Source organism: Equus quagga, chromosome 13 (assembly GCF_021613505.1).
Source record: "Equus quagga isolate Etosha38 chromosome 13, UCLA_HA_Equagga_1.0, whole genome shotgun sequence".
In the NCBI taxonomy this organism is placed as follows: domain Eukaryota; kingdom Metazoa; phylum Chordata; class Mammalia; order Perissodactyla; family Equidae; genus Equus; species Equus quagga.
This window is the reverse complement of record NC_060279.1, coordinates 48908102-48980190: the sequence shown is the minus strand read 5'-3', so window position 1 is coordinate 48980190 and position 72089 is coordinate 48908102.

Below are 72089 nucleotides of genomic sequence, written 5' to 3'. Positions count from 1 at the left end.
CTCTTCTCAGCATCTCACTCCAAGAAGGCACTACCAATGGATTGAAGATGACATTCTTAGTAAAACTTATTTGCTCTCCTTGTTCTCAATCTTATATAGGTGTCTTAGCCAGTTTGGACTGTCACAACAAAAATACCATAGACTGGTGGCTTAAACAACAAACACTTATTTCTCACAGTTCTGGAGGCTGGAAAGTCCAAGATCAAGGTACCAGCAGATGCGGTGTCTGGAGAGCACCCGTTTCCTGCCTTGCAGATGGTTGTCTTCCTGTTGTGTCCTCACATGGCAGAGGACACTGTCTAGCATGTGGCATCTGTTGTCTGCTATCAGAAGTAGAAGTCCAGGTACTTCTGCCCATTGTTTCTTGGTATCAGAGTCACCAAGGAAAACACAACGCTGTCAAGCACTGGATAGAAAATGCTTTATTCTTGTAGAGAAGAGGCAGAGCAAGACCAGCCTCAGTAGTGGGCGTCGGTCCCCATGGTCAGTGGGTCCCTCCTGGGAGCCGATGCAGGACATTCAGCCTGTGCACCCTTCTTGTGATTCTTGTGCCTTCTTGTGAAGCAGAAGGACCTTGTTCCTTTCGTGAAGAGGACAAATACAGCAGTGGGATTGGGCAGGTACCAGATGATGCACACGCTTGAGCAGAACAAGGAGCATCCATTGAGTCTGAAACAAGGAAAGATATCTCCCACCAACGTGACAAGTCCAGCACAGGCTGGAGGACTCTTTCTCTCTTGGTAATGAAGTGTTCCAGGCCCAAGGCCCATTCTTATGTGAATAGTTGGGAGTCAAAAGGCTGCATACAAGAGAGTACCTTTCCCAACAGACACTACTCCCATCATGGGGGTCGTCCACCCTCAAGACCTAATCACCTCCCAAAGTGCCCACCTCCTAATACCATTCCATTAGAGGTTGGGGTTTCAGTATATGAATTTGGGGGAGCACAAATATTCAGTCCGTAATAATAGGTAATCCAATCTCATTAGGTAAGCTTATTTATTTACCTGAAAAATGAGGATAAAAATACCTACCCTCAAAGGAGCTGGGGAAATAGTGTAGGCAAAAGTTTTGAGGTGTTGAAAAGCCAGATGAAGGTGGAAGATGTTACCCTCAAGGGGTTTGGATGAGATTTGTACGTAGGAGCTAAACAATATTTGATTGTGAATCATATTGTGATCAGCAGCAGCTTCTGGTAGACCAGAAGTTAGCTTTGACACCAAAATACCACCCAAATGGGGAATTTTCTCTTCACTTGTTCATTCACTCATTCATTAATTAATTTGATAATTCAACAAAGAGCATACCTACTCTAGACAAGCATCTGTGCTTTTTTTTTTTTCTTTTGAGGAAGATTGGACCTGAGCTAACATCTGTGCCAATCTTCCTCTATTTTATGCGGGACACTGCCATAATGTGGGTTGACAAGTGGTGCTGGGTCCATGGACAGGATCTGAACTTGCAAATCCTAGGCTACCAAAGTGGAGCGCAGGAACTTAACCACTACACCACTGGGCTGGCCCCGTATCTGTGCTTTTTGAGGAGACTTCAAACTAGTAGGATGAGAAATGCCCACGATGCACACTAATTTGTATTTTGGAATTGTCTGCAGCTCTGGGACCAATTAACGTTTAATTTCAATACATGTGGCGAGAAACTCTCCATTCTAACCCAGTTTGTTACAATCCTAAGCTTCCCTGCCTCACAGACATTTCTAGAAAGCACAGAAGAATCTGGAAGCACCACTGTCCTTGATGTCCAGACAGGGCACATGCGACTTTACCGCACAGAAAATTCGCCATCTTTTTGTTAGGCCATTATAACCTTCATGGGGGAAAAGAATTGTCATTTAGCAGATCAGAAGCATTCCTCTGTCGCATTTGTTTGGCACCTGCTAATTACGCAGGTCTCTTGATAAATGAACATTTTGGAAATGACGTGTTCAGAACAACAGTATATACCAAATTTCTTAAGTATTTTTTGTTTTAGATGCCTGGTGCTTATGGAATCTTGACTGATAGACTCAAAATGATATTGGGATTCCTTCTGCATAGGGGAACATGTTCATGCAGTTAGCCCTCAAGACATAAGTATGGCAATCACATTAAAAATGCTCCTGTGAAATGATGAAAATTTCATTTGACATTTTCTGGTGGAAGTGGAGATCAGAGACAGGAGATTAAGAAAGGGAGAGAGAAAGAAGCACGTGAAAAGGACATTCATTTGAAAATGCCAACAAAGAATATTTCTCAGTTTACACTCCCATCAAACAAGGATAATAAAACCTGTTTTGCTTTACAGGATTATTCTGAGGTACAAATTGGGCGAGAGATTTAAAATTCCTTGAAGTGTCTGAAAACATGAGGTGTGTTCTGTCATCCCTTCCAGTTCCAGCTTAAAGTAATACAAGATAAGGTGTTTATAGTCACAGAAAGTGAAGTGATCTTAGAGTGACCAGGAACAGTGCTTCCCAAACCTTTTCTCATTATTCTATTCAATGAATGTAACACATATTAGCCAAATGGGGTAAATGGACTTATGCCCAGATGGAGGCAACCAGTCTGGGGGAGATGCTCACCTCAAGTCTGCCAGGCCAATTTGAGAGATGAGTGGGTCAGATTCTTGGCACACCTGTCACCCATGGTGTCTTTATTGGGATGGTTATGAAGCTTATACTTCAGGAACCCTCACCTTCATAGGTTCTATCTAAGGTCCTGTGCTTAATTTTGAATCCATAGCTTTTAATTTTCTTTTAAGACATTTTCCAAATTGTATAGGCCTCATGCCCCATAGCACCGATTTCTGCTCCTGCTTCTAACTCATGGGAAGTTTGTCCTGCTGGGCTCTATCCTAGTGGTTCATTCAATAGCCACTAGGGCTGTCCCCGATTAAAGGTGACGAGCTTCTCTATACATGGAGCTTGGCCCATTGCTATTTAAAATAAATAGAGGCATACATACTTACATTAATTAATTAATGTGTGCATGTTTAACTGAGCACTAAGCACATCTATGTAGATAACGTGTGTGTGTGTGTGTAACTGAGAACTATGCATATCTATGTAGAAGTCTAAAACACAAAAATAATAATCCCTTTGGAGAAAGGGCTAAAGAAATAGAATAATATATGCTATATGTAATAATATTAATGTGTTAGTTTCCAGTGCCCTCCGAATAAGTCTACTGCTTTTTCCCCCTAGTTAAAATAATAAATCCTGTATTTTAACCTCTCCTTACAGAGATGATGGGAATTGAAATCAGTTCCATAATCTACAACCTCTGTAGGCGTTCAAGGCTTCGAGGTCTTTCTGACATCTTAGGGATTTAGACGTACCATGCCCTCACTCCTGGATACAATTTGATAGGCTATGGTAAGGGATTTCCAGTAGTTTCCAGCAGGTCTTCTCTCTTTCTGTTTAGTTGTTCTCAAGGCAATTTTGCTTTATAAAAAATACAAAGTAAGTAGAATTTGTCTTTGGTGTTATCCCACTTCTCATCTTAAGGCCCCCTCGCCTCTCTAACACTTTGCTCAATTTGCTTTCAGTGAGTCACGAGATCTTAGAGTTAGAGAGGAGCTGAGAGTCATTGTAGTCCAACCCTTAGCTGACTTTTAAATGATTTAGATAGCAGCTTTGACAAGTGAGGGCATTCACTACCTGGACACATCCAGTTATGGAAAATCCAGTGTCTCCCTTGCCTGCCTCCATCCGCTTAACTTTGCCCTGACTGTAGGGATGTTCTTCCTTACATTTGGCTCAACTAGTTTCCCTTTCTGTGCGTTTGAACACCCTACCTCCCTGTTCACTGGCTTCAAGGCAATTCTCTCTTTATTTTGCTAACATTTCTATCACGGTGCTAACTGATGATTTAAGCTCTTACTTCTGTAAGGACTATTATATTAGTAGGAAATTTTAGAAAAAGTAATATATAAAATTTTGTAAGATCTCCAAAGAATAATTAATCATGATGAAATTTCAGGTTCTGGCTTATAAGGAGGATCCTGCTCCTCGCTCATCAATCACATCTTGGAGATTGCTACCTCATTCTTTTCTTTGTCTCATGGTAGCACACTAGGAAGCCCTAAAGGGACACCCGGAGTGTCCATGAGGCTGAGAGCATCAAATACTGCCCACCTTGACTGTAAGTGGGACCTGGATAAGACACAACTTCTCTGGTAGTCCCCTATATTCTCATCAATAACAGGAAGAGGCTCATCTCAAAGGTGCCCTCCAGTAGCGAGGCCGACTTGGGGTGCCTCAGTTATTAGCCGACAGTACGCTTGTTTGGATTTACAGGTTACAGAATTCCAGTCATCACCAGTTCAATACAAGGAGAGCACTAATTTTGTATATTTGGGTGAATTTAGCCTCTGAAAACTGTATGGTATAGTACAGTAACTTGGAAAATTGTGTTTCTTTGAAAATCACCTGGTCTCTTGGTAGGTACTAATTTTCATTTCTGGTAAGTTCTTGCTAAACCATTTCAACCCATGTTGGTTTTGGATTACTAAGTATCACAAGAGAGCTCTCAGAGAGTTATGTGTGAAGAAAACACATATGAATTACAATGGTTTACCTCAAAGCAGTCTATTAATATAGTCAGATAGCACTTCAAAGTCTGTCTTTGCACCTCAACTGTGTTACAGCAGCAAAGATGCAAAACTAATTACGCATACATCGTCAGTACCAATATTTGTAATTAATTTGATTTACTGTATACTAAATAATAAACTGGGTTAAAATTTTAACTGGTTATGTGAATAGCCATTAATGTGTTCCTTTTCTATTGCCTTATTCATTTTTAGAAGTATAAAATGAGTTTTAATGTTTTTAAAAGCAGATTAAAAGTGTGGCCAGCCCAGCTAGACTCCAGTGAATATGATTATCGAGCAGCAATGCAGATGCTTCTTACAGCCTTCCCCTTCAGCCCACTGTGGTGCTGTGTATTTCAAGAGTTGAAAAGGACTCTGGAAACAGTTAATTTCTGTGAATTGAATTCATCCATGAGGACAGAGACAGTCCCTGGGAATCACAAATTGTGATGGAAGGGGAGGTTGGTGAAGGTGCATCTTGGGTCATGTTTCTTCTAGGAGGATACAAAGCAATGATGATGTGTGACTTCATACATTAGTGGACAGAGCCCAATTCGAGAGGACATAATTATGATGCTTGTGACACTATATGGCACTAGTGTAATACAAATGACGCTATAGAGGTCCTACTCCATTTCTAGAATATACCACCCACCCACCAATTGATCTTGACAACTCTGTAATTATTGATTTGTTCTTTGGTGTTGTAGAAAGATCCAGGTTAGGTATATCATAGTACCTAGCAAGGTACTCTGCATTTTAGGTGTTACGCAATTAATTATTGAATGACTTGTTAACTGAATTAGCTTTGTGTACTTCTGTGGGGCCCAGATCCTGATGTTCTAGCTCAAACCAGAATCAGAGTTCCCTCTATCGCCCTATTTCCTATTGCTTTGTCTTGATTCATGTTTGCTCTTGTACAAACATGGAGCGCCTGTTTCCTTCCTGCTTAACCAAATCTCAGCCGTTCCCTGCGGCTCAGCTCAGAGGCTTCCTTCTAGTCTAGGCTTTTTGGTTTCTCCAGAGGGAAGAATTCTCTCCTTCCCCGACTCTTATAACTTCCTTGTAGCTGTTTGGCATTTGTAATGATGTGGCATAGAGCTGACCAGCATACACATCAGTATTTTCAGTACTGAATTTAACAATCTAAGTAAAAAATGTGAAGGATAGTAAACAGGATATAATGGAAACTAAATTTCTAGTTCTTGCAAAGATTTTATTACAAAAATATAATACAACTTACACGTATTTGGAAGAAAACCAACTAGCATTAGGACTATTACCGAGGAAGGCTGCTCAAGTGCCAGACAACTTTGCCCAAGACTCCAGAATATTTCCTCTAAAATGAGAACATGTTACCCTTTTTCATTTGAGCATACAAGTAGGCAGCTCTTAAGAGCGGTATGGTCACATGTTACTGGATAGTGCCTCCAAATTGGTTGAGAAAATCTAGGTAGGATTGAAAAAGAGAAAAAAAGAAAGGAGAGGTTTTGATTTCATAAGGAGTATGAAAATTTAAGCGAGTGTGTAAGAACTTCTCAAGTACCTACTTCTGTGTCATGAGCCACGTGAGCTGTCTCATGTTGCCCAGCTTGTGCCCTCTCTCCCCCTCTGCATCACTGTGAGGGAGGCTTCTGTGATTGCAAAATGCGGGTGCTTGTGAGCTGAACTAGGATAGTAGGGCCTGATAGGTAATTGCTGTGAACAAGCTGCTCTCCTGTTCCCTGTGGCCACCAGCGAAACAGCAGACCTGCTAGGGAGCGGGTAGGAGGACATTGTCAACGCTATCTTATATGATTTGCTATGTGCATGCAAATAAAAATGAAAACAACAACAAGCAGTATAATTACTACTCCTTATTGCATGCTTACTATGTTTCAGAGTTTCAGGAGGTAAAACCTCACTTGAAGAAAAATACTTGTTTTAGACAAAAGGAAACTGAGGTTCGCATGGCTACTATGTGGTCGAATCAGAAACTGTCCTTAGATCTAGCCTAGATCTGTCTTAAATCCATCCTTACATCCTGATCTGTCCACTCCAATCCCTCCTCTCCTCCACACTACATTGCCTGACTAGATAGAGAATTCTGGGGGACAGAGTACTGTTTGATGCATCCTGATGGCTGAACGCCAGCACGTGCTACAGTTGATTAAAACAAAAGCTGAAGGAGTGCTCTTCTCCCCCTACCTCTTTTATTACAAAATATTTAAAAGATAAAAGTATAAGCAATTATGTAATTATAATTATATAAGAACGTATATATCTTACATATTTTATAAGAACTTATATATCTTATATAATTATATGTTATAATTATAGAAGAATTACCAACTAGTAGTTCTCAATCAAGTGTGATTTTGCCCCCAGGGTACAATTTGGCAGTGTCTAGAGACTTTTTTTTTCTCCCCAAAGCCCCAGTACATAGTTGTATTTCCTAGTTGTGGGTCCTTCTAATTCTGCTATGTGGGACGCCGCCTCAGCATGGCCTGACCAGCACTGCTAGGTCGGCGCCCAGGATCGGAACTGGTGAACCCTGGGCCACTGAAGTGGAGCACGCGATCCCAAGCACTGAGCCACAGGGCCAGCCCCCTAGAGACATTTTTGATGGTCATGACTGGAGGAGGTGCTACTTACGTCTAGTGTGTAGAGGCCAGGGATGCTGCTAAATATCTTGCCATGCACAGGACAATCCTCCACAGCCGAGAATTATCTGTCCCAAAATGTCAATGGTGCAAAGGCAGAAAAACTAGTTAAATGGTTTAACAAACCAGACATTTTTAAATCCCTTTCCCATCCTTGTTTTCTCCTTTGTTCTTGAAGTGGGTATCCCTAGGCATGCTTATATGTATCTACTACTATTGTAAGTCTCTGTAAATAATACAATGGATTGTTTTAATAATCTGTAAATATCATTCATCAAGTTGATTTTTTTCACTTAAAATTACCTTTTTGAGATTTATCCATTTTTATAATTTAAACCTAGTTTATTAATTTGAATAGCAGAATAGTGTTCTATGATATGAAATTTGCCACAGTTTATTTATCCATTACCTTTTGATAGACATTTAAATTGTATCTGATTCTTTTAAACACAGTGATTCAGTAAACATCTGTGTGTGCACACGGAGTTCCTCTAGGGTTTATGCAGAGAAGTTGAATTTGTGGATTGTACCAACATGCATTTCCACCAAGAGTGAATATCAGTTTCCATTTCCTCACATCTTCTCCAGGGCGTGATATTGTCAACTGTAATTTTGGGGAGAAATTCCTTCTTTTACATTTTAGAGTTTGCTGGGAGTCGTTACTATTTAAAGGGTTATCAGGTTCCTTTAACGTTTTATGTGGACAGTCTCATTTGGACAGTCTCATAGAAACGTGTCTCATTTCTATTGCCTTCTATTTAGTTGAGAAGCAAAATAAATGAATTAATGCAAGTGCCCTTTTCAGTAGGTTCCATTGCCTCTTATCCTGCTGTCAACTGGACAGCCATCCCTGAGCTTGGATGTCCAAGCTCAAGTCGAAGGTCCGGGGGTTTCCATTGGCTCTTCCTTTACCTTTGATCACACACAAGCACCCCAACCTTAACCTTTTCCATCCGTCCACTTCTCTCTATCCTCACTGCTAATCCCTTAGGCTGGGTCTTCACCATTTCTCATGGAACTTCAGCAACAACATCCTAACCGACCTCCTTGGCCCCAGCATTACTGTTCTCCTATCTGTTTTTCATATATAGTACAGGACCATCTTTCTAAAACCCAAAACTGTTCTCCTTAAAACTCTTTACTGGCTCTTCCCAATAAAGTTGAAACACCTTAGCCTGGTCTGACACCTGCTTGCTGCTTTAGCCTTCTTGCTCACGACTCTTCCCTTCACATTGTGTACTGCATTCCAGTCAAAGGGAACTACCAGCGTTCCCCGTAAAGCCAAGCTTCCCATGTCTCTGCCCTTGTGCGTGCTACTCTCCGTGCTGTGATGTCCCCAGCAAACTCTTTGCCTGGCTGCCACTACTCATCCTCCAGGTCTCTGGGTGGGTGTCTTCTCCATTAGCATGTCTTTTCTCACCCTTCCCCCACCCCAGGGAGGTGTATTGCCCTGACGCTATGTTATATCTCATGGATCACCTTCCATGATTGTTGTCTGCTTCCTCACTAAGACTTCAACTCCTCGAGGACAAGGGCTGTCTCTTGTTCGTCTTCATATCTCTCATTCCCAGAACGGAATAGGTGTTCATTAAATGGGTGGGAAGTAATGGTAGAGGCCTTCTTAACTCTGAAGTATCTCACATTCCTCTAAGTCATGAGCCCAAACATGAGTGGACCCTGGGTTCAGAGAGCTGACTCCTTCTTTGAAATCTCATAGGAGGGGTCAGAAGACCTCCCCTACATGAACCACCCTGCCATGTTTACCTGCTCCAAATGTCTTACATATCTTAGATTCGCCATAGTGGGGAATGTGTTTCTCCTAAAGCATTTCCATTAGTTTTTAAAGCCCACATGCATCTTAAAGGAAATGTAAACCACATGTTTGACATTCATTTACACTTAACTATATTTTTTTCTATAAAAAAATAAAAATGTAAATTGATGTTCAGATGCCTCTGGGCCTTTTTAATAAAAACAACTTTCAAGTCGTTTTTCTTTCCATGGAATTATTACAAACGAAAATGCCTTTGAACAATAGAAGGTCATGGCTCAATCCCAAACTCTAAGTAAGCGGTATTTTAGTAGGTTCCACACTTGGTGAAAGCCCTTATCCCAGAGCCCTGAACCATGAACTCCCAGTTGCATTTGTCCTCTTCATCTGTCAGAGGTAGAAACAGAGGGGACTGACCTTTTATTCATCTCCACATCTTTAACGTATAATTTGTTTGAAGAAAGAGTTCTGTACTTAGGATCAAAACATCTGGGTTCTAGCCTTGACTCAAGCTAGAAACAGAGTGCCATTCATGTTCCACCTGTTTCTTAATATTGGTGGGGCCACCAAGTGACACAGACGTGAAAGTAAGTGGATACAGTAAAGAGCAAAGAGAACTGCTCATAGTCTGTTAGTGGCAGGGTGAATTGACACAGCCTCTGTAGAGGGAAATTTGCAGTGTCTACAGGAATTTTAGAAAGGGCACATGATCCTTCACTAAAAAAATCTGACTGCAATATATTTACCCTATCGATATATTCAAAAAACTACGTCAAAATATGTGCATAAGAGTATTCATTACGAAAAGGATATAACTTAAATTAATATATTTGGGAGCTAGTTAAATAAATTAATGGAATATTGAACGATGTTTTAAAAAATAAATAAAGATACACATGTACATACTGATATGGAAAGAGCACCAAGATCTAATAGGTGAAAAAAACGCAAGGGTATGTCAGTGTATGTTGGATTGTTCCATGAATGGAGGAGAACGTTATGGAGGAGGAAACAAACAAAACAGACAAAATGGAGGGGGAAATACCTGTATTTCATAAGTCGATAAAGAATACTTTTTCTTGGTAGGATATGTAAGAAAATATACAAGCAGTTATCTTTGGGGACAGAGCTTGGGGAGAGCTTTTAATTTTCATCTTATGCTCTCACTAGTCTTGGATTTTCATGCTATGTACATGTGTAGGCAATGGGCTTATGGGACATATTTGTTTTCTTCTTTATACTCTTCCTTATACACACACATTCACACACACGCACAGGGAATATTTAAATAACGTTTAAAGAAAAACAAATGTATATAGTCCCTTAGCCTAGTGACAAAGACTACAAGCTTCAGAGCAGGCAGATTTGGGCGTGAATCCTAGCTAAGCTCCCATTCTGCTTACATCATCCTGGGAAAATCACTTGAACTATCTAAAACTCAGTTTTCTTATATGAAATTGGGGATAATATCTTACCTTGTAAGCCTATTATGACAGTTATATTACATAATAAATAATGCATAAAGCTGAATATAATTTGAAACATGGTAAAACCTGATAAAGTTATGTTTATAATTACTGTTTTTGTTATCATTATTGTCACAGTAAGATAGTTAACACCTTTAAACCTCTTTCTCCATTAAGAAGACTAGTTCAAGGCAATTTAGTTCTCAGCCTTGATTCAGGAAAAAGAAACGTGAGAGTGGGCTCCTGATAAGGTCTAGCTGTCATAACCAAAAAGCTCAGACTGGTGCAGGTGGAGAAGCCAAGTGTGTTGAAGCAACAGATTTCATTTGAAACACGCTCCTCATCTACTATCTGTGGCTCTGAATGTCAATGCCATGTCCCCTGGAATTCCAGCTAAGACAGGGCTTCTTAGTCAGCTCACAGTATTTAGCTTTCCCGTTTCCACGAGAAGCTCCGGTACCAGGTTCAAAGTCCAGAATCCCTGGTCTCCTGCTTAGCGTCCTTCAGTGGACCCATGGTTCAGTGCATCCCTGGCACAGACTTTTCTAGAGTTTGAGAAAGTTAAAGTGCACTCCTGACCCAAAACCATTTCTTGATTCGGAAAAGAAATTGTTCCTGGAAGCGCTTCAGGGGCAAGATTTGGAGGAGCAGCTTTCCATTTTGACTTGAATTGCAAACTCACATTAAAAAACATTAAGGATAATAAACTAGAAATTCAATTACCAGGCTTGAAGCCAGAACACCGCACACTCGATTTGGATTTGCATCTTAACTTATAGCTTGTTCTTGCCAATATTACTTACAATTCAGACCTTTGCTTGCGGTATAAAAAGCACTTAGTGCACAGATGATTTCTCACCAAGTGCTTTTTGATGGACCTGCCCAAATGTCGACTTGGGGAAGAGTTTAAATTACGAGGAAATTTAAAATATTTCTCCCTTTTATTTTTATATTTTTATTATTGCACTTTAGGAATCCACAGAATTATATGACAAAGGTTTCAAATTTCCACGCAATGTTGAATGTCTCCTCTTGGATATCAATCGAGGTTTCAATTTGGCTTATAATTTAATTTATTTACAGACAGTTGTGTTGACATGTTTGACACCTGCCCTTGTGAAGATGATTCCTAATATGGTGGTTGGGAAAACAGTAGGAGGATATGTTACAGCCTTACCAAAGAAAACTACTGCAAGATATGAACTTTTTGGCTTGCCTTGATTTTTTTTTTAACAATTCAGGTATCCAGATGAAGTCTCGCATGAATCTAAATAAATGAACATCAAGATGGATCTTTCTAATTCTTTTTTGGAGAGCGGCATGACTTAGCCATGAAGGGCAAAGGCAGTACCAAGTGTGTTATTCACATCCTGTAGGTGCGAATCCAAGCTCGGTCACTTGTCAGTTATATGACTATGGACAAGTTACTTAAATTTTTTTGCCTCAGTTTTCTCATCTGTAAAATTGGGATGAAGATGACAGTATCTATCTTTTAGGGTTGAGTAATGATTGAAAGAGTTAATAACAGTGCTTGGCAGCAGCAAACACTCAACAAATATTAATTTTTATTATTATGGGGTGTGATTCATAAAGGACTTTACAGGAATAATTAGATTATTATGCTTGGCGTTGAGTAAACAGTGGTTTCTTTTTGGCTGCCTCCCAGGATTTTGGCTTTTATCTATAGAAGTGAATCCCAATCTTGGATGCACATTGATATTATCTGGCATCAAAGTACCATTTTTCAAAAGTCGAAAACTTGACTCTCACACAGATATACAGTGAGTACTTGCCATATACGGTGAGAGCCATCTACAGTGATTCCCTGGTTCATTTAATGAGGGAACCAGCAGGATAAATTCAAAGAGAATTAGAAAGACTGAATAGATATAGGTCCTGAAAAATTCTGGGATAAGAATGCTATGTTAGATACAAAACTAGTTAATGTCCTATGCGGCAAAAAGGCTGTAATCTTGGAATTGGACAGAAATTATTAGCATCTCTACTGGAAAAAATGTTTTTGCATTGTTATTGGGCCAGAATCTATATCATTGCTATCAGACTTATACAACAATGGTTGTCAAACTTGGGTATTTGTCAGAATCACCTGGAAGCTTACTAAAATTACAGAAATGCAAACCCTATTCAACTTCAATAAGCCTGGCTTCCGTATTCCTTATTAGCTTTCTAGGTATTCTGTTATACACTCATGCGCCACAGAATGACATTTGGGTCGGTGACGTTGGTCCCATAAGATTAGTACATATAGCTTAGGTGTGTAGTAGGCTATACTATCTAGGTTTATGTAAGTACACTCTATGATGTTTGTGTAACAATGAAATCTCCTAACGATGCATTTCTCAGAACGTATCCCCATCATTAAGCAACACATGACTGTATATAAAAGTCTGAGAACCAGCGTTCTATAAGGCAATATCTACTCTTATAGAGTTGTGAACTATCCTAGTAAATAGCAAATTAAATGAACATACATTACCCTAAAGAATTAGACAGTCCTTGGGTGGGCCTGTTAGACAATGCTCCTGCATGACACTGAAAGGCTATGTGGTTATCCTTTGGCTTATTTCCATTTTTGGAATTTTTTTCTTAATACTTGGCAATGTTAAAAAACTACTTAACACTCTCAGCTTCTGATTCATTGATCTGAGATGTGGCTTGGGAATCAACGGTTTAAACGCTCCTCGGGTGATGCTAATGTGCAGCCAGGATCTGAAGCGCTGGTCCTTAAGTTTGCTTCATTTCCCGACTACATTCTACATTTTATGCAGTGTCAAGAACATGGTGTATGTTCAATATTATGTAGTTAAAGAGTGAGTAAATAAAGCTAAATGAGCACAGACCAATTTAGAATGGCCCATATTGGAACATACACAGGTTTATGTGACCAGCCTTTAGGAGAGATGGACACTTCCACAAAGAATGGCCGCTCCATCGTCAGTTCCAGGAGGACAACAGAGAATTCTCCACTTAACCTTTCTTCATGTCCCATACACCGTTCACACTGCTGTACCCAATTCACAGTTCTCTTGGGTGTGACTAAACTACCTCCTCTTTCCCACCTGCTCTAGACGAATCCTTCCTATCCAACATACATATTTTTCTTTTCTTTTGGTCATTTGCAAAAGTCTTAGAAGGAATCTGGTTATGACAAGTTAAAAATAATTCTTTTCAGCTTCTATTTTACTCTCATAACCTCAAAGGCTGTTGGAACAACTCAACTGTTTTCAACAACCAGATTCCCATGTCTTCTCCTCAAGGTGGTGCTTCCAGAATGGTGTTGCTGCTGATTGCAAGTAAGGCGGTGATTTAGGAGGTGGCCTCCTAACTATCCTGCCCTCGTTGTGGTCTATTTTAAGGAGTCATCAGTCTTTCCTTTTGGTTTTGTTTCTTGCATTCTTCCCACCCTCTGAGATTTTGTTTGGGCATTCTGTAATGGGTAAAAATTCTCTTTGTTACTCTCACCAAAATTCTTTTGGGGGAGGAAGCTGCTTGATGTGGAAAAATAAAATCAATAAGTGCTAGGGTTCAAAATGAGACTCTGAGAGCACAGGAGCTGGCTTGGACTTAAGCAAAATAAGATAATGGCTGAACTTCTCTACTGGAGACAAAACAAGATGCCCATGTTTCTTCTCCTGAGAGGGAGAAAGAGAGACAGGAAGGAAGCAGAGAAGAGACAAGGTGATGGTGGAAGGCGGGGCAGCTGTATGAGGTGAAGGGCCGGTGTAGAACCTTTGGTGGTGGGGTGGCTGCAAGGATGTGTGGGAACAGGTTTGCTTGGCCTGCAACTCTTGGCATTACTGTGGTATGAACCCCACCCCTTTGTAACCCTGCTCTCCACGTTTTTAGGAAAGTCTATTTTGCACGTGCATGTCTAAGGCAAATGTGTGTGCATACGTCAGTTATAAAAAATAGCACAGAATTTCATGATTTGATCAAGGTAACAGAGTCAACATGCATGGAAGCAAGAACCAAAGTCAGAAGGAAACTACGATTATGGAAATCTTGGAGAAGACTTTGAATGTACTGAGGTTCTGGAATAGGGTTCAGGACAATCTTATGTGTCCCATAAGTACGGTTACATGAATTCACTCTTTCCACAAGGATTTAATGGAAGGATGAGAAAGGTATGGATCTCTATACTTTGCAGATCTCAAGACCACTCAGACATGCCTCACTGAGTGGCTGACAATCCAATCATGGAGATGAGAGATATAAAGAAAGAGCTAGCCATTAACACCAGGGAGATGCTAAGTGTCTTACAAGTGCAAACATAAGAATGTTAGTTCGAAGCAAAAAACGATCTCTTCTGATTGGGGAAACTATCACAGGCCTCATGGAAGAGATGGTGTCTGAAGAAAACTTTAAAAATTGATCCCATTTAGATATAGAGAGGAGGAAATTATAATAATAATCACTCCCATTTATGACATAGGGAAAATACAGCCATGTAACCACTACTCCCGTCAAGATATACAATATATTTATAATGTTACAAAGTATCCTGGTGCCCCTGTCCAGGCAACACCCCATGACCTTTTGGTCCAGGCCACCGCTGATCAGATTTCTCTCTCCAGGGGTTAGCTTTGCATGTTGTGCTAAGTGCGCGCTTGCATTATCTCATTTGATCCTCACAACAGTCTTTTGATGTAAGTACAGTGACTGTCACCAGTGTGCCCATGGAGGAACAGCTCGGTTTAGCAAGTAATTTGCTCCAAATGTCACAGCTAGAAAATGACAGAGCTAGAACTTGAGCCCAAGGATAATTCCAAGCGCAAGCTCTTATCCATTACACAGAGGGAATAACGTGAGCAAAAAGAAAGAAGGAAATTGTGCGATATGTATGATCAATAGTGAGTAGTTTGACTGCAGTATCAGGAGTATGAGGGAAAGTAAAGGAAAGTTTAGCTAGAATTCTGTGGTTTTCTATGGGTCTCTTTTCCACCCGAAAGAAGTGTTGTGTGTACTTATAATCCTCCTACATTCTAGTAACTCCGACTCCTGAGCCTGCAGGTTTAAATCATCTTCTGAATAATTTTTACCTGTCAAAGAGTGTCCTATTTATGAAGCAGAGGATAACTCCCAGGTAACCAGTGAAATATCGTGTTGACTTCATAGTATTTGCTGTTATTTATACATATGCATGTTACACATTTGTACAGAAATAAATACACATTGTATACATGGGCATCTGGGCTGAAGCATGCAGCCAAGTGTCAGCACATTATCAGATTTAAATTAGCTGCCTGACTCTATTAATAGCCCTGGTTTTCCAATTTCTAAAATAAAAGATCCCAGAACAGCTGGACTGAGATCTGAAACAGAATGGGAGAATAGAACCCTGTAAGTGGTAGTAGTCTGTCTTTAACTGCTAAATAAAGTTTGCAGCTTCATAGATTTGTGGAGACGCCTGTAAAGAAGCCTTGAAATGCTAAGTGCTTTTTAAAAAACAGCTTAATCTCCAACCAGTGAAAGGGATTGATTATGCTTTATCAATCATGGGATTTTGAAAACCTCTCTGACATCCCATTAAAATTTGAAAGCAGAGCTGAATCCAGGAGCAGACAGGGTCCACATTGGCCACATGGCTTAGAGAAAGGGGGGCATGAAGTCCTCCACCCACCCACCAAGATGTCTCTCCCTCCAGTTTATCATTTCTGGAATCCCACCATTAAATGTTTGGACGCTTAAAATGCAATGCTTTCACAGTCAGTCCTGTATCCTTTCTAGACTTGACTCCTGCTGTCCCCTCCACTCCAGCCTGTACCCCTAAGTACCATGTGCTCCTCCCTCCCGGCTCCCCGACTACGCTGTCACTGTGCTTCTCTCTGCCACTTGGTTCATGCTGTTCACTCAACCCACGTGTCCTGCCTTCCTCCACCTGGAAACTGCTCCTCACTGCGCAAAGCTCATCTCACACAACCCCTCCCCCTGACATTTACAAGACCCTCCTCCGGGCCTCCCTACCCAGGCAGAGGAAATCATGTTCTCCCTGCTGTTCCCATAGCACTTTGTGTTGATCTATGGTGAAAAGTATTCCTTTCATGAGGGCTGCCCCTTGCTTGAGTGAGCGCCTTCCTCCCTGTGTCCTTAAAGTGTGATCCTGGAATCAGCAGCATTGGTTTCACCTGGGAACTTGTTAGAAAATCAGAATATCAGACTCTGCCCAGATACACTGCATCAGAAACTCATTTTAACAACATTTCCAAGTGGATTCACATAAATGTTAATGTTTGGGAAGGCTGTCCTAGAGGACAGAGAACACGGCCTAAGGAAGCTGTGTTCCTTCACAGCACCTAAGCAGTTTATGTCCTCACTCAACAAATAGATACAATGGATCACGTGCCAGACACTGCCTTTAGAGCCAGAGATGCAAAGATATGACAGCAGTTACAAGTCCACTGAAAGCCTTGAAAAGGTCTTATGATCAAATCAGTCTGAGAAACACAAGAGTGGAAATTATTCAATAGATTCATTTACTGGCAGACTTCTCAGAGCATTTAAATGTAACTATGTCTTACGACCCTAGAAGAGAGGAGTATATTAGTGTGCAGCATGCGCCAAACTTATTTGATCCTAGCAACTATTTATTTATTTGCTTCCATAGGGCCCATTTTGTGGGATTAATGTTTTTCAGGGTGTACGTGGGCAATCACTGGTCGGCTCCTATAAGTTTGGAATTCATTTGTTTGGTCTAGTGACAGTGCTTGTATCGTCTTATCTGATGACTTAATACTGATTATTTTTCTAACTTTTCTTCTCAACAGGCTTGTAAACTCTTGGAGCGGAAGGAAGAATCTTAGGCTTATTTGCTTTTCTACTCTCACTTTGCCATTGGCCCTCAGTCAGCATTTGTTGACAATTGTCCTGTGTCTGCCTTGCCACCAAGTAGAGACTGAAGGGATGGTGGGGGCTTGAAAAATATCTGATTGACAACAGGCCCAAAGGGGATTTAACATAGCAGGGAAGACATTTGAATGGGGATTGTAATCCTGCCTCAGCCATTAAGCTGTGTTGATTTTGAGCCAGTCCCTTACCCTCTCTGGGCCCCAGTATGCACATTATCTGCTGATATGAGCACTGGATGGCAGCGTGCTATGGAGTCGGGATCTGCAAGCTTATGATTCTTCAAGTAGATGTAAGACACCATTAGAGAGATTTGAATTTAATTTTAAGGAAGATTCTATACTCTACTTTCCGGGAAATAGTGTTTGAAAATTAGAGAAAGTCAATATTTTAGAATAATTTAGAGGAGAGTCACCCCCAAGGTTGTGATCCAAAGCCTTGAGGCAGACTTTTCAGGCCTGGAATTCTGTGATCCGTCAAATGGGAATAATAACGTTTCCTTCTCCATTATTCATTCTGAACTTGAATAAAACCGAGCATGTTGGCCTTCTAATTTTAAAAGTAGCTACTAGAAATATAATTCAACCATAACCACCACAACAAAAGAATTTAAACACGAATTCAAAAGCGTTATTAATACTAGGTTAAAAATAATACCGTATGCTTATAGAGCACGGTTCTTCTAAGCTGTTCAATGCCCTTCACGCTGATGACCAGAAATGTCAATACCCCCATTTTACGGATAGAAGTCCAGAGTGGGGCTAGCTGGCCCAAATCCCACCAACATCTTAGTCAGAGCTGGGCACCGTCCTTGGATATTGTGTTCTCCGCATGGCCTTTTCCCCATCCACAGATATGCAGTGTCCATTCTGATCTCCAGCCTGGTTGATAAAAGCTGTCTTCCCTCTGAAGTATGTGTATATTTACTGAATGCTGCATTTTTATATGTCACATACGAGGCACATGATTTCCTGAAACTTGCAGATAAACAATGATAATTGGAAAGGGGCAGCGTGCTTTGGCAGATTTGAAATACTGTAATATTTAATATAAGTCTGAGTGCTTCTTGTGATAAGCAGACTTCACTTACCTGAAATCCGGGCCCATGATTAACAGGCAATTGGCTGGTATTAATTATGAGGCATGTCCTGTAATCTCTTTGCTGATGGAGCATGAGGCAGGTCTGAGGCCAGCCGAGGTGGGCAGCAGCGTGGTTGAGTTTGGAAACACAGATGACAGCGTCGTGCTCTTCCTCCCCAGCCCACATCTGCTTCCTAGTTCCTGGCAGCCCCAATTGCATGTATTTCAGACTCCATTTCCATCTCAATGAGGTTATGTCCAACGTGATTGTACCTTGCCTTGGCAGGGCCCATCCGCCAACCTTGCTCTTTATCTCCCCCTCGGCCTCTTACATCGGAGGACTTGTAGCTCCTTATGATCTGCTGAACATCAATATTCACTAACTTGCTCCAGGGAGCTACGCTTCACCGAGCGCATTTTCACCTGAAAGGAGTTGTTTAATATAAACATTTGGTTAATATTTTGTACATTTGAAAGTATTTTATCAGCATCAGTGTAGGACCAAAAGTCATTTAAATTCAATGGGAACTGATTATGCACCAAGAATTGGTCCTTTCCAAAAGAGTGTGTTTTTCCTCCTACTATAATGTATACATTATAAAACTCACTTACACGGTTGATGGGAACACTTTGTGGACAAACCAGCAGCCCTGCATTTCATCTGACTGAGTATTCATCAGCTCTGACGCTGGTGTTAAATGGGGGAAAATATTATACAATATTGCTTTTAAAACTGTCTAAATATAATTATCAACATCTTTGGAGTGATAATAATTATCATAACAAGAGCTCATCAGAGGAAACACACAGTTTGACGAGGATCCTCTGCACCCGAGCCCCTGCCCCCTTGCAGAGGAAGGATGCAATTCTTCTTCTTTTCCTTCCTGAAGAAGCCTAGCTCTCTGAACTCTTCCTCTGGCCCCTCTACAATTTTTCTTTAGATGTGTCTCTATGAAACTCATTATCCCAGAGAGTTGTTAGGTAGACAATACAGGCAGCTCCAAGAGAGGTTGAAATAGATGGATGCAAAATGCATTCCTAGATGGCTACTGAGGTTTGTTTGAATTACATTGCAAACTTTCGGACAAAGTTTTCAAAAAAACAATTGTTACTTTCTATTTGAGGCACCTGTTGGATACTGATTTATCTTTAAACATTTTTTAATTGCGAAATATAACTTGCTGGAGATTGAAAAATGTTTGTGTGTATACATATAACAAATAAAAATCCATGTGGCCACCATTCAGGTCAAGCTCCCATTATGTGCCTTCTTGGCAGCAGCCCTCCCAACTCCATAGAATTAACCAAGTCTGCAAGTTTAGCTGGAGTTTGTTCGTTTTCACTGCTATATAGCACTCTGATGATAAATGGATTTATTCATGCATTCTGGTATTGCCGGACTTTGGGGAAATTTCTATTTGGGGCTATTACAAGCAACGTTGCTGTGCATGTTCTCATTGGTGGACATCTACATTGCATCTCTAGAAATCATACTCTAGAGCATGATTGCCAGGTTGAAATATTGCATTTCTTCAATTTTATTGGAGAATGCTGAGCTGTTTTCCAAAGAAGTGTTACTAGTTTACATTCCTACCAGTAGCCTACGAGAGCTCCACCTTCATCGATGCTTGGTATTGCCAGACTTTTAAATTTGAGCCAATCTGGTGGGTGTGTAGTAGTATCTTACTATAGTTTTAATTTGCGTTTCTCTGATTATGAATGAAATTAAACACGTTTTTAATATGTTTCTTGTCTGTTTGGAATTCTTTTGTGAAGCCTTTCTTCAAGTCTTTTGCCCGTTTCTTTAGTGGGCTGTCTGTCTTTTTCTTGTTGATTTGATGCCCTGATAAAGAAACAAAAGCCCTATTATGGTGTCTATTTAGAAAGTACCCGGTACCATGTTCTGGAGCTTTGACATGATTTAACCATAACAAAGACAACAGATTAGTGTAGATTGCCTAGACTGAGTCTGCTATTTCTGGTATTCTTAAGGATTTCTACAGTAAAGAAAGTATGGGTCATTAAAAATGGCTGTTGTAGGCATACATCTCAGTGTCGAAAGTCCTTTCCTTGTAGTTGGGTTGTTTTGGAAGGGCTCTGGCTCCTTCAAGGGCCATTTAGATGGCTGCCGTAAGGATTTAAGAATGCAGACCACAGAGTTCCAGAAAAAATAAATTCTGCTATCAGTGAATAGACAGTTTGCTCACAGGACCCTGGAAGAACACCAAAGAGTAATCTCTGGGACATTCAAACCACTCATTGGTGTTCTGCCAGTGAAGACAGCCGTGTCCCAGTTGGCAACATAACCACATATACGATTGTTACATTGAGCCAGCCCGAAGTTCTTTAAGGAGAAAGTGTTTGGGCAAGAATATGCCCAACTCATCCTCCAAGATGTCGCTTCAAATGGCCCAGACACCTTCAGACCCTAGGACTCACTCAAGACTTAGCTCCTATGGTTAAACACGTCTTAATTCTGCTTGTGGTCCCAGGACTCACACATTCCCCCTGCATGTCTCGAGTTCCAGCTCTCCAAGAGAGTGAATTGGTTGCTCCAGTGCCCCCGTAAAGAATGTGTCCCTTTTTGTCTATAAATCTTTACTAGATCACCTCATAGGCCGTTTTTCAACTTACAAATACTTTATTTGGGTTAGGTGCTGATCAGGCTCCTGGGAGAGTGGCTCGTGTGTAAGAATCCCCTGCAAACGTGTTTGCCTAGAGGCCGCTGCTATGACATATTCAGTGTCAGGCCCAGAACAGAGGCTCATGTGACAACTCAGTGCTAACGGGAATCCTGGGATAGGTGAGGCTGCATGGCCCCCCTCTGCTCTCTCGTCCTTTTGTGATGGAATCAGTTGACTTGAAGCTGAACATATGGCAACTGCCATCATAACGTAGAAACCATTCCCTCTGCCATGGCAACCGGAGAATCAGTGCACACTTATGGCTTAGACTTATTCAATAAATGCACAACGTACATGGAGCTTTTTTCTTTCTTCCTTTCTTTTTTTTAAGAAGCGGTTAGAATAGCAACAGAGAATGAAGACCGTGCTTTCAAACACACCTCTCAGGTCTTTCTGTGGAGAGGGGTGCTTGGAATTTCTTACATACCTTGTTCTACTTCATTTCTGCAGCAGCTTTTTTTGTTTTTTGTTTTTTGTTTTTTGTTTTTTTGAGATTGGCACCTGAGCTAACATCTGTTGCGAATCTTCTTTTTTTTCTTCTTCTTCTTCTCCCCAAAGTCCCCCAGCACATAGTTGTATATTCTAGTTGTAGGTCCTTCTGGTGGTGCCACATGGGACACCACCACAGCATGGCTTGATGAGCGGTGGTGCCATGTCCGTGCCCAGGAGCTGAACCGGCGAAGCCCTGGGCCACCGAAGCAGAGCGTGTGAACTTAACCACTGAGCCACCAGGCCAGCCCCATGCAGCAGCTTCTTAATGTAACTACATTTCATTTCCAGATTTCAGGGATGTTATTCATCACTGAACGTGTTGGCTCCTATTTACTTTTCTCCCCATGATCTTTGAAATTGATTCGTCAATAAATTGTTCCTAAATTCTCCACCTGGGGACAGCACTGGGATTAGAACTCCCCGAATGCATCTGACGTCTATAGACTAAATAATTTGGCTCGATACTGATGAGATATCAGAGGCATGCATTCTATTTAGTACTTTAAGGATAAGTGTCTTAGTTTTGCTCCAGTGTTCTTCTTGGTGGTGTAGTCTGTCTTTGCTCAGCCCTGAAGGGTAATTGCATCTTGTTGTCTATATCAAAGTAGTTCCATCACATAAATGGTTGGAAGGGGAAGGAAAAAAAAAAGATATTTTCTGTGAGAAAGCATTGCCACGGGCTGTTTCTTCAGACTTCATATAACCTCATTCCAAGAAAAACCAAGCCAAAGCATTGAAAGGAGCAATAGACTAGGAGGCAGGAAAGCTTGGTTCCTACTTCTGCCCTACTTTTGCTGTCTCTAGTCCCTCAAATGGAGCAGGGTCGTACAGACTATAGTTCGAAGGAACTTTCTGCATGAAATCCATGTTCCCTTAACTCTCAGCAGTGTGCTGTATTTTTCTGTGTCACGCTCACCCATTAGCATTTTAATTTAGCTTCATATGGCACTATGCTGCAGATGGATTTGCTTTCTTGCTTTTGTTTATTGTACAAGTGACAAACATGAGGGCATTTTCACGATGTGAAAAAATGCCATGAAGTTGTGAAAATGAGGTGACTTCTCCTTGCCAAGCCCCAAGGAGTGTCAAAGCAGAGATGGCTCTGACAAGGAACAGCAAACGTTCCCAGTATTAAAATGTTCGGAAGCCTTGATCTAATGGGAATGAGAAGTTGTGGCGAGGGTCTAAGACTCAGACCTGAACTGCACTTCTCTCTGCTAAGTGGGATTCGGCTCATCTCACTCTTCCGGAAGTCACTCGATCCTTTCTTTAATGGGGATGCCTCCTTCTTTACATAGGTTTTGAGCAGCCCTTGGAAATCAGGCACAGTCTGCTTTGGGGGCATAGTGGTGAGTTGAGAGGCTGTTCATTCTTATAAAACTATTTTCAGACATCAAAAGGCTTCTGTTTTATGAATCCATCACTCCTTGGGGTTTATGGATTCTTACATTTACCTCGTACTCCCTAAGGATCTATTTATGGGTTGAGTCTAAAGGCAAACAGTTTCCTCATTGGAGGTTGTTAAGCAGGAAAATAGTTTTAGGAATGGAAACCATAAGAAATTGTCTTATCAAGGTTGCCTCTTCCCTATACACTGGATATCTCTGTGCACTTTCCCTTTTGTTTAATATTTGTTGAGATTTCTTAAAGATAAAGTATACAGTTTAAGGCGGGGATGGCCAATACTTATTTAATATGTAATCGCTAACCCAGAGTTCATGACAGACATCCCTAACCAAGCACAGAACTCTTTCCTGCTGACCAAGAAATACAGTCTCAGAATCCTTCTCAGTACAACACTACAAGCAGACTCTACTAGTTGATCAGAGTTGCGGTATAAGACGAGCCTGACCTACTCTCCCTGGTCTGGGCTCAGCCACTGATATGATTTCTCTTCGTAGGGTGAGTGGCGAGAAAGAGCAGACAGCCTTAGCCTGGAAACTATGAATATTCAGCTCTTACAATTTCCCCTTCCCTCTGCCTCTAGTGAAGCATTGCAAGTACAGGAAGGGTTTTTTCGGCAGGCAAAACAGTTCCTTCTTTGTCTCATTCCAGGCTACCACCTGCATTGACTTCTGCATATGATGGCATATGACTTCTTCCTGCACTCATCAAAGGTTTGGCCTTCTCTTCCATGGCACATCCTTTAATCTGAGTCCTGGCTCCACAGGTGTATTAGACAGACTTCTGAGATGGCTCCCTAGATTCCTGCTCCCTGGCGTTCACACCCTTTACTCTCATGATTAGGTGACATGATATGACAAAGGTGAAGAGATTTTGCAGGTGTAATCAAGGGCTCAAATAGGCTGATTTTGAGTTAATCAAAAGAAAGACTATCTGGTGCCAGCCGCAGGGTGAAGCGGTTAAGTTCACGCACTCCGCTTCGGTGGCCCAGGATTTCGCCAGTTCGGATCCTGGGTGCGGACATGGCACTGCTCATCAGGCCATGTTGAGGCAGCATCCCACATGCCACAACTAGAAGGACTTACAACTAAAATATACAGCTATGTACTGGGGGAATTTGGGGAGATAAACAAACAAACAAACAAAAAAGAAGATTGGCAATTGTTGTTAGCTCAGGTGCTAATCTTCAAAGAAAAAAGGAAGACTATCATGGATGGGTCTGATCTAACTGGGTGAGTTCTTAAAAAGCTGAGCTCTTTGTGAAGAAAGGAACAAATTCCCCTGCTGGCCTCGAAGACTTAAACAGCCATGTTGTAAACTGCCTATGGGTAGGGCTATGTGGCAAGCCCCTGAGAGTGGTCCTCAGCCATAGCCAGCAAGAAAATGGGGACCTCCATCACATAGCGTCGAGAAAATACATTTTTTGAATGACCTAAAGGAGCTGGCAGGTGGACATTTCTCTAGCTGAGCCTCCAGAAAAAGATGTAGATAGTCAGCATCTTATTGTCAGCCTTGTGAAGACAGCTGAAACGTTGAATGCCTGACCCATGGAACCTGTGAGATAATAGATTGAACTGTATTAAAGCCACTAAATTTGTGATAATCTGTTACACAGTAATAGAAACTAATCCACCAAGCCAAATGCAAATCGGAGTACAGAATTGTCCACTTGGCTCTTTCTGCTGTCTTCTAAAATCAGCAAAGACATTTTGTTTTGAGGGTCTCATTGGTTTTTCCTGTAGAAAAATGAGGGTGGTGTAACAACAGTAATAACAAAACAGCGTTGATATCAGGAGAATTAAAGACATTTCCAAACTTCATACGTCACAGAAATTATTTCTAGTGCGTATGAAAACATAAAGAGACAGAATCAGCCCTCTCTCACTTTCTCACTCCCATGGGGCAGGCGCTGGTTCTTGTACAATGAGGTGGGTGTGGCCTCTGCCTTAAGAAACACCCAGTAACAGAGTCTGTCCAGGCTATCTTAGAAGGAATCTTAACACTCCCCAGGCCCTTCTTGAAGAATTCTCTTATTTGCAAGTGTTAAAATGATTTACCTTTCCTGTCGCTTCACTCTCTATTGCTTTTTCTGTGGGATACCTCGTCCCCCTCATGAAGACAGGCTGCTTTCTGCAACGTATTTGGTAGGAAATGAACATTATTAATCATTTACATTTTGGAAAGTTCCAGACAAGATTCTGTGTTCTCAGTGTGCCACTGCTCATGGCAGGCAAGTTTACCACAAATAACCATTGAACACAGCATTTCTTTGCAATGAATAACATGGATCTCTTCCCTCCTTTGGAAAGGTCCTTTTGACTTATATTTGTATTTGGGACTTTCATGTATTTATTCTGTAAAAGGGGAATAATAATATAAGAATTTTACCTACTTCATAAGGTTTTCGTGAGGATTAAATGAGGAAATACTTGAGAATTTCTCAGTACCGCAAGGCACATAGCACCTGCTTAATAAATCTTAGCCATTATTATTATAATTACTATTAAAAGTCTATTATGTGCCCAACAATTTGCAAGATCTTAAAGCGGTAAAGCAAAAATCCTTGTGTGCCGCATTCCTGTGTCACAATAGAGACTCTCAGATTAAACATCCCAATGGCTCCTGATTGGTTAGGAGTGGGTGGGGCTTGGGAGCCAGAGTATAAACTGAGCTCACTGAAACCAGACAGCCAAGCCCCATCCATCAAGAGGACTTAATCCAGAGAGGTGGAGTACAGGGTTGAGATCACGGGGAGTTGTTGAGAAAAGTGTCAATCTAGGGCTTTTTCTGGACTAACGGTGTTGGAAGGGAAGAGAATTGAGTGGATGGTCATAAAATTTCAGAATCAAGAAAGTCAATTTGTAACCTAGGAGTCATAGTCAATTATGAAGATAATAGGGTGTGGGTATTGGGTACCTAAAAGTATGCCAAATTAGAAAGAATTATGGTTCCCATCAGAGTTTTTTCTCTTTCTCGGTGCTCAGAAGAACTTAATTTAAATCATTAAGTCTCCAGTTTTGAACACATGTGTGTGTGAGCATGTGCATGCATGCACGATATACCATGAAAAGAGGCAGCTTAGCTGACCATAGGACCTTAATGTATGTCTCTGTGTCCTTGCTGCCTGTTAAGATTATAGGTGAGCTCAGCAAAGGCTTCTTGATAAACCTAGGGAGTTTCGGTTTTTCTCTGGCCTGTATAATCTTTGCGTTTTACATTTTTAGCCCTTTAAAAAATGTCATTCTTTTCCCACGGTTCTTCTGATCACTGGGTCAGAAGCATCCGAGTTCTTGTCATCAGTTGTGCTTCAGCCGTGCTAGTAGTAGAAGTGTAAGAATGTCATAATCCCAGAGTGAGAGAAAGACCTTTCCGAGGAAGATGAGATACCCCGACACCATAAAGGAAAAGTCGGAAGGATTTGACCACGTTAAAATGAAAAGCTTCAGTTCAGCAAAACACCAGCAACAAATTCAAAAGATAAAATACACACTGGAGAAGCCCATTCTCTCAACACATCTGACAGCTCCCGAAGAGCAGCCACAGTCCAACTTGAAAAATGAACAAAATGGTAGGAAAATGGGCAAGGTACACTAAGAGGCGACTACACAGGAAGAAATAGGAATATCCAGTGAACCAGCAAAAGTCTGTCGATCTTAATAAAGAGTGAAGATAAAAGCTCAGGAGAGATTAAAATTTATTGAAGATGAAAATGACACTTCTGTCATAAATAAAAACATCGTTGGCAAGAGAGTAATGAGGTAATGAGGCATACCCCTGGGGGTGCCCATTAGGGGGCGTCTATCTGTAAGAGTAAACAGCAGCATCAGCTGAAGCAATGAATCGGTAGCCCAATATCTGAGCTGGGGTCCAGGAAGTTGGAGGCTCCCCTGTGCCATGGGCCCCACCGCTAAACTAAGTTCAAGCAAAGAATGACTCATTTTGGTGACTCACTTCAAATATGGGGACTTTTTTTAAACAGTTTTCTAGTGCTTATTTGGTTAAGTCTGAGGCTAAAATTTTTCTTTGTACTTTTTCCTGCCTAGATGTTTTCTACTTCTTTATTTTTTTATTAATTAATTAATTTTTTTTGGTGAGGAAGAGTGGCCCTGAGCTAACACCTGTTGCCAATCTTCCTCTATTTTGCATGTCGGTTTCCACCACAGTGTGGCTTGATGAGTGGTGTAGGTCTGCACCTGGGATCCGAACCTGTGAACCCTGGGCTGCCAAAGCAGAGCGCACTGAACTTAACCACTATGCCACCAGGCTGGCCCCTTCCTACCTCTTTTTTAATCCTTGAAGTTCATTACCAGAGTGTCTTGGTGTTTTCCCAGGATATGGACAGTCCTTTCTAGTCTCAATTGGGTCTTTCTTTCCTTTAATTCAGCAATTTTCTTATGTCTAACTTCTCTTTTTCTGTCTTCCTTTCCTAATCTGATTATGTTGGATCTTTTTATTATTGTGCCACAGATCTCTTTTTTATTATGCCATGACTATAATCACTTCTTACTTCGTGTCAAGGATTTTTGTCCCCCAGGGAACATTTGGCAACATCAAATGCTGGAGACAAGTTACTGGCATCTATTGGGCAGAGGCCAAGGATGCTGCTAAATATCCTACAATGCACAGGACAGCCACTGTCACAACAAAGAATTATCTGATCCAAAATGTCAGTAGTGCCAAGGTTGAAAAACCCCACCCTGGGCTCAAGGCTGGATCCTGATAGGTCTTTAATTTCAAATAATTATAGAAGAAACCCAGAACATCTGCAGAAGTAATGTGTAGGTAACATTTCCTCCTGTAGTTAATGCTTTTTGATACTAATACTAATGCTGAGAATGTTTGGGAGCGTGTGTAGGAATATTTGAAGCACAAAACCAGAGAGATGCTACATATCTAGCTTATAATTTTAAATAATTGATACTCTAATAAACCTTGATTAAACCTTGGTTATCTAACATGCTAAGGATTTGTGCTATTTGTGTGGGTTACTTTTTCTAGTTCACAGAAACTTAACCTCAAAAATATTTTAATTTCAACCTTTGTTTTTCAAAAAGATTGCGTTTTCTGGCAGGGGTTCCTGTACTATCTGTGAATTATCAAGCAAGTCGGAAAACCCTGAAATCCCATATAAATGTAGGAGGAGAGTATTATGGCTATTAACACAATTTCTCCTAGATATGAGATTGGACTAAAATGATACTGAACACAATGTATTTTCTAAAAGTGATTTTTAAAAAAGTCAATATCTTGCCATTTTGAGTTCAAGTTATTCAACATCTGATCAAATTTTTGTTTAGCACTTCAGTCACATGTGTTCATCATGCTTATCACGGTGGAGAAATCCCATGAGACCAGTGAACTGACCCAGACTCACTTTATCTCTTTTGTCCCATAAGTACACATATTTGAGTGCTCACAGTTTTGTTTGCAAATTCGTTTGCATGATTTCCTTCAATATTTCACAAAACTTACAAAATTAATTACTTGGTCTCTGTAATAATCACTATCATGTCTCCTCCTTTTCTGTATTAAGGCTAATTTGAAAGGAGGACTATAATTCAATAGAGTCTCATTGTTGCCTCAGGTTACACATGCACAATGAGCTCTCAGTGGGAAAGGACGCTGACCGCTACCTTTGAGAGTCGATCAGTACCTTGGGTCAAACTACTATAGTCTAACCAGAGAGTCATTAAGACTTCCTGGATTATAGCCTTTGGATGGTCAAACCTGTAGTTCCTATGGTTCTACTCAATTCTAAAATGCTAAAAAGCAGGTTCAGAGGAGTGTGGGCAAAAACTTCAGGAGGCAGAAATCCTTATTGTCATCACCACAGTGGGTTGCATAGGTTTCATAATGTCCAAAACTCAATGATACTTTCCACTCGATAAAACGATGTGACAACTTCAGCTTATTTCCTTTTTTATGGCCATTCCTTGATATCCCCTAATATCCTTTCCACAAAGCGTTGAAATGAAACACTAAGAAAACTGACACATAGTATAGTCTATCTGGACCAAGTTTTGGATGCCATTTTCATTTCTCTCTCTCTCTTTCTTTCTCAGCTCAACAGTTCTATGGGGTTAACCAGAACAATCTTAAATGAGATTTAAAAAATTAACAATTACCTAGTTTTCATTTATCTGGATGTTTAATTCAGAGGTTACTCAACTCATGGTCATTGTGGAAGGTGCAGCAGTTTTCATTTAAGATTGGTTGGACCACACAACTTTGCTTACGCTTAAGCTTAACCATGTCCAGGAAGGAGTTTAAGGTGGCTTACAAAGACGCAAGATTAAAACTATGCCGTGTCCGTGTTTTACTACACCATGCACTCTTGAGGGCAATCAAAATAGCAGCTAGGATGAAGAGTCCTTTGCTCATTACTGGACACTGTTTGCAGTTGAGGACAGTGTAATCAACAAGCAATTTGTTCAGTGTCTGCTGCGGGCTTAGCATTCGGTTGACACCGTGGAAGATACAGAAAACATACCTAATGGGCATAGAAAACAGCACCTGGTGGATGGGAACATTTCCCTTATCCAGGACTCAGCTAGTCAGGAAATTTATCTATCTAGAAAACAGTCAAGAGGTGGGAATTAAATCTTTGATCAGCCCAAATAATGAGGTACTACCTCTAGCCTTAATGGGAGACCTATTTACTCATACTTTGTTTAAAATCTCAGAAACACGATTCTCTGATTTCCAAGCTCGTAGCACTTTAGGAGCAGTGGACCGGAAGGTGATGGATTTCTACTGCAGGCACACTGATGCTGGTACCAGAGGAGAGATTTGAAAAACAGAAAGATAAAAGGCATAGGCTCCAGAACGTGAGAGCATTATGTCGGGATACCTCGTAATAAGGCACAACGCAGTAATGGACGGCAAAGATGTACTGAACACACTGTTTAATTGTTTTAAAAAACAGAGATATACATAAGATATACCAGAAATGTTCTTCTTGCCAAAAATGTTTACACTTTTTAAAAAGCTTGGGCCTAAGGAAGAAAGCCCTCAATTATCTGGAGAACTCAGCCTCTCGGATGGGTTTAGTTTCTGGATAGCTGAGATTTTAGCATTGTTGATGAAGCAGGACTAATAGTAAACAGCAAGTGACAGGATATCATTAAACACTGGGTTCTCAACCATCACTTTTGATAGATTCCAAGGGGAAGTAAGTGACTGCATGCTCTAATAGAGAAAGAATAGTTAAGGAATTTTGCTAGGTCTTGAAGCTGACAAGAATTTGAATAGGTGGTAGGGTTTCACACTGATTAAATAGGAAGTTAATTTTTTCTGTCTCTTTATTCCCACTTTCTTTCTGGAAAGTGGTCCAAGGGGATGGACCACTCGGGTGTAGAGATTCTAAAAGGGGCACGTAGTGGTGCCAAAGTAAAATCTTCCATCTTCACCATTATTCTCATTGCCTCCTTCCATCTTCTGACCATTGTCCTTCCTCCAAGTGTCCTGAGTCAAGGTATTCTGTTCCAGTGTGAAGTGGAGAGCAGATCAAGGCAGCAGGAGCCTTGTCCTAGGTTCAAATTCTGGAGTCTCACTAGCTGGGTGACCTTGAGCAAGTTATCGTATCTGAGCTCGTGGAGATGACACCAGTGCTCACAAAATCACAACGATGAGTCCGTGGGACAGTGCAGGTGATGAGTATTTCCTAAAGTACAAAATCCTATGAGAAATGTTTGAAGTGTTAGTTTTTCATCGAGTGATGAGATTCTTCAGGATTTCCATTTCCTCTTCACAAACCCAGGACCTCAGGGGCCTGATTCTGGGAACAAACTGCTCTTTAGGGCTTTAAATAACTCTGCAGCCACAGCAATACCGTGCTTATTATTCCATGTGGTTTAAATCTCGGCATGAAGAGCAAGTAGTTGAAAAACCTACTTGTGCTTTCCAGCATTTGCTCTAAGAAAGTCTCTAAAAAGGGTATTATTTGGTGATCGAGTGAAACGTACTAGGAAATTATAAAAGTGTAGATGGCAAGACGGAGAGAGGGAATAGTAATGACTCCAAGTCAGTCTGTCTGCAGGTTTGTGGTGAGTATGATAATGATCGATGACTGCTCATTTGAGCCATTAGGACCTGTTAGGTTCAAGTGCACAGGCTGGAAATCCTTATCAATCAAATGAGGAGGGTGGTGTGGCCACTTACACAGGATGAGCCATTCCCATCCAAACCAGCCTGTCTACTAGTCCATTTACCAGGAGCAAGGTCTGCTGTGTCTCACTCAGAACTGTGCTCAGCTCAGGTTTTGCTCCTAATGAGAAAGAGCTCATCGTTCTAATTGGTTTGAGAGTAAATCCCACTTCATCTCCCCTGTGGAAATCTGCCCAGGGCTCATCTCGTCCTCTCTCATAGCATCCAGCTTCACTGCTTTGAACCCCTCCTCACCATTTGAGCCAGAATGACATATTTAAAATGCAAGTCAAACCATTACTCCTCTTCTATTATTCTCCAAGTCCTCTAGAGGAAATCCTAAATTCCTTAGCACGGACTACAAAACCCTCTAAGATCTGGTACCCTGGTCAGTGGGAGCATTACCTTCTGCCAGTCTCCAACTAGAAATTTATGCTCTAATAATGCCAGAGTACTTGAAATCCATGCATGCGTTGCCTCTTCCCATGATACTGTTTTATCCCTCCATGCCTTTGTGCTGTTCTGTATTCGAACATTCTTATTTTCTCCTTACCTGCCTATTCTTCCTTGGCCTTCAAGACTCAACTCGGACATCCTTTCCAGCAGCCTTCCTTATAGCTCCAGAGTCAGGTACAAGGAAGGCTGTGCTCTGTGCTGCATCAAACTTTGTGCATGCCTCTCTGTTTATGGCGATACATTGAAATGATCTGTTTATGTGCTCTTTTCCCCATTACGATATGGATTTTAAAAATCAAGGACAGTATTTCATTTATCTCTAAGCCACGAGCACTTAGCAAGGGACCTGGCAGACTACACAGTAAGTATGTGTCAAATTAATCATTAAATGTGTCTCTAGAACATTCCTACAGTGAGGTCCATCTGTTGGCCCATGAATGGAGATCCACCTCAATTATTGGACAAAGGGGAGAATTGAAATGCTTACCAAACGAATGTGGATAAGCTGGCTACTGGTTACATTTTCCACTGAATGAATATCCCTGTGTTTCAAGTCATTTGAACATCTCTGTTCCTTGCTTTATAATAGGCATAATGGGGATGCACCAATGACCAGGCAGAACATCTGCCCCCAAAGGGTTTGTCTCCTAAAGGCACAAAGCTAAATATAAGTGCTGCAAGAAAGTCACAGCCTTGGGGTTTCAGAGAAGAGACAGACCGCATGTTCCTGAAGGAATCAGAACTTATAGGATAAATCAGAATTTATAGGATAAGGGCAACATCAAATAACCTTGGAAAATGGCTGAGACTTAGACAAGTGTAGATTGGGAAGAGGTAAAAGAAGAGGGGGAGATGACATGTTCCAGCCAGAGGAAACGTCGAAGGCAGAGATGGAAAAGCACTGAGTACATTTGGGTAACAAGAACAAGCCTAATGGTTCGAAATTTGATCCTAATGTGACTTATTTTCCACTCCTTACCCCACCTCCATGCTCCAGCCACCTCAACTCCTGTCTCTAGCCCAGTGGTTCACAAACTTGAGTGAACATCAGAACCGCAGGATGGCTTGTAAAACACAAATTGCTGGACCCCATTCCAGCTGCTGGCTTTCTGATTCAGCAGGTCATATGGTGCTAGTGCTGTGCTCTGGGGCCATCTTTGAAAACCACTGCACAGCTTTCCTGTTGACACTAACATGGCAAAGACCCGAGGACAGCCCCTCACTCCCACCCCAGAAACATGGGGAGATGGACCTCAGAACTCACCCAGAGCCTTGGGCCCTTTGGACTCTGGAGGAACCACTGCCCCTGGAAACCACAGCCACCTGCCCATTGGCAAAGCGGCCACCACCATTTAATTCACAGAGCAGGCAGTGTTTTCTGTCATCCTGGCAAATGAAAGACTAACTTGAACCATCTGGTTCTGTAACACCCTCCTACACCACTGCTTAAAAGCAGCCGAACATATTTTCTCTTACATTTTGTCAATAAAATATTGCTCCCCGAGGCTGTCAGCTTGTCATGTTTGCAGCCCATGAGCAAAGCTGGAGCAGATAGTGGTGGCACCAGCAAGACGAGGGCCCTGGGGCAGCCCCTCAGCCTTTCGCAGCTGCTCTCTGTGCACCCCTCTTCTTGGGGCAGATTCTCCCAACTGATGCCTTAAAGTATTTCTCAAAAGTGGAACCTAAATGCGTCCAGACCTTTTCTGGCCACTCTGCCCTTTCCGTCCTGTTAGTTTTGCTTTGCCTTATGACAGTGAAGAATCAATGTCTAGCTTTTCCAACAGCCAGGTAGAGTGTGTACACATTTATTAAGATTAATTAAAAAGTAACAAATTGTAAAGTAATAACATTAACAACCAGTAGAGAAAGTGTAGACATTTTGACAGTCTTTTTGAATTTCATTAAAAGATGGTAGTGACAAAAACCCCAGAGACTATTTCTACTTTACTAAAGAAATAGGTCACAGATTCAATTACAGTCACTGAAGCATGGACTCAATCTATCATGGCAAATTAAGTACATTTTAGCAACCTACTTTCCTTTAAAAATTTTATAGACACTTTCAGTGGAAGAAGAAAGACTAGAGAAAAAAAAGAAATTGCAAAACCAAGTCCCCCCCCTCCCCCCTCGGCTTTGAGTAAGCATTTGGCTTATTTGCTTTGGGTATAAGACAGAAAATCATTAAGAAATACTCAGCTTGCTCACAATTATTACTCTTTACTTGCTCTTGGTTTAATGATGCACATTTGGAATTGGGAGTGGGAAATCACTCCAAATTAGAATCACTCGTCTTCAAAGGGGGACTTTGTTCCACAGGCCGAGCCCCACCCCCGATTTTAAAAGAGGACTATTTATACTTGACAGCTTTTATGAAATTTTTGCCTTAGATTCTCAGAGCAGTCACATTGTGTTCATTTCTGGAGAGATAAATAAATAAATTTTTAAAAAGTGCTCATTCGGCCTGTGGATATGGTTTAGCCAAGTGCAAATATTGGGACAATGAAACACCCTTTCGCCCATGGCAAAACTGATTTCACGTTGACAACTGAAATTTCTGAAGGGCCTCTTGCCACAAAGCAGCAGGGGCCATCTTCAAGACACTGCAGCAGCAACAGCAATCGGAGCACATGAGAGGTGAGACCCTTGTGTTTCCCCTTTGACAAGTAAGAACCTGGGGCCAGGACACTCACAACCCAGAGTCTTAGGAATCGGTTGTTAAGCCTGGCCAGGAAGCTTCAGGAGCCCTGGTTTAGGACTTGTTCCTAAAAAGACAGTGCCACCAAAGCATCAGTTTAGGTCTGGTGTTGCTTATCTCTCCTCAGTCTTGCCTTTTCCCTGAGAACTCTGGCTAGCCTTCTCCTGACGCCTCTGTGGAATGGGCACAAACGAGGTAAGCAATTGCATTTGCCTCCGAGAGAAGTGATAGAGACGCTTTGTGCATCTCTGAATTATCTCGCTATGGTCCAATTAAACAAGAGTCTCTCTGCAGCCAGGCAGAAGACTAAACTCACTGGTAGAAGTCCAGAGAACTTCATTTCTAATTTTGATTGCAAAATGCAACTTCCTTAGAGATTAGATTTAATAGTAGCTGGTAAGGTGAGGATCTCATATGGTCAACATTGCTCTTTAAAATATGGCAAATCCATAGATATCCACAGCCTACTTGCTTGGTAGTATATATAACTGAGTTAAGGGCCAACAGGTCTTCTAACAGCATGAGTTCCTTCAAACTTCAGAGTTAAGGTAATGTGAGCTAATGTGTCTACCTTGTGTGCTGTGACACTCCCATCTGCAAGATTGCTCCTGGAAAGGGAGAGTGATGAGTTGGGGGGTGGTCATATGACCAGAATGGTAAGAGGCTGCAACAAACCAAGGCTCTAGGTTCTCTGTGTAAAGGTAATGCACACGCGTCGGTGGACATCTGCAGTAGCCCTGCTTGGTCTAGACGGATGAGAGAACAAAAGAAGCTGTGTGCCTCGGTGGCTGCCGAGCCTCCCAATGAGATCAAAACGGTGTCCTGGCTACATTTCCTGTGTCTGTCCTTTGGATAACTAGTAGTAGTAATGCCTTTTGCATCTCTTGAGTCTGACCTTGTACCTGCTGCCGTGTTAGTGCAAGAAACCTCAATAGCGAAATATATTTATAAATGTGTAATACATAGAGCAATGTATAATATATAAAAATTTTATATGCTAAAGCTGATTTTACAGTATATTTTAAATTACACTCAGTGGAGTGAAATGCTTCTACTATGACAGGACCCTGGGAATGGGACCAAAGGAAGAGCTGTTTCCATCTCAAGTTCACGTGTTGAGTGTGGAAAAGGCACGCAGTATTGAGAGCAAGGCCCTGCTCTCAGGTATTTCGATTCAACTCACCTGGGGTGGGCCAGGTGTTGGTCCTTGTCTTTTCAGTTTGTCAGGTGATTTGAATGCACAGCATTGGTTGAGTACCATTGATGTAAGTTGGTTTTTTTCTCTCTCATTATAAATTTGCTGAATTTGCATACATTAAAATCACTTTCAGTATGACTCCCTCATACTGCTCTCTCTTGTCATTTGGGGAACCATCAACCTCTGAAACCATCCTTGTTTCTGGAGGAGCTTTCTCCCCGAGTGGAAGAGGGGAAGGCGGTGCTAAGCCTCGTGAGTCTCCACTTGGGGCCTCGGACTTCACCTGAGCACACTCGCCCAAACTGACAAAGCAGATAGCAGGTGGGCTACCCAGAAAGACGAGTGCTTGGCTTGCAACCTTCAAAATGATTTTAAACCTCTGAGATCAGTGCTGAAAAGATGGGTATTTGAGAACAGCCATATGAAGTCAGGAACCAGTGGGATAATCTCTAGAAATAGGTAAAGGACAGTTCAAAATTCTGCATAAAATCTGTACTTCTCTTGTTTGGGTTTTTAAAAGGTATAATCAGATGGTACACATCCTTGGGAGGTGGCATAGCATAATGGTTAGGACCATAGACTAAGAAGCTAATTTATCTGTATTGAATACACACTGTGCCACTTGCTAAGTAATTTGGGGCAGGGTAGTTACCTAATCCTTCTGTGCCTCAGCTTCCTCATCTGCAAAATGGAGACAATAATCATATGCACTCATAGGGTTGCTGTGAAGATTAAGTGATTTAATGCATGTGAATTGTTTAGCTTGGGGCCCAGCACAATGTGCACGCTGAAGAAGGATAGCTATTGTTGTATGTACCATCATAGGCATTACGTAGGTGGTCATAATTGTTGCGATGGCTTATTCTATGTCTTCAATTATATTTTCTTTCCCTAGCTTAAATAATAGGAGAAATAAAGGTATATTTTCTTAAAAAAATATTGACATCTATCTCTGGTGGACCCGTGCAAAGACAACATAGTAAAGTGGATTTGGAACAGGAAGACCTGTGCCTTTCACCTGCACCTATGAGAGACCTTGGTTAAGTCTGGAACTTTTTCTGTCCCAGTTTCACTAAATGCAAACATGGAAATTCTATACTCTCCTTGCATCTTTTAATGGGATACTCATTAGGACCTGATGAAAAACTTCTTCATATTTATGTAGCACTTATTTTACAGAGCATTTCTCATAAATGACTGCATTTAAGCTTCAGGCTAACACCTTGAGGTAGATATTATCATCCCCTTTTATGAATGAAGACATGGCCGCCAAGAATTACCCAAGGCCACCAAACTGGTTCAGCGGCAAGTACTTAAGGCTCCCAAAGTCAGCAGTATTTCTAATAGGCCCTAAGCACATCTTTTTAAATAAATGATATTTGAGAGCATGCTTAGGAAATTATAGTGTGTGATGTTAATGGTATGTTGTATTATTATTTGGAGATTCTCCCTTTGATATGCTGTAAAGAGAAATGTAGGCAGCCCAGAAACAAGCTTTAGTTTCAAGAGCCAGTCACTCATCACTCATTAGCAGTGAAGCTGGTACCCAAACAGCAACTGAAGCCCTATGTCTAACGTTGACTTACGAAAGGCATCATGCTACTGATGCCTTTTATCAGTTACCCTTCTTTCCATCTCTGGTTTCCTCCTCAGGGTGATACATAGATGAACTATTAAAGTCATCTTTGTCCACATGGAAATTAGTTAACTGATAATTATCTCCAGCATACAGCAGTGAATTAGGGCTCAGGACGTAGAAGGCAGATCTCTGGAAAGTAGACTAACCAGAGTTTCTTGGCTGAGTTATTCCCTTCCATTTGAATTTCATTCTGCCTTCCCCCACACCTGCTCCCTGAGAAGCTCAACCAGCTCTTGATGAACTTGGCATAATAAGCGTGCACAGCTGGACTGCAATATGGCTTGAGAAGAAGTACACTCACAGCCTGTGATGTTAGATGAGCTTCAATTTGCTCAAACCACTTGCTGTGTCAGTCTGACTCCAGGCATCAGTGTAAAAAATGGGAAATTTAGTTACCTATATAGATAGTAATAGCAACAGTCATACCTTGAAATTTTGTAATATTTTTCAAGTTACCACACATATTCACACATGTTTCAAGCAATTCTTATGGCAATTTGGTAAATAGAAAGGATGATTATTCTTATTATAGAGTAAACAAACCTGCGACTCGGGGAATTTTTGACCTGTCCTCTCCTACTGCTGGTCAGGGGTAGACTCTTGTCTTTACTAACCCTGCCTCTTTGTGCTGATGCTTATGTTTTCCCTGCCCAGGACCACCTTTCTGGAAGTAGGCCCCCTTTTATCTTGGAAAATCCTACACTCTCAACTCCAAATATTTGTTTCCAACTACCACGTTCTCATCAGACGTTATCCTCCTGGCCTTACTTGATTGATACAGGATTGGACATCTGACCCAATGGAGGTCAATCTTTCCCCAGAATTTTTTCAAACTGGAAATGGAAGATAGAGTCAGGAAGTTTCCAATAAAGGAATCTTAGACAGCTGTGATTTTCACTATGTTGATAAAGATGTTTTGGGAGGAAAGAATGAAGGTGACAAACATAGATAGGAGCTGGGGGAAAGTGAGAGAATCTTGGTGGCACTGAAGTTCCTGGTTCCAATTGTTCCTAAAACTGTTTCCCTTGGGAAAATAATCTTTCAATTAAATTTCTCTTTTTTCCTATGTTTCTTCAATATACCCTCATATTTCTAAATGAATAAAATGACAGACTCTAGCCCTAAAAATCGTCTTGATCTGTGGAGAATAGGTGACTCGGGTTTTCGTGTTCGTCCTTGCTCAGTAGCTGCTTATCTAACTCATCCACACAGTTGTGGACATTATTAAAAATGACAGAGAATTGAACAAGGTTGCTAATTAGTTAAGAAGATCATACATGTTTAAGGTCTCACTGTAGAAACTGGCTCAGATACAGATAAGGGTTCCCTCTACCCTACCAAATCAGTATCAGTCAAAATCATGACGATCATTAGCTCTAACTAGATGTAAGCAGACGATTACATTCTTGAACAAATATTAGTGGGATATCATTTCTCTACTTTAAAAATCAAGGTTTCAAATTCTTAATGTCATAGGAGTATTTTTGATTGGTTTAGAGCCCAGAATTTGAAGCCAGATTGCCAGGTTAAAAATCTCAGCACTGGCATTTACTCTCTGGGTGACCTTGGGCAAGCTTCTTTATGCCTCAGTTATGTCATTTGTAAAATGGACGATGATAATAGAGCTCCTTCCTGTGGTGGTATAGAGGCTAAATTAGCCAATATCTGTAAAGTGCTAAGAATAGTGCTTGCACATAATGCACACTACATAAATATAAGCTATTATTATTCAATGAATTTTTATTTTGTGATCCTTTCACATGAGAAGAACTCACTGTAATTATCACAAATGAATATGTTAAAGTTATGTTTTCCAATATAAAAAATAAAAGCATGACCTCTAAATAGAAGAACACATCCACACACTTCTCAGGAGTTAAATAAAAGATATTGAAAAACATATCTAATGGATAATTTTAAGTGATTCTCTGTAAAGAACATCCAGGATACTACTGAGTAACAAAGGAATGTTAGAGGAAGAGAGATTCAGATGAAGAATTTCTGAAATTTCCACGTTTAGGAAGAATACTTCTAAGGGCTGAGAATTACTCATATGATCACAAATTTGAAGGCAATTTCTCTTTAGTTTGACCTATGTTGAGAGCAACTTAGAGGTGGGAACTAACATAAGTTTGCATCCCAAACACCAAGCAGAATTCCTGAAGAACAGCAATGGTTCTATTTCATATTAAATATGAAGAAGACTCTTCTCTTTTGATTTTACATTGCTGTCACAGTATACTGGTGGCAGAGTTTGTTAGTGGAACTGCAACGGTAAGAATGGCATCCTAATTCTGATCAGTTGACTAAAGACTTTCGTGTCTGGAAAGAGAAAGGGAAAATTCCATATTGTTCTTTCTTTAAACCCCAGAAGCATTATGGGTACACAAGAGTGATTTCCTATAGAACTTCAGATACTAAGAAAAGAACCAGAGTGGATTATTTTTACATTAGAAAAATCCAAGAGACTAAGTTAGTGATTATTACTGAGAAGAAATGTACCCGTGTACTAGGAATTCTATTTCTTTTAACTCTTGCTCCTAGTATAATTCTTTTGTTTATGTCCAATTATTATAGTGAGTAGTTAACTGTCATTTCTATGAAATTACATCTTTTATATAGGAAAAACAACAATGTTTGGACCATGTAACCCAACTACCCACATCTAAGAAAATGTTTCTAATGCTTGTGTTCTCACTGTCTCTGAAGCAGAGCTACTTCATAGTATCCACTGTCCTGTTACAAATGGCATCCCAGAGGAAATTGGAAGGGTATTCTTTTATAAGAGTATTCCTTCGAATTCAGCCCATAAGCAATGGCAGGCATTGCATTTCAGGACTTTTAGTTCTTTTATAAGGCGTAGCAACACTTTAGATTTTTATATGATAATTCTTAATAGTCTACTGTGCAAGGGAGGCTAATTAACCAACCCTGAAAATAAGCATAGAGACCCATGTATACTATTTAGTGTGTAAAAAAAAGTTCACTGTGTACTATGTGGAGTGCGTTTGGTGACCTTCTGAGAGATTTGAGTTGATGGAGTGGAGTTAATGGGAGATTGGTGAAAATGAGGTGCCTGTAACTAACACCCCCCTAGGTCAACGTAGAACCTGTTTTCTGGCAGACATTTCTTTCTTTCACAGCAACTTAAAGCTATAAATAAAATTTCCAGCAATATAATTCTTACGTTTGTGCAGCATTTATATTAACAAAGGCTTTAATGCACATTATTATCTTTAATTCTCATAAAACACTGTGAAATAGGTAGCTCTTACCACCCTAAAACACATATACTAATGAGGGAACCATGGCTTTGAGACGTAATTGATTGCATAGACAGAATATGTTCCGAGGTTTAATTAGATGGCCCTTCTCCTTGTAGATGTTTGCATAAGGACCTAGCAAGTTTCCAATCCAAGTCGATTTTATGTTCCTGCATTTTTTCCCTCCTATACCCACTCCATACTTACCTGTTCTGGAAGTCTGAACCCTCTAGGGCTACTGAGCAATCCCCTGATGTCCAGGCACCAGGTCTACGAACTTGGGTTTTAAGTTTTCTAAAGCTAACGCCTAGGCCTTCTTCAGGACAGTTTACAATAGATTTTCTTATAATTGTGCAGCAATCAAGACAGACCTAGAACTCTCGCAAATTTTCATTTATTTAAAGAGCCAATGCTTTCTAATTTATTAAGTTCCAGAAAAAGGTATATATGTTTTATGATTTCCCGGACTCTGTCTCCTCCTTCTGGCTCTCCTTTCGGACAATGCACCATTCACTCATTCTTAGCAATGAGAGTTTGGGTGAGACTGATGCTACTCCCAGCTTCATTGTAGGGATTCTGATTGGATTAAGCCAATAAGCCACACCTATTTTTCTAGCTGAGATGGTTTCAGAGATGGACCCATGACCCAGTCTGAGCCAATAAGGGGGTGAGTCACAGGTGAGGTCATTTTAGAGAGAGACATCATTTTCTCCTGAACAATGTGGTTCAGTGGGACCCTATGAGACCTGGACCTGCTTAGATTATTTTGTCACCACAAAGAGATAGCGTGGAACCACTGAGGCTATGAGGTAAGTCTGGTGATGAAACTAAGACCTCAAGGACTAGATCCTTGATGACATCCTTTGAGCAACTAGGACTTTTGGACTTTCCTAACATGTGAGCCAATAAATTTTCTTTATTAAATAGTAAAGTTCAAATAAGTCAATTTGGGTGGGTTTCCTAAATTATGCACTGTGTATTTGGCCCTCATACAAGTGCATGCCTGCTCCCTTCTGATACCTCCTTTCTCCCCTTTCTCTCTTTTCACCACTCACACCCATGAAGGATGAGAACTGGAATCCAAAGACATGAGTTCATGTCTACCTCCAGTACTTACCTTCTGTGTGTACTGAACAAGTAAATATCCCATGTTGTATATTTGTGAAACAGTGATGATAAAAATAATATTTAACCTATAGTATTGGGAGAATCAAATGAAATAATGGTGATTAAAAAAACCACAGAAATATTAACTAATCATCTTCTGAAGAGTGCAAATTTAATCTAGAGATTGCTGTCGAGCCCACTTCCCCCAAGTTCTTTCCAGGGATAAATTTATAATGATCTGTTGGATCTCTAACCAGGTAGAAGCAAGAAGGGTTATGTGCAAATAGGTCATAGGCAGAAAAATAAAACCCTAGTTTTCTAGTGTCATAATTATTTTATGCAGGGCCTGATTTAATGCATTATAGAATATTCCACTGAAAGAAATCATTGCAGACTTTAGGCAGCAAGCTAAGATATTAAGAGGCAGAATGCGTACAATGTGATTGATCATATTAAAATAATTTAGTTCAAAGTAGGCCTCATTACAGCCCATCCAGAATTTCCTCCTGACGTTAGGAAATGTTTCTGCATGGTAAATTCGCTCAGTTTTGCAGCAGCTATTTCTGAGCCAGGCACCCTTGCAGCTCGCTGGGGCTGGAATGCTGGGGGTTCTGGAAGCTGGGCACTGTCCCTGTGACTTCCCCATGGGGTGGGCATGTGCTAGCTGCTTCCCTCTTGCCAAACGATTGTCTGCCCCAGGCTGATCGTCTCAGAATATGCTATACAGTTGCATAAACAAGTTCAAAACTGGCTCCATTTTTCTGGTCTCACTGAATCGAGCTGTACAAACACGGGAAAGGCATTCACTAGTGCTTTCCCCTTTGTAATTGAATTCATTCTGATTGCCCCATCTTGTGGAAGAAAGAAAAATAGCCATTTTTTTTTGTGGGTATATACTTCAGAAGAACAAATTCAGCCCACCTCTCTTAATCTATTTCTGTCTATAATCTCTCCTCTTTCACAGAATACATTTCAAATAATTTATTCTGAAGAAAGACCAGTGTCCCTCATATATTTGCAACATGACCTCCTTTCTTTACTCAGAGGACCAGTACATGATTGCGTTCACAAGCGCCAGACAGAAGTCTGTGGCTGCCTGGAGGATCAAGCCCTGCTACCACAATTCAGACCCAAGTCAAACTGTGTTTCTGCAGATCTCTCAGCCTGTTGAGTTCTCCTCGAGATCCAGGGAACACAGTGGATCCTGAGGTGATCATCTGAGATGACATCATCCTGAGATGATCCAGGGACCCTGACGCTTCCGCTTGTCTGACATATTCCCCCTTACTTCCACCCTTCCTTTTATACTCCTTTGTTCACGGAAATCTGTTCAGAGGAAGAGTGCATGGAATCAATTCATTTATTGGTTGTTCACAAATTTACTTACTTATTCATTCATTCGTCTGTTTATTGAGGGCTTTCTATGTGCCAAGTGCAATGCTAGGTACTAGGGAAGCAGAGATGGCAAAATAGCCATATCCTCTATTCCGATGGAGTTTATACCTTAGTTGAAGTTGACCACACAGACATTGATCAAATAGTCAGTCAAATACATCATTGCAAATTGTGATAAGCCTATGAAAAGAAAATAAGGAGTACCATGAAACCTTAAAATAAGAAAGCTGACTTCTGCGACCTGACCTTTCTTGATGAAGGGACGTTTGATCTGGAATCGGAAGAAGTCAGAGCTAAGGGAGTGGCAAGGGGGTGTGGCAAGAACATTACAAGCAGAGCCTTTGAGTACTGAGGGATCGTAGTCTCTGGAGTAGAGAGAGGTCAGGGGCTAGAGTAGAGAGAAAGGAGCTGCCCCACAAGGCTGCAGAAGCAGGCAGGGTCCAGATTATGCCAGGTCTTGAGGACACGCGAGGAGTTTGGCCATCTGACCATACGGCTTGCAAATATGAAGCACTGTCCATTAATCAAACAAGACTGACTTGGTTTGACCCTCCTCTGCTCTCACTCACGACATTTGTGGCAAAGCCGTCAGACAGTTCTTTCTGGATGTCTCCACTCATTCTGGGCCAGAAGAATGCTGTGGTTTCCACTGTCCATCCTGTGCTCATTCATTCCAGCCCTTGACTGTCAGCTGCATCTTAGAAGGTGTCGTGTCATTTCTCCAATGACAATTTCTTTGCAGTGGACCTCTAAGATTTATTCAGCACCTAAGTGTGTTTGTGTTCGTGTGTATAGTGACTGTTGATTCTGTCTCTAAGTGACAAAGACCAGCCTGCCTCCTCAAGCAGTCAGCCTGAAAGTTGCGCAACACTGACATCTGGTGCTGGCGTGCGGTTTGAGATTCTATGAGGTCAGAAGGAGGCTCCGGAGACTAGTCCGCACTGCAAAGTGGAGCAAGACTAAATGTTTGAAAATGCTGGGCGGATGCACACACACGCACATGCGCACACACGCAGAGCCCCTCTACAGTCTCTTGTTTTGACCTTCTGACTTTCCAGTAGTATGCATGATAAGAGGCTAATTTCAATATGATGTTTTATTGTAGTCAGTATTTGCCAATTGGACATTAGGTTCACATGATGAAAAGGGAGGTTCTGCCCGGGTTTGGGAGAAAAATAATTGACAAAAAAGTAAATCAAAGTTCACTTAGTGTATATTAATACAAAGCATAGAATTAAGTGAAAAGAAAGAATCACTCTCCTAAAAACAATTTAATAATGGTGATTTTTATGGCTGATAAATAATATTTGCATTGTAATTTATAATTTCTAAAGCATTTTAGCATATATTTCCAAAATTCCCTCAGTCATTCAGTCATTTATCTATTCATTTAAGAGCTATGTACTGAGTGCCTACTCCACGTGAGTGATTGCTCTACACTGCCAGGAATGTCTTGGTCCTGGCAGAGCAATTAAGAGAGAGTATAGTGCAGTTCTTAACCAGGTGGGCTTTGGATTCAGACCGAACTTTTCTAAACATTTGAGTCCTTGTGTGTGGAATGGCCAGTGATAATAAGAATGCCTCTCTTATTGAAATGTTGTGAAAATTTAAGGAAAAAAGCAAATGTAAAACATTCACCAGTGTCTCGTACTTCACAAGTTACCAACGAACCATGGCTTTGGGTATGGCAAGAATTATTTTATTGCTAATTTTCAGCTTGAACATTCTTAGCCATGGGAAAATAAAAAATGGGTATGCAGTTTATGAGTTTTTCAGTCTGGGAAGATACAAGGGTTAATGGAAATGAGTAGATTGAAAAGGTTAGAAAAGAGGCCTGGTCCTATTGTCAAGGAAATTTAGTGTTAAGAAGTTTTGACTTCATTCTGGGGGGAGATTTGAAGGAAACTGTTCTTGGAGTAATGCTTTGAGAATATAGCTTATTGGGGTGGATTGAGGGTCAGAGATGGAAAGCAGAACCCTCAGTTATGAAGCTCCTGGTGTGAATTAATGGGACCTTGAAGCATGCCAGAGATCATGGTGGGAACATAGAGAAGGAGGTCGATGAAGGACCTTGTAAAGAATGACTCTAGAGAAGATGTGGTCTGTTTACTGTTTATTGGCCTTTTTGTAGGATGGCTGCTTTGTCACCTATTGGAATTTCATTCCTTGGAAATACAGAAGAGAACAGTCAATTTCTTTTATAAGTTTGCTATTTGTATTTTGTGGAGACCAAATTCTACTCCAGAAAATTCAGTGTAGTCCAGCCACTTATTTATGCAGGGAGCACTTAATCAGAATGGCCTTCCTGACAAAGTACTGCCTGCGGCCGCCAGAGTATTCAGACATTTTTCTTCCTGAGAAAGAGAACTAAGAAGGGCTTTGCAAATAAAATATACTGGTCTTGTGTCTGGCTGCTCTGGATTGAGACTTCTCAAGAAAGAGTCTCTAAAAGATGCTTCTAGAAAGTGAAGAGTATTGAGTCTTTAATGATGTGAAAGTAAAGAGAATGTTAATTAAGATATAGAGAGTATTAATTCATTTAATAAACACATAAAACTTTATGATATGTAGCAAATACACATTCTTTTCTTATGGCTAAAACATTTGTCAGTGTTGATCATATGGCTATAAAGAAAACCTTAACAAATTCTAAAATATAGCAGTGTTAGAGAAACTCAAAGTTAAGTTTATAAATTGTTCAGGAAAGTATGTAGCTCATTGTGAATACTTTAGTTACTAAACAAGAAAGATTTAAAAAATTGAAATGAATTAGATAATTAACTAAAGAAATTAAAGAGGACGTCAAAACAATCCATATAAAGATATGAGATAATCAATGATGATGAAAGCTGAATTTAATGGATTAGAAAACAAAATTCAATTAATAAACCAAAGCCTCTTCTTCAGCGTGTCAAAGTGGCCTCCCCCGCCCTGAAAGTCTAGTGGAGAAGAGACAAGAAGAGAGAGAGGTAAAACCTTTGGAATGAAACAGAAGTGTAACTGTAGGTGTTAAGAGTTTAGAAGGAAAAGAAGGAATATTTTGTGCAAACTTATGCAATAAATTTCAAAATCTGGATCAAGTGCATAGCTTCCTAAGAATATGAATTATTAAAACTGGCTCAACAAAGGTAAATATCCATAATATTTCAATAATCATAAAAGAAATATAAACATTTGTCTAAGATCCACCACTTAAAAAGATATAAGGATTATGAACAACTCTTATCATAACTGTGGTGAAAGGGACTGATTCCTTGAAAGATACACCTACCAAAACTTACACAAGGAGAAATACTTAACTGAATAGGTCTATATTAACTCAAGAAATTGAGTCAATAATTAATCACTTTCCAAAACAGAAAGCATCAGACCCAGATGGGTTCACTGGTGAATTCAAACAAATACTTTGGGTATAGGTATGGGTATGGATATTCTTCCTTAAATAATACCAGTTCTCTTCCAGAAAATAGAAACAGGGGGAAACTTCTTAACTCATTCTATGAAGCCAGCATTACCCTAATACCAAAACTGGACAAACACATGACAAGAAAAGAAAACTACAGACCAATATCTTTCATGAACATAGATGCAAAAATCCTCAAGAAAATATTAGCAAATATAATCCAAAATTGTATAAAAAGAACTATACACACACCAAGTAGGATTTATTTCAGTTATGCAAGATTGGTTCAACATTCAAAAATCAACAAATATAATCTGTCATATTAACAAGGTAAAGAACAAAATCATAGGGTCATGTTAATAGATACAGAAAAAGCATTTGACAAATTCAACACCCATTAATGATAAAAAAAAAAAGAACTCTCAGCAAACTAGGAATAGAGGGAAACTTCCTCAACTTGAGAAAGAACATCTACAAAAACCCCACAGTTAACATTATATTTAATGGTGAGAAACTAGATGTTTCCTGCTAAGATCAGAAACAAGGCAAAGATGTCTGATCTCGCTACTCTTATTCAGCATAGTACTTGAAGTCCCAAAAAATGCAATAAGACAAGAAAAAGAAATAAAAATATATACAGATTGGGAAGGAAGAAGGTAAAACTGTCTTTGTTCACAGATGACATGATTGTCTGTGTAGAAAATTCCAAATAATGAACAAAAGAAAATCTCCAGGAATTATTAAGCAATTATAGTAAGGTTGCAGGACACAAGGATGCTATTCAAAAATCAATTACTTTTCTATATACCAGTGATGAACATTTGGAATTTGAAGTTAAAAACACAATACTATTTATATTAGCACCAAAAAATAGATCAATGAAGATCTAAATAACTGGAGAATTTGTGTACATGGACAGAAAGACTTGATATTGTCCAAATGTTAGTTCTTCCCAAATTAACCTATAGATTAAATGCAATTCCAATCAAAATCTCAGAAAGCTATTCTGTGGATATCAACAAACAGCTTCTAAAATAAATATGGAAAGGCAAAGACCCAGGATAGCCAACACAATATTAAAGGAAAAGAATAAATTGGAAGACTGACACTACCTGACTTCAAGATTTACTATTATGCTACAGTAGTCAAGACAGTGAGGTATTGGTGCAAAAACAGACAAAAACATCAATGGAACAGAATCGAGAGCCCAGAAATAGACCCACACAAATATGGTCAACTGATCTTTGACAAAGGGGCAAAGGCAATTTAATGGAGAAAGGATAGTCTTTGCAAGAAATGGTGCTGAAACAACTGGACATCTACATGCAAAAACATGAATCTAGACACAGACTTTACACCTTTCACAAAAATTAGTTCAAAATAGATCATAGACGCACATGTAAACTGCAAAACTATTAAACTTTTAGAGGATGACATAGGAGAAAATCTAGATGACCTTGGGTTTGGCAGTGACATTTTAGATACAACACCCAAACCACAGTCCATCAAAGAAAAAAATGGCAAGTTGGACTTCATTAAAAGTGAAAAGTTCTGCTCTGCAAAAGACACTGCTAGTAAATAAAAAGCAAAACATAGGATAGGAGAAAATATTTGCAGAGTACCTATGTGATAAGGGACTAGTATTCGAAATATATAACTCTTGAAACTCAACAATAAGAAAACAGACCAATTGAAAAATGGGCAAAAGATCTGATCAGACACCTCACCAAAGAAGATATACAGATGGCAAATAAGCATTGAAAAAGTTGCTCAACATTATATTTCATGAGGGAATTGCAAATTAAAACAACAGTGATACCACTACATACCTATTGGAATGGCTAAAATCCAAAACTCTGACAACCCCATGGAGTGAGTGGTTTGTGAGTATTAAATGATGTCCCATGTGTAAAGCACTTGACATTAAATGAATTTTACCATCAATTAGTACTACTACTAGATGATATAACATTGTAAATTGCAAAGTGTTAGTCATAGTACTTTAAATATTGACTATTAATGTTCTTATCAAATTTCATAAATGCAAACTTGGGGGTAGCACATACAACAATACTTCAAGAATTTACCTAATGACCGCGTTGGAGTTCTTTGCATTTAGCATATTTATGTGTTGATTAAGCTACTAACTTGCTTAAAATATTTTTTCCCTCTAAAATATGTTCAACACTTTCCCAATTATCCAAATTATGACAAATTGAGTAATAGTGGACTGCTCTAATGGCAAATTGCTCTTAGTCTATTAACATAACTAAAGCTGCATTTCAGCTAAAACAGTCCTGGTTGAAAGTTGTCCAAAGGTGCAATGAGAAAGGATGTAAGCCAATATGTCTTGGATGATTTTCATGGCCATTAGAGTGATCAGCAGATGTGTACCTAATCCTAAAGAAGATGAATATTTCATCTGGGAAAGAAATCCCAACTCAAAGGATTCAATTCTCTTATTATTCAGCTTTCCATAAAACAATTTGAAAATTGCTGAAATGTCCATAAACTGCATACCTTATTTTACATGTTCATTTCTACACACTATGTAGGAAGGGTCTATTGTATATCCATCATCATTATATTTACTCAAAGATGAATTTTGCCCTTATGCTATTCATTTACAGAACAATTTTAGGGGCCACCAAGTGGATAAATATCACATGCAAAAAAGTAATAAACATCCAGCTTTAATTAACATCTTACAAAACTTTCAATTTAGAGACTTTATTTGAATGTCACAAAAAAGAAGTTATGTGGCATTTTGAAATGATATACTGGACCAGGGTTTCAGAGGTCTGTTTGATATTCAGCTTTGATTATAAGGAATGGAAACAGAAATAGTGTTGGTGGGATCTGAGAACATCTCAAGGAATGCAAGGGCAAGAATTACAATTGGTTTCCATGAGGGTCTGCCAATGGAATTTGTTAATTAGGAGCTCCATTTCTGCAGGTTTGATGGTCCCTGCTATCTCTTTGCTGCCCAGCCAGCTTTCCTTCAGTGTAATGGGTTTTAACTAGATTATTTTGAAATAATTGCTACTCAAAAAGGGTATCTTCCTAAATACCTGCAGCTTCTTCTACAGTTTCAAGGAGAGAACTCTCTAAAAATTTCAACACAAAACAGAATTGTACAATGGAAAGAGTATCAGACTAGACAGTAGTCAGCAACCCAGTATTCAGGACTATCTCAACAACAATCTCGCTATGTAGGTAAGGAAAAATTGTATACTTATTTTGACCCTTAGTCTTATTTGTTCTGCCACATTGCAAAGATACTTATTCGCTAAATCTGTTTTAAATACACCTCTTCTCTCGCTCCCTACTACTGGAGCCTTAGACTTACCTTACCCGTTGCTATTGCATCCTTGTTTCTGTTTGAAAAGCTCACTGCTGGAATGATATGGTCAATAGACTGGGAGAATAAAGATTCAAAGATGTTTACATGTTTTATCTGAATAATAAGCTTTATTATGACATCCTGAATAGAGATTGTAACAGCAGAAAGAATATAGAGGGTAGCGAGATGGATTCACTTTTCTACATATTGAAGTCAAAATTTTTATGTAAAACCTAAATTGACTTGTCTAAGACTGAACAAGGAGGTCTCATCTACAGGTGTAGATTTGTAAATCCTCAGAGTATAGGTGGTGCTAAATCCATGGGAGTGAATGAAATATCCAGGGAGAGTATATACCGAGAGAAGAAAATCCAAGCAAATAATTTGAGGGATGTCTTATACAAGGTTCCCCTCCAAAACAGAATTTGCCACAATGGTTTTCATGCAGTTAGTTTATTTGGGAAGGGTTCTCAGAGAGCAAGAGTGAGGCACTGTTAGAGTAGAAGGAAAGGAAGCAAAGCTCTTAAAGGTGATTTTCAAGCTGTTCACTACCGTGGGCACCTGGGGCTGGCTTCCTCGGAGACCCTCTAAGGTGCCATGAAGAACGCACCTCAGAGGGGAAGGTTATCTACCTACCATCTTTGTTATATCTGCCCCTAAGTCTTGACTATTGCTCCGTTCACATATTATCTTTGAAGGTCTGTTTGAGGGTTCTCTGAACACCGCAATTCCAGTCCAGGGGTGATTGTAGAAATTTCAGGGCCCATAGGCATCTTTGTACAAGATTGTGATAATGCATTTCCTGCCCGGCACCTCAGCCTAAGTGGCTCAGAGCTCTGGGTGCTGATGGTATCGCTGCATTGTGCTCCAGAAAGCTCCAGAGGCAGGCCAGCCTCCCGCTGGGCACCTGAGTAGGGTTGCCGGAGTCAGCAAATTAGAACACAGACAATATTTGGGAGATACTTATAATAAAGAATTACTTGTTGTTTTTCTGAAATTCACATTTAATTGGGCATTTTGTATTTATCTGGCAGGTTTAGCCCTGAGCAACAGCTGCCCTCCAACATCAGCACATAGTCTTGTTACCTCTATCTCATAACTGATGAGAAAATAGAAAGACTGCATTTTTGCTCGCAAGAGCAGTACATCCAAGCAATAAATAATCTATCTGCTGTAGACTGAATGTGTGTGCCCCCAAACGCATATGTTGAAACTAATCCTCAATGTGGTGGTATTTGGAAGTGGGGCCTTTGGGAGGTGCTTGGGTCATATGGGTGGCGTCCTCATGAACGGGATTCGTACCCTTAAAAAGAGACCCAGAGAACTCCCTTGATCCTTTTGCCTTGTGAAGACACAGCAAGAAGAGGGCCATCCCTGAACCAGGAGGTGTGCCCTCACCAGACCCTGAATCTGCCAGCTCCTTGATCTCAGACTTCCCAGCCTCCCAAACTTTGAGAAATAAATTCTTCTGTTTCCAAGCCACCCAGTTTGTGGTATTTTGTTATAGAAGCCTGAACAGGCTAAGACATCTACGCCTTTAGATGTGAGCGGTGTGGCATGGTTTCTCATTCTGTCCGGTGGATGTGATTCTCCACAGGCAGCAGGGGCTGGGCGAATCTGTGATGACAAGAAGTAGTGAGTACCGTGTGGTCTGATGTGGCTTCTCCCTTAGCTTGAGTAACATTTTGCTTGGTTTGATAGTGTAAGGGACAGTAGACATGCCCTCCCCTTCATCAGCCTTATCTTGGTCATGTAGTGAAATTATATCTTACCAAGGTTTAGTTTTAAAAGACAGTGCAACCTCTTCACACCCATTAGAATGGCTACTATCAAAAAACCAGAAAATAACAAGTGTTGTAAGGGTATGAAAATATTGGAAACCTTGTACATTGCTAGTGGGAATGTAAAATGATGCAGCTGCTGTGGAAAAGAGAATGGAAGTTCCTCAAAAAATTAAACAGTATTACCATAAGATCTAACAATTCCATTTCTGGCTATATGCCCACAAAGAATTCAAAGCAGACACTCAAACAGATATTTGTACATTATTATTTATAGAAGCATTATTCACAATAGTCAAAAAGGTGGAAAAAACCCAAATGTTCACTGACAGATGGATGAATAAATAAAATGTGGTGTATACATACAATGGAATATTACTGAGCCTTAAAAAAGGAATGGAATTCTGACATATGCTACAACATGGATGAACCTCGAGGACATTAGGCTAAGTGAAATAAGTCAGATACTGAAGGACACATATTTTAAGAGTCCACTTATAGGAGCTCCCTAGAGTACTCAAATTCATAGAGACAGAAAGCAGAATGGGGTCGCCAGGGGCTGTGGGGAGGAGAAATGGGGAAAGTGTTTAATGGGGATAGAGTTTCCCCTTGGAAAGGTGAAAATGTTCTGGAGATGGATAGTGGTGATGGTTGCACAGCAATGTGAATATATTTGAAACTATTGAACTGTATGCTTAAAAATGGTTAAGATGATAAATTTTATGTTACATATATTTTATCATAATTTAAAAAGACAGCACATAAGGGGAAAATTGCTTAAAGTCAAACTTAAAAAGTTATTTAAAGTCAAAAACTTTTTAACCACCCAACATTATGTTTTAAACCCTGTAGACGGTGTCTCATTGGAGACTTCCAAAGCGGCCATTTTTCCTCCACTGTTGGGCCAGGCTGTTGAGCACCAGATGACGTAGTTGGTCATGTTGTACAAAAAAACACTTATCTTTATCAGAATCCCAGGCCCCATGGTGATGCGCTCACACTATGAGAGCCCTAAAGGGACTGAGACCCAGAGAGGGTATGGCGGAGCCCTGTCTTGTATCTCATCCTCACTCCAGGCCACATTCTTTAGATAGAATGCTGGACTGAAAGGCTGAGGATGGAAATGTTTCCTTATTCTCTCTTTCCCTTTCCTGAATATGTGTGGTTGAATTCATGCAAGTAAAATGAACATTTGGCACAACTCCACTGGAATAACTATTATTTATCGACATTTTACTATGTGCCAGGCATTACTCTAAGTGTCTTACTTGGAATATTTCATTTACTTTTTTACAATCAACCCATGAGAAAGGTCAATTTGCTGAGCCTGCCACAGCCTCTGTGAGGACAAGCAGTGTTACCTTCATGCCCAACCCCTAACCATGAAAGATTTGACCAATGACTAGGTTATCTCTGCCAGTAGTTGACTAGGAGAATTAGAGGTAATTGTCGATGGGAGGAGAGTCTGGCGCAGTAGGGCATGTAGATTCAGGGCCAGTGGCTGGGTTGGGCCATTTGTAAGTAGAGGCTGCTGGGTGAGAGAGAGAGGAAACCAAGAAACAGATCAGAGAGGCCAAGGTGAGCGGTGGAAGGAGGTGCTTCTATTACTGAGAGTTTTTAAATTTCCGTGAGACCTGGCTGCACTTAGGGCCGTTGTGTTCCAAGAGGTTCCTTTGCATATGTTCCATCGCTCTTTGATTTGAGCTAGCTTGAGAGGGTTTCTGTCCTTTCCAGCCTGAAACTTATGTGACTTTGGGCAAACTATTTATCCTTTCTGGAGCTCAGTTTCCTGATCTATAAAATGGGGATAACATTGCTTGCTGTGTCTACCTCGTAGAAGGAGGATATGTAAAAATAATACATGTTCAAAGCATTTTAAATGGTTACAAACCAATACATAAATGCAAATAATGACTACTACATTTGATGAAAATAAAAATATATTCATCCTATGACTTTTCACACTAGCAAAATTTCTAAGAGCTCATCTGGCACTTTAATTTCAGTAAGAGTTCTCAGAAGTGCTCTGACTGACATGGGACCAAAAGACAAAATGCAGCGTTCTAAATTTTTTGACCTTGTGCCTTGTCTCTCCAATTAGACTTTAAGTCTACAGAGGAGGGCAGGAACTCTGATGCGTGCGTCTGCCTCTCCCTTAGGACCAAGTACAAGGTAGGTGCTCACAAACGTGTGTTGAGTGAATATCTGACTAAAAGGAAAGTTGGATGGATGTTCTAGGAAAGTTTGAGTTTTCAGTTTTCAACATGAGTTTTCAGTTTTCTGTTACTGCTTCTACTCTAAGAAAACAATAGGAAAAAATAGTCTGTGAGTGGGCATGCATATGGCATGCAGTGCATACACATTTCATAGATGCTTTTACACTGGAGCAACAAAAATGGTCAGTCTTACTGAACCTCCCAGTTGGGTGAGAAGCTATTTTAAAGTTGAGGTTTATGTATTCACGAGTGTGAATATATTTAGGATACCCTGTACAGTGCTGCTCAGTAGAAAAATTTTTCCAGTCTGTTTGACAGAAGGTGTTCACCACGTCAAGATTTCAGTATTTGGAAATTTATCAATTTAGTGTTCCATTAAACAAATGGAAATCTAATTACAAAAATATCCTGAAACCCCCACATGGCCCTTGATGAAGATGGGTAACGTGTGCAGGCTTGAGCTTCCTGTCACTGGAGATGTTTGAACTGTGGCTGAATAATCTCTATTGGGGTAGTTCCAAGGGCAGCATTTTTGGGTGGAGCAGAAAATGGTCTTAATTTCTCCTGATGGTCCTTTCCAATTTGGTTTCTGGAATCGGATCACATATATTGGAGTTTAGTATATATCGCTGTAACACCTGTTGGGAGTAATACCCAAACCTCAAGGAGTTTATGTGCTAGAACAGGGGTTAGCAAACTATGGCCACAGGCCAACTCTGGCCTGTGACCCGATTTTGCAAACAAAGTTCTGTTAGAATACAGCCTCTCCTATTCATTTACTAATTTTTTAGGGCGGCCTTTGTACTACAAAAACAGAGTTGATTAGTTAGACAGAGACCGTCTGGTCCACAAAGTCTAAAGTACCTGCTATCCGGCCTTTTACAGAGAAAGTTTGCCAGTCTCCATACGCAGTGGACTGCGAAGTTCGGCGCATGTTTTCCAGAGAATGTATCCTTACCTATTGGGGTATAAGGTGTGTTAAAACTTCTCTACATATTTATTTTTATCTTATTTTTGACTTTTGATCATTTCTAAGTCTTAGGTTTCTCATCTCTAGAGTGGGGATATTGATAATACCCACTTCATTGGGTTGTTGTGAGGATTAAAGTGATGATGGGTGTGAAAGAGTTCGCAGCTTGAACCTGAACTTCTAACCACTGCGCTGCATTGCCCCAGAACAGAACAGAGGAGCATGAAGTAGACGAGGCTGGGGACGGAAAGGAAGGCTCGCTGCAGGAGGTGCGACTGGAGTTGTAGTTTTGAAGAGAGGGTGAGGACTGGAATGGCCATGGAGATACTGTGACCTCAGTCACAGGGAGGATGGCTAAGCCAACCTCTAATCTTCCTGGCAGAGTCCTCCTCCCCCGCCCCACACACCTCTGCCATGTTTTGAAAGGCCGGAGAGATTTTTTGTCTGCTAGTTATTCACTTGACCCAGAGAAGTGAGCGCCTCTGTAATTTCAATCTGTGCTTTCTTTCACCGAGATAAACTAGTAATGATTTGCCAATAAGATGCAATTACAGTGCCTGCTGGGGTCAATATTCAATCAGTGGTTCCATTCTGAGTGCTGCTTTGATCAGTTGGTCAAAAATTTCCTTTCTTTAGATACTTTGTAAACCATGATTGATTGGGAGGTTTAGGGGTTTAAGATTGGGATGTGATTTCATTTTTAATCCAAGTTTTGAGCAGCACTTCGAACAGGCCACATGTGACAGAGTCTCCCTCGGGAAGCCCCCGCCCACCCTGAGACCAGACTTGGTGCTTCTTCGTACCTCTTCTAAGCATCTCCTTCCCCAAACAACAGTCAGACTCAAAAGTGTGATAAATAAAGCAGATAATTCTGAAGGTTTTGTGGGGAGATCAAGGAGTCATATTGGTCACTTAATAGCAAAAAAAAATGCATTTTTTTCGTTGAACATTTTTTCAGTTCTTTCCTGGCATCTCCCCATCTGCTTGATTGCCTTTTTCTCCTTTCTCCTTCCCCACATAGCCTCTTAGACTTTCCTAGATCAGCGAGAACAACCTAGCTTTTCCCCTCACTTTGGAAACCTCGCTTAAAATGACAAAGCCACTGGAGATAACCAAACAAGGTCCCTGATTGTTCCTCAAACATACCCCTTGGGAGCAGAGCCCAGGTCACCACACTGGGAGATCTCAGCTGATTTGTAGGAATAAAGCAGGATCTGACTGAGAATAAATCAAAATGGAATTGAGAAATTGCATTCCAGAGACCCAAGATGATGATATTTGATTAGATCTTGGTGTTCAGCTGGGTCATAATCAAAGTAGACAGCCTAATGGTTTGAGGGCCTCTCTCTCTCTAACTGAATTTATCTGCAAGTCTGTTTTAAGCTTAGTTCAAAGGAGGAATTGTCACTTTGGTTTTGATCTGGATTCACATTTACTTAAGACTTATCATCAGGAGTTTCAAGTAGCTAGTGACAGCTTTGTGTGAAGCTCAGATTTTATTACTTTATGTTTAAAATTTAAATCTTTATAATCCTTCTGGATTTTATTTTTCTAGTGTGACAACATGCCTTAAATTAAAAAAATATATAACTTTTGTCCCAGAAGTCCCTGTTATGGGAATCTATCCTAATGAAATACCAGCCCCACAATTTTTATGAGCAAGAACATTTATCAAAACATTCTTTGTCAAGGCAAAAACAGAACAAGACAAAACAAAAAAAACTCATGGATGTCCATCAATAAGAGAAAAATTGAATAAATTCTGGCATAATCCTATTGTGGAATATTAAATGTTTCCTAAAATAGATGAGTTAAATCTCTATCTATTGACTTAGGGGACTGTCAATAATGTATTGTCGTGTGACAATAACGACCCCAAATCCCCTACATCAATGTTTATTTAAAAAAATGTGGAAAGATGTGAGTAGAAAAACACCAGGTTGGGATATTTTACTTTCGTGGGAGATAAACACAGATGACAAACACTTTCTTCACACGGATTTATTTTCTTTCACTGATTTCAATGGTTGTGGTGTAAACACGTCAATTTGGGAATTTGGTAAAAGATTACGTTTGACAAGGAGATTTTCAAAAAATAAAACAAGTCAACAAACAAAACATATTATCTCTCTCTTTGGAAAACTTGGTGCCAAATTTTTCGGCAGCCCCACACACATGTGCAACCAACAGTGTGTGTGTTGTGTGGTGTTCTGCCCATAGTCAACCTTCTTGGGAGCTGGGACGACTTAGGTAAGGGAGGGGGCCCAGGTCTCAACTGGTGACAGGAAGGTCCTAGAACTATTAGTTTTGGCTTCTGGGGACTTTAACTTTATTTTTCCATGGATGGAATACTACTGGCATTCACTTCCCTGGCGAGTCACTTTCCGTGTAACCCACTAAGGATCAAGATGACTCCAACCGAACAAAATCACAGCAATTTTTTAACCTGTCCCATTTCTACTGCCTTCTGAACTTGAGTTATTGCTCTGCTTTTTAGAGGGAAAAAAAAGGTTTGAGTTGAGTCTCCTGGTACCATCTCTGTGACGTTGGGTAAATAACTACTAGTCTTAGATTTCTCCATTACATGACGGAGACATCTTCAGCAGACCTCACTAAGGATAGTAGGAGACCTAAATGCTGGATAATGGTTGTGGAAATTCTCGTAGTCTTTACAAATTTAAAACACTGTAAACTATCTCATTTTTCTGTGATGAACTTCCTTTTGAAAAAAGTAAAAATTACTTCCCTTCCGTGTGAGGATCCCAGTGGGAAGTAGTATTTGGCTCTTGGTCTTTCTGCCTCTGGTGCTTTTGTGGTAGAAGGTTAAGTTCAGTATGATTGGCATCAGGGAAAATTCTACGGACAACAGAATTTCAGGTCAAATTGAGCTTTTTGCCTATTGAGTGAGGATTAAAGGTTCCCATTGTCTCCTGTGTTATGGTAATCAACAAGCCTTTGATAAAAACAAAACCACTAACTCTTTAGCTCTGAATTTATTTATTTTTGTTGTTATCACCGGATAACAACAAGAAAATAATTCCTTTTCAAAGTATTTTTAGTTTTAACTTCCATGCTCAATCTGTTGTTTTCTCTTTGTCCCATTTTAGGTTAAACATTCTAATTTATATATTTGCTCTCTCTTTAAATATAAAGGAGAAGCATTGCCTTAATAATAGGAATATTCTACATATTAAGTTGGATATTTTTAAAAGCAGGTGTCCATTTTGAGAACGTATTAACAACCAGCGTTAGTCTATTTTCCGCATGTAACTAATGACTTGCACTTGTGTTCCCTCATTTAATCCTCAAAGCAGAGGCTCAGAGGGGTACCTGACTTGCTCATATTGCTAGTGAAGGACAGTCAGGACCTAACCCATTATCATTAGATGAGCAACCTAAACTATCTTAACACGGGGTTAAAGAGATGATCATCTTGATTGAATTAATGACCGTATCAGATAGACACAGGGGACAAGTAGCTTGAACAGTTTCTGTCCCGTGTAGCCTAGACACTTCCTTTTTCTGAGACTTCTCAGATGAACTAACAGGTATTCGAACTGTTAGTCAAACTTAGTCAATCATGGAATTCTTTTGAAGGCCCTTTCAGGGGGACAGATTCTAAAAAATATGCCTCCAGAAAAGCTGCTCCAGCCAGTGTCAGACTTCTGTGCCAGCCCTGCTCCCTCCTTTTCCCTCCCCCCACTCTAGAGACTGTTGCTTAGCTCTTGTAAGAGGCAGCATTTAAATATTGCTTGTTGTTCTCTTTTGGGTGCTCAGGCTAGTAATTAAATTTAGTTGTAAAGAAATGGGAATTGCCAAGTGTCCTCTATGCTTGTGATCTGGTGTTCTTTTGTCAGAAAGTGCTGAGGCCCATTGTTCTAACCCCTCTCGTGTTCACATCGCGTTTTTCATAACAAAGCATATTTATTGTCTTCCATCCAGATTTGGGGTTCTGTTTGTAGTTTTCTTGCCAGTTGCCTTTCTGAAGAGCAGAGCAGAATGGCTCTGCCAAAGGTGTACTTGAACAAGGCTGCTAAAGTGACCAGATCTGTCTTTTCTGAGTCTTGTGTGTTTCAGGTGGATTTCCAGTGCAGATGATAGTTAAGGATGGAAGAGAGACTGTTCATTGCTGGGAGATTAGTTTTCTCCGCATCCTGGGTGTTTACCTAGCACAGAGAATGGAGTCTGCTTCATCCATCTTCTGTTCAGTCTCCCTTCAGAGAGGCATTATGGGTGAGCCCGTCTTCTAACCGCAGGTATCACCAGTGACAGCTTTGCAAGTGGCCCTAACAGCTTGTCAGGAAACTAATCAATGTAGCTTTTCACAAAGGAATATACTTGATCAATACCATCAAGCAAACCAAGACCTAACTAACAGATCACATAAGCGTTTTCATAATCAATAGAAGTTGCACAGAAAAGAAATTATTGGGGATATTTCAATGAACATATCATAAATGCTCCCTGCTGATGGCTCTTTCTCTGGGAGTTATAGTAATATAACAAGAGTGACAGGAGAGACAGTGTCCAGGTTGTCAGAGAGACCCTTAGAGACATGGTCTCAACATGGGATGTTAGCTTAGGTGATGTAATTCTGCTTTTGAAGGAAAAACGGTTTAAATATTTGACATCCTATGTTTTCCCCACAAAGTAGGTTGTAAATTTTGTATGGATGGGATTATTTTGGTGTCCCAGTACCATGGGCCTGGACATATAACAGCCATGTCAGTAAATTCTTTGTGAGTTGATCATCATTTCCTGTACCTATCCAGGGACTAGTACTAACACGGGGAGGGCGTCCCTCTCATTTCCACCCTGTCTTTTTCCCTGGACTCCTTGGGGAAACTCCAATTCTAAATGTTATAAACTTTCCTGACACATAGCCTAGAAATGTGCGTGTTAGGAGATGCTGAAACACCTGGAAATAACACTTAAGGCATGGCTATACCACAATAGTACATTGAGAGATTACTCAACTTTTCTCTTCCTGGTGTTTCATGTCATCTATTGCCTCATAACAAATTGTTCCACAACTTAGTAGCTTAAAATAACTACTGTTTTATTTACTTATGATTTTGTGGGTCAGCAATTTGGGCTGGGCTTAGTGGTGGGTTTTTCTACTAGTCTTGCCTGAGGTCACTCATGTGTCTTCAGTGATTTGGTGGCTCAGCTGAGCCGAATGGTCCAAGATGGCCTCACACCACATTGGGCAGTTAGTGCTGGCCATCAGCTGAGCCTCTCTCTTCATGTACTCTTTCTCGTTCAGAAAGGCTAGCCTAGACTTCTTCACATCAAGGTGCTGAATTCCAAGAAGATGAAGGTGGAAGCTGCCAGGACTTTTGAGGCCCAGCCTTGGGTGTCACACAATATCACCTTCTCTACATTTTGTTGGTCAAAGATAAGATACAGAGTCAGCCCAGGTTGAAGGGGAGAGGAAATAGACTCCACTTCTTTATGAGGGAGCAGCAAAGTCTCATTGCAAAGGGCAGAGTGAAAGGATGGAAAGGATTACTGAAGCTATCTTCACAAAAAATATCTACTGGAATGTTTCCCTATCTCTCCACCCTGCCCCCCCCCCCCATACATATCACCCGACCTCATTCAAGAAGTTAGGTTTTCTCTGCTCCAAAAGAGGCTTTAGCAGAGAAGGGATGAAAGAGTGGAAAGCAGGAAAAAATGAGTCTTTTCCAGATTTTTACGTTCTAAAGGCCTAAGCCTAAGGGTAAGAGGAAGGTGAGGCATAGACCAGATATTGGGAAGAAACATCTTGAGTCAGTTCCTCCGGAGACTAGATAAATATCCTCAGGCTGGGCTTGGGAGTCAGGGTCAGGGTCAGGGAGCATGCAGAGGGGAGGTTCCAGATAACTATGGACGGAATGATCATGCCCCAATGTCACAAGAGAAACAAAATAAATCCCACGGTGTCAAGGAAATCTCAGAAGCGATTGGAGAGCCACCTAACCTGGAGCAGCCATAGGTCAAAGGGAAAATGGAGGCCTACATGAAACAATGGCCCAAGATCAGAAGGGAAGTGGTGTCTTGGAGGGTATGAGCATGGAAAGAAAACTCAGAGCACCAGGTACCTGCCTTGCCTCTCCCCCTTCCATGCTGTCAATACTGTGAAGGTGTGTACTCTCACCCAACCCCCAGAACCTTTCTTGAGGGAAGAGGAAGAGCCAAGTTGTTTGAGATTACATTCCTACTATTTTAGTGGGACAGGGACTTGATATCCGCATATCTTGGCTAATTCCATGATCAGATCTCTGGAAGGTGTGCTATTTTATTGAAGGGTCTTATTAAACATGATACTAGTGGAATTCTGGGTATGCACACCAGGGAGAGCTCCTTTTGGGGGGAACTCTTGGTCTTACAAGAACTCGGAATGTGTGGTGGTGTGTTTATTCTGTCCATTTAATTGAAGATGGATGAGATTCTTCTAGAACTCAACCGTGAATTTGCCCCATACATGATGATGAGACAGATAGTGTTTATGTTACAACATCTGGTCCATCAATGCAGGTTCCAAATGTTTTCTCCAAGCTCACATTCTTAAATTGAATAGTTTTGAGCACCTGTTACGTGCCAGGTGCTGTGGAAGCTACAATGGAGAGCAGAAAGAGACCTAGTCCTTGCCCTTTTGGAGCTTAGGAGGGTCAAGAAGTGCCCCTCAGTAAAAACTTTACAGGTTCTATGATAAGAGACAACTATACAGCCCTAAATGGGTCTGAACAGCCCCTGGCAGGGATGCACCAGAGAGGCACCATAAGGGAGTTTTAGAACCAACTTGACATTAACCTTCCTTAGGATAAGTCAGATCAAACTGGCTCACCTCTGCCAAATATTTCCTATCTGTAGCCAAAAAAGAAAACAAAATTAATTACCATGGGTCAAAGCCTGGGCTATAGGATTTATCTGTATTATATCCCTTCATCTCCTCAACACATCTGACTGCCCAGTGTCTCCCAAGTCTGTGCGCCATCTGCAAGGGTCCACTTGGAAATTCCCCAGTGTACTGAACATTAGCTTCCTTTCATCTTAAAATAAGCAAACAACATTTTTCCAGTTCTGTTAGCATTCATTCAAAACCTTATTATCTCTTTGAAGTGATAAGAGCTGATCTTATAAACTAAGGCAATGTGGCAATGAGTAATTATGATCCAATGATGAAAACAATATGCTTCCATACTTTGTAGGAAATTGAGCCATGCCTAGCATTAGTAATAACCCAAGAACAGAAGCAGGAATACCACAGACTTCTGGGAATTCAGTATCAGCTCAACAGTATATTTTTTATAATTCCTGTTTAACCCCACTCCAAGCATAATGAGAACTTATTTATAAGCTTCCTTCCTTTTTTAACTTTCAGAGAAGCACGGCAGTCAGCTAGAGAGAAAGGATGCACTGACATTTGTGAATGAGCACGCAGCCCTCTCTCATTGATCATTTCTCCTCTGAGCGCCCTCTGAGAGATATACATATATAATTCTAGGGGCAAAAATCTTTTCTTTGACAGTGAACAATCTGTAGTTATATCCTGGATAAGCCCAGCCAGAATCAAAGATTGGTTATATGTCAGATAAGAGCTTGGAGGGCAAGTTGGAATTTCTCAGGGATGTAAAATATCCTTTGGATTTCAACCAAAACAAAACAAACAGTAGAAAAACAAATAAATAAATAATTTAAAAATCCATTAATCTGTTTGCTTGTCATCAGAACAGCAACCTTTGAAAGTTTACAATATTTTGATCTTTCAAATAGTAAATCAAGAAGAGAAGTCCTCAAAAGTGCTGGTTGAAAGATTTTTGTGCCGTTAACCTGGGGGTGGGCACCTGGAGGCAAACCTTTCTGCTGTTGAAGTTCTCTAGGCTTTTATTCCCACTGGCATTGAATAGATAAATGCAGTCAAGGGCTAACTCTGAGGCTGGCAACGGGAAAGCCACGTTCTTATGAGGTTTTAGTTTCCCCTATAATATTCTTAAATACCTCACAAGGTCTCAACCACACTTGAATATTTCTAGGACATTAAGTACCTTGAAAAATTGATAGATTGAACTCTCCTACCTACATTTCATATAGGGATCCGTTCCCAAAGCAATCAAGCCTGGGTCTGTTGATTGGATGAATGGCCAGAATCAAGGCCATTGCTGAGTCCCAGGTGGCACAGGCTCTGGAGTGACACATGCAGGGGTTCTAATCCCAATTCCACTTCTTCCTTGCTGCTTGACCTAGGACGGTTCATGTGACCTCTCTGATCCAGTTTCTTTGTCTGGAAAATGAGAATAATAATGGTGCTTACCTAACAGATTTGTTGTGGGGAGAAAATTGACTTCTGTGGTACTTAGCACTGCATGGTGCACACAGTAAGTGCCTAATAAATGACATACATTACAATGATACCCTATGAGCTTCTGGGTTCCATTAAGCAGAGGCTGTGTCTATACAATCAGGGGAGGGTGTATGTGGATAGAAGCTCATTGGGGGAGGGGAATTACCTTGGGTGGGAAATAAGATCCCTGCTAACTTCTACCTGAAATCTTTAATTAGGAAAGCACAGAACAAACCACAAGAGTATTAATAATACCTGTAATTTTTCACCAACAGAAATCCCTGGTATTTTTATACTATATTACAGTTGTCACAGGGATCCTGAAATAGTATTTACGCACAACAGTGCTTCAAAATTATAGTGGTTACTAGATCTGCCATGGATCTTGTCTGTTAGTGTCATTGGCCTGTGCATTAGCAGTGGGCAGGCTCACTCTGGTAAGGGGCAGGACTGAGATGCGATCTTCCTCTTGCACGTCCTGTCTGCACAAGGCAAGAACATCTGGGAAGAGCCAGCCTCCCAGCCAGGCCTGGCCGCCCTCTCTCCCTTTTTGTTCCCTTCTTCTGTCTGTGACCACTGGCCACCTCAAATTCAAGGGAAAACATGACGTGAGATCTCTTATTTAGTTTTATAGCTGGAGCAACATTGCTCAATCCAGCTTTGACCTCTGCATGGAGAGCTGAAGCAGAACCTATAATCCCAACGAGCTACTGCTCCTTGTACTTAGAGTGCTTTAAACAGCATCTCCTTAGGGAAAGAGGAGGGGACAGTCTTACCCAGGCCCCAAACTTCTACAACAAACCCCTATCAATATCTCTGTTCGATAATCCCTCTGTCAAGACATTAACATTTAATGAGCATTTACTGTGTCTTAAGGATGGCACTAAGTTCTGCACATATATTATCCCATCTAATTCTCGTAACCATCTGTGATAGGGCTATTAACACCTTGGTTGTACAGACGAGAGAATTGGGTTTAGAGAGGGTCAGTAATTGCCCAAGATCACTCAGCTCGTAAGTGGGAAAGTGGGATTCAAACACAGGCTCCTCTGACTCTAAATTTTATGTCGCTTCTGCTACTTCCCACAAAAACAGAGAGAAAAAGCAGATTTTACTTTCCTGCTTGGTTTTTTAGTAAGAAATCTAATACTTTTATCATGATACATCATGGGGAAGAAAACTCCCCCGCCTCTACAAAATGACATGGAAAATATTTTTTCTAGTTGTTTTTCCTTGAGTGAGTGGCAATTCTTTTTCCGAAGCAAATTCTTTCTTTGATTCAATTGTTTAAAAACTACTTGCTCTTTCAGATAGGGATGAATTTCTTCTTTCCTGTGAATAAGTGTTGACATTAGCCCTCGGCTGAGAACTATTCCTGGATACTAGAAACTGTTTGCTAACTGAGACTATTTTTGGCTCCTCTTTCATTAGGACCTTTCTTGGTAAGTGGCCCTATCATTCAATCAGTTGGACAGGCCAGCAATCTGGAAGGCTCCCAGTCTCTCAACACCCATAGTCGATTTATCCATAGTCTCATCAGTTTTAACCTCCTGAATAGATACCAAATATATCCACTACTTCCATCTCGGCCACCACCACCACAGCAAAACCAACATGGTGTCTTGCCAGGCCTATGCAACAGACTCCTAAATGGTTCGTCCATTCCTACTCCCCTGTGATTCGACTTCTTTCTGATCCCTCCTCCATGTGAAGTCAGTTTCTTTTTAGATCCTTCATTGATTTCCCTTTGCTCTTAGAATGGCATCAAATCTCCTTCATATGGCCTACAAAGCTCTTAATTATTTGACCCGTAAATATCTCCCTGTCTCACCTTGCCCCATGCTCCCCCTCACTTTCTCCCTGTCAGTTAACATGGACATTTATCAGTTGAGATATGATAGGTTAAGCTGCAACAACAAGCAACTGTCAAATCTCAGCATCTTAAAAGCACAAAGGATCATTTATTGGTAATACTATGTGTCCAATATGTGTCAGCAATGGCAGGTGGGGGTGCAGCAACCCAGAGACGAAAGCATCACAAACTATATATTGGCTCACATTCCACTGGCAAGAGCAAGCCACGTGTCCACGTCTGCCTTTAGGGAGGCAGGCAAGCACAATCCTAGCATATTCCCAGGATAACAACCCAAATCGGTATCAGGGCATTCTATTGCTTCCTTCCTCCACAGGCCTTGGAACATGCTGGTCTCTCTGCCTGGAACACATTTTCCTCCATTGTTTGGGGATAATTCCTGTTTATCCTTTAGATTTAAGCTCAAACTTTGGGAAATCTTCCCTGACTGGGTCAAATACACTTATTATAGGCTCTTATAGCCACATAAATATGTATAAAACTTGCCATAATTGCAATTTTGTCTGTGTTTGAGTGAGTGATTAATTCCTGTCTCCTACACAAGACTGTACGCTCTATGAGGAGAGTGACTGTGTTGGTTTTTGTGCACCAGTGTTGTTCTATCAACAATGACACGTGTCACATGTCAGGCAGACTTCCAAGTGCTTTGCACGGCGTAACTCATTAAGACACATAATAACTCTATGAAGTAGGGTTATTATCACATTTTCTAGATAAGGAAATTGAGGCACAGAGAAGTGAAGTAACTTGTCTAAGCTCACGTAGCTAGTAAGCGATGTGAAGGCGGGATTCAGACCTAAGCCTTCTGCCACCAGAATTATTCTCTCAACCACTACGATTTACAGCTTTTGAGGTATCTAGCTGTTCTATGCACCAAAAGAAGTGCTTGGTAAATATTCGTTACTTGAATAATGAAGGAGTAAACGAGCGTTGTGTGGGGCACACTCAGGAAAAGGCTAACACAGAGTGATTTTTCTGGAATGTCAAAACTGGAAAGAGCCTTAAAGATCTCCCACTTTCATTCTCTTCTCTTACAGACCGATAAGCCATAGCTCAGAGGCCAGGTTGATGAGAAGTCTGCATTCTGGCTCCCTTGGCAGGAACGGCATGCTGGTTCGTGCCTCCCAGAGCCACACCTTCCATACTTCACTGAGCAACAAGGTAGGAAATGGCAGCAGTGGGGATTTCTCCCGACGGACCAATGGTAACGTCTGTGTATGTGAAGGATTTGAGTACAGGAGTAGAAGTGTTTTTACCTTCCCCTCTCTGTTCTGAAATTAGAGTTTTCTAGGACAAAAAAGAATGCCAAAGGTGATGAAATCTCCACAGTTACACACACAGTTTAAATTAACGGTATGAGTCAGTGTTCAGAATAGAAATAGCAGCAAAAGCTGACATCCTGGGAACAAACAACTCAGTTAACTCTGTGTGCACTGCCACCCAGTTACAATTTCCTTCGGAATTTGTAATCAGAGGCCCATGAGAGTCAAACCTCAAAGGGCCTGTGGCAAAATTTGCATCTAGGTACCAGGTGGCTAGTTCATTGGTGTAGGCTGGGGTGCTGCCTGAGAACCCTTGCTTCCTACCCCTGGGTTGAGTTCTGGATGCCTGTTACCCATCTCTCGGAGGCATTGTGTGCCTCATGGACAGAGAAACATGCCAACCACCACCTCCATAATTCTCTCTACTGGAATCCAGCTCCTTCGAAAGCAAACCCAATTTCCTCAGCTGTCTGAGGAGAGAGAAGTTCTATAATAGATTGTGGCCAAGCAGAAATACCTCTCAGGAAAGGGCTGGGTCAGGAGGATGTGGAAGGAAAATACCTTTGACATGAGATTTATTCATTTACTTCTCAAGGAGAAAAAGGCCCTGATAGCTAGCTCATTAGAGGCCCTTTAAGCCCTGAGAATTAGACAGATGAAGAGGGAGAGATGTGCTTTGTGGGAACTGAGCATCTTTTGCTACAAATGGGAATTGACTGAACCAAAGCCTGGTGAGAAGAGTGAACAGAGGAAGTGGGGCTGAGGCCTCTTGGAGAGCAATCAGGGACAGGGGAGTCATAGGGAGGCTAGACTCCCTTTCCCAAGCCTCGGTCTCGTGATGTTCTCCCTTCAAGTGCCCATTGTTCTTTCAATTTTCCATCTGTGTAAGAATGTGGGCTTCTCGGCCCCCCCCCCCCCCAGCCTGGAAATCCAATGCAGATGGGTCATTTCTGCAATGATAAGGACAAGAGGGAGTGAGAGGAGGGACGTGTGCTTTGGGGCTGGAGAGCAATAGTCTGCAACTTATACTGCGCCCTTTTAATCCCACACCAGAGTCTGACTCTGTGTCTGATTCTTGGCACCTGAATTGGACCCATAGGTTAGACAGGGTGTGGCAGCATCTGCATCTGGTTGCTGGATCTTATAATAGAGTGGATCCTCTGAAACAAAATATTGCGGGCTTCATTGCAGTTAACTTAGTACCTGATCTGGACTCCAGGGCCATTCTCTCCGGACACACACTTCAGTACACACATTCTCGTTTCATCTTCATTGCTCTCTGCCTAGTATTATCAACTCATCCATCCATCCTTGCATACTCCCACCCATATATTTGTTCATTCCTTCAATCAATAGACGCGTGTTTTCTGCATATGTGCCAGATACTGTGCTCTATGTTTTAGGGCATGCAGAGATAAGTGATTCAGCCAGGTCCATTCAGGGTTTGTCTGCACAGCGACTGTGAAAGGTCTACGTTAGAGCTTACTGATCTCTCCTGGAGAAGGCATTAAATTATTCTGTCACCAGCACTGCCAAGCTTGATGACTGAATCCGAGCTGCCTTATAATCAGCCCAACCTGGAAGGAAGGGCACAGTGACCCTGGGAACATCACCCACTTCCTTCTCCTACCCCATCGCTGCAGAGGGCTGACCCTTTCCCAAGATGCCTCATTTCTGCTTTGCTGTGCCCAAGGTCTAGCTGAAGTCTCTCTCCTCTAGAAAGAGCTAAGCTTCCTGTTTCAGGAAATTGCAGCAGAATGGCAGAGTAGAGAGAGATCAGCTCCCTGTGAGGGTAGGGTTGGGTGGTCAGTTTCTGTGACTCAGCCAATGACCTCAACTAGGACACTGTTAAATGGAACCACTTATACATGTTCCTTCTTTGTTGAGAATGGACGATGCTAATTTGAAGCATGATCTTTCAGGTGACCCTTCACAATCTTTCATGATCATCTAGAATCTGGCACAGAAATAGTGAGAACATCATGCTTTGAGACTGCGAAGTGATTTCACAGCCATCCTACAAAGAGTTTCTCTATAGGCCTGGGAGGTGGGCAGGGCAGGGCGTCATCATCCTATTTCACAGACCAGGAATCAAGACCCGAGCAATAATCCCAGCTGGCATTTCCTGGGTCCTTCCTGTGAGTCTGGTCCTGTGCAAAACACCCCATGCACTGATCTCATTGAACTCTCAAAACAGCCTCACACTGTTAGTTTAAAGAGGAGTAAAATAAGGCCCAGAGAGGGTCAGCCATCTTCCCCAAAACTCACAGATATGAGAGTGGTAAAGCCAAGGTTCAAACACAAGACTTCTAGACCTCAGGTTCACACTCAAAGACTCTGGGCTATATATGTTGTCCTGAGGCCATACAACCACCAGGGGTGGGTCTGGGAGGAGAATCCAGGTGCTTGACCCCCTCAGTCTAGTATTTTCCCAGGGCTTCAGTTTTCTGGTATGATCTTCACCCTCCTGAACTCCAGCTTAGCAGAAGGACATCTAGAAGCAGTTGTGCTGGTGTAGCTCCAAGCAGGCTGAGCAATGGGCATGGACTCCCAGCCACTCCTTAGCACCCTAGAAGGGAACTGTTGCTCATAAAAGCCTTAAATTCATGGTGAGAGAGTTTTCTAACTCACTCGGATGCCATGATCTCAGCTAGGCTGGAATATCTGGAATAAGGAGATTCATTTGGCAAAGGTAGAACATTAAAAAATGCAGATCCTTTCATAACCAGAGAGAGTTTGCAGCTGGAGACCGGGTTCCTTTACTGCCTGCTGGGCAGGGAACACCCGTTAATACTGAACACTTTCAAAGTAGGTGGGTCTTCTCTTTTCCACCTAAAAGATAAAGAAACTGAGATTCAGAAAGGGTAGCTGATGTGCCCCAGGTTTCACAGCTGATAAGGCCAGCTGATCTTTGAACTCTGACGTCTGTGGCTCCCAGAGTCCAGTCACTATTAGGCACCCTCTGCTGTGTGCTAAGCCAGGCAGCCTGTCAGAGTCGGGACAGGAACCCCAAACTGGGGGTCACAATGGTGAGCAAGCAGTAAGCGAGGTAAGGCAAGGCAGATGTGGGATGAAATTCAGGTCAGTTCTAGGAGGCTGATGTAGTGCCTTCCAGAGTCTCTGATTTTTTTTACCTTAAATCAAAAATACAAACTAATACCTGGGAGAGAATCACGGCCCTTCTCTGTGGTGGGCCTGGCTAGTATATGGGGTTCCTTCTTTGTCAATATGATATTTAACATTCCACTTTTTCCTTGAAATTTGTAGGTGGAAAATTTACATTTTCTTGAAATTTGCCCTTCTTATTGATTTAAACAGATGTAAACATTTACATATTTATAAAATTTTTACTGTTGCCATGTGAAATCTCCAGTTCTGTTTGATTTTGCTAATTGCCAGAGTGCCTCCTCTCTGCTAGAGGATCAATATAGTAATGATGAGAGGCCTAAAAACGCATAAGCATTTTCTGTTTCCAGCTTCTATTTTACGAATAAAACATTGATGCTCTTCTTAAGTTGGCCATCACTCATCTGGTAGGTTTTGCAGACAATAACAGTTCATTAGCAATATCTGGTGGGGAAGATGTATGATGCTGTAAATATTTAAAATCAAATTTGAAAAAGAGGACAGAGATGAATGCATGGGATGGGGGTGGGGGGAGGAGCATGGTGCTCAGGGCTATGGTTTTCACAGCAACTTCCACTTGGGCCCTGCCATTGTTTTCCCTTCTAAGTCCCATGAAAGGGGACTTGGCAATGGGGCTGCACTCAGCAGGGTCCAAAATGGCACACATCAAATCCAATGGGTGTGGTCCTTCTAAATGCAGGCCCCTAGACAAGGATTTAGGTACAAATAAATGATTCAGAGGATGATCCCAGGAAGCGTTGTGAGAGAGTGAGGACACATGACGGGAAGGAGAAAAGGCCAGTCAGCACTATGTTAATGGGAAGTATTGCTGTGGATAAGTAGGCTCAATCGCACTGGGAAGCCTCTGAGAAACGTCTTTGAGGGCACCCTCAGGATCAGAAAACTGAGATCATCCTCTGTCCGCTCTTTTTCCTCATTGATAGATTGTTAGTCCTAAGAAGGCTCAGGGATCTGTAGGTGGCTGGCGTGTTGGGAAACTGTCTGCTTGTAAGCTCCCAGGAAGGTCCCTGGGAATGCACAGGACCCTGACAGCTCGGCTACCACGAGGGGGAATGGAGCCCAGAGTTTGTGGAGATGGATGGGATAGCTAATAAAGAAAGTGCAGTTAGGGAAGCTGAGGCCTAGAAAGAATAGCCAGAGTGAACACAAGCCACAGTGGCACCAAGTGATGGAACTCAGCCAGAGGAGAAATGATCAGCAGAGATACCCATAGTTGTCGGGAGGCAGCCTGGCAAAGGCCTTGGCAATGCCCTTTTTTCTATCTACTTCCCCGCAGGCACATTTGGAGGGATCTTCCCTTGCTGGGATGGACTGAGGAATGTCCCTCCTTCAAGCCCTCCCTCTCTGCCCTTTGTTCCTAAGGGCCCAATCCTAGCTCTTCAGTTCCCAGACCTGTCACTCCCACTATTCCTTTCTAAAACTGCCTTGAGTGTGTTTTATTTCTTTGAATCTCTGGTTTCCACCAAAAAAATGAATCTATATTCTGATGTTAATAACTGAGATTGGATAAAAAATGTATGTTTTTCCAGTGAAGAATTCTTTAAGCTAAAATGTTTTAGCTAAAGTACTTCTAAGCTCTCCTCCAGCTCTGATCCATATGCATCCATAAAATCACAAAAATGTCAGATCAGGGAGGACCTCAGCTCCATCTAATCCAATGTCCTCAGTTCACAGAGTTGTCGACCAGGGCTCAGAGATGGAAGGAGACTTCCCTGAGGTCACGACTGTATGACCTTTTGGCAGGCCAGTAAAAGCAGTGGACTCTTCACAAGATCTCAGAGCTGGAACAGGACCTGGCAGAGATCTACTGTGATCCAGGGAGCACAGGCAGCGGGGGGAGCAGGGACAAATTCCTGGCCCTGACAGAATGGGGCCTGAGTGCACATTTTTAGCACAACTGCCCTTGCCAGAGGGCCTGGAAAAAGTTTTATATTGGATCCTAAACACATTCCTGGTGGCCTGGGCTCTATCCTTCCTCCATTCTTGAATCCGCTTTAAAACGTAGAGCACAAGGAGTTGTCTGGCCTCTGTTTGAATGTCCCTCATGATGAGCTGTTAGGAGTGTGTGAGGCAGTCCGTCCCATTTTTTTTTTTTTTTTAAAGAATGGATATTCATATAAAGATTTTTATTTTTTCCTTTTTCTCCCCAAAGCCCCCAGCTACATAGTTGTATATTCTTCATTGTGGGCCCTTCTAGTTGTGGCATGTGGGATGCCACCTCAGCGTGGTTCGATGAGCAGTGCCATGTCCGCACCCAGGGTTTGAACCAACGAAACACTGGGCCGCCTGCAGCGGAGCGCGTGAACTTAACCACTCGGCCACGGGGCCAGCCCCTAGTCCGTCCTATTTTTTGATGGCTCTGACTGCAACCCAACCTTCTGCCTCTTCCAGCTACCCTCTGGCTCTGTGCTGAGAACTAGGGTCAGAAGGCAACTCCCATACAATCTAACCAATATCTAAATAGTACCAAATTGTAAGCTCCTTGCACAATCTCATTTTTATTGCCTTCACTTTTCTCTTCACATTTTGAAGATTGTGACTTGACTTCTTAGAATATGGAACTCACAGCCGATACAGGACTCTGAATTAGAGGTCTGACCGGCAGAGAGCGGGCAGTCCTTCATCTTGCCTTGTACTGGGTACTGGAGTATGATCCCGGGACGTTATTTAACTTCTGCATATGTACTTGTGTTAACTCAGCCTAAAATCATAATTTTTTACTTGTTTTTAGCAATATCATAGTGATACATTTTACCTTAAACTGAATGGGAAACTTTAGGCTTTTTCTATTTGTTTCGCTGTCAATTCCTAACCACTCTCTCCCATTCTGTACCTGAGTAACCGGTATCTGGGCTCAGAGAGCAGAAGTTTTGAGTG